The sequence below is a fragment of the Dipteris shenzhenensis genome, chromosome 12 (assembly GCF_047967505.1).
Source record: "Dipteris shenzhenensis isolate YYH24624 ecotype China chromosome 12, Dip_SZ_1.0, whole genome shotgun sequence".
NCBI lineage: Eukaryota > Viridiplantae > Streptophyta > Polypodiopsida > Gleicheniales > Dipteridaceae > Dipteris > Dipteris shenzhenensis.
In genome coordinates, this window is record NC_141607.1 from 51837562 (window position 1) to 51909650 (window position 72089).

General features: G+C 44.2%; 1 protein-coding gene across 1 annotated transcript; it reads right to left on the reverse strand.

The window, feature by feature from the left end:
- Positions 1-9364: 9364 nt before the first annotated feature.
- Positions 9365-50154, reverse strand: LOC147896371 (protein DETOXIFICATION 44, chloroplastic-like). Its single transcript, XM_087382414.1, has 14 exons — positions 49927-50154; positions 49205-49583; positions 48867-49009; positions 48125-48310; positions 47867-48039; positions 43569-43704; positions 43331-43427; positions 34828-34928; positions 11639-11802; positions 11155-11226; positions 10226-10342; positions 10034-10129; positions 9793-9914; positions 9365-9689 (listed from the first exon to the last, which is right to left on the reverse strand). Exons 2-14 carry the CDS (start codon positions 49564-49566, stop codon positions 9641-9643), a joined length of 1818 nt encoding a protein of 605 aa, XP_087238540.1. The 5' UTR covers positions 49567-49583; positions 49927-50154; the 3' UTR covers positions 9365-9640.
- Positions 50155-72089: the final 21935 nt, after the last annotated feature.

The following is a 72089-nucleotide window of genomic DNA, read 5'->3' on the forward strand; positions in this document are numbered from 1 at the left end:
CCACCTCATTGATGACTACCACATCTGATTCTCCCTTGTGTTTATACCTTGTGCACTTCTATTGCTTTTCTTATTCGTGAAGGAAATCAGCATGTAGATTGTGTAAATATCTATTGCCTAACATGTAGATAGATTGGATGTGCCCGTGTCATGAAACTATTAGGGAGGAGAGAGTGGAAGATGATGAGGCAATCCATGGAGAGATTGATTATGAACCTCCACCAAACAAGAAGGTAAAGCTAGGAAAGCCAAGTTGTGGATCTAAAGAAGGCAAAGCAAAGGAGCCAAGTTGTGGATCTCCTATATGATGATTGATTATCATTGAGTTTCTCAATTTCATGTTTTGTGTTCATTTGGCTAGTGACCAATTGCCTTAACTTAGCCTTCTTGTTGTTTGGGTTTTGGAATTTCAATTCTAAGCTATGAGTAGAGTCCATTGTCTCTATATAATAATATTTATGTTACAAAACTCAATCCCTAAAAGAATACAATGCCCTTCAAAGGGGGGTTTTCCCTTTCCAAGAAGGGCAAGAGAGAAGTGAACCTTAAAAAGAAGTGCCACATTGGAAAAAATGTCTTGTAGTGCCCTTCAAAAATGATCAAAACATCTTAAATAGAAGGATGACCCTTCAAAATGAAATCCTAGGTTACCCTTCAAATTTGAGGCCCAGTAAAACTTGGTTGAGGGTAGAGATTTGATGATGAGCTGGGTCCTCTTCCTTATAGCCTAGGACATTGAATTGTGATGGCACTTTGACACAAGAGGATGGGCACCTTCCATGATGATTTTGCATGGTTAAATGGCACCCAACCCAATGGTTCTAATCATTTAACAACTGGCTAGCATATCCATTGTTACTTGTGAGACACCCCATGATGTGCTTGTGAGTGTCTAGATCCATTTTAAAGACCCTTTTATGCTTCTTTCCTTCAAGAACAACTTGCATTTGAAACTTAATAGCCCTAATTCGGGGCGAGTAGACAAATGTCCATGGCTCCTTATCTAAGAGTCAGTATCTGTAGCCTTTCTTGGCTATCTTCTTGTACCAAATATCTCCAACTGGTTCACAATAGAATATATGTGTACATATTCAGTTCATAATCCAAATATAGATATAAATCTATTTAAATAATTTTAGATACTAAGAGACACCAATTGTTGGGTGCATCTCTTGAATTCTCCAATCCATATTGAGATAAATGGATATGCATATTACGGGTAAGAGATGACGATGAGTAGTTGTATGTCATGATGCATGAGAAATCTTATGTGGACTATTGTATCTAAAATTAGTACTAAATATAGTTGTTATTTCTGATTCGATGTTTTGCTATACTCACAATAATGTTGTGCATTCCATTTCCTATTTTTTCATTTGTATTAAGTTTGTACCAACAATGAGAGTTGTGAGAATTTTGTGACTTATTGCAACGTCTGTATCTGATTCGGGTGAACCCCTTTACACTGGTGATCCTATTGTTTGAATACTCTACTAAATTTGAGACCAAAGATGCCTATGATTTGTAGAAGATTTTTTGCCAAATGATGTAGTTCATGACTCATGTGCACTTAAGCAAATATCTCCCTTCCACGGATGTATGGATATGATAGCATTTGTTATGCTAATGAGTTGTGCTATAAGCATTCAAAGAGTAGGCACAATCTATAAGCATTCAAAGAGCAGGCTCCAGAAGCTTGTCAAGATCCGAAAAGAGATGGTTACAGGGTAGTTATGGTACGGTTATGGAACCATTTTGGATCTTGCCCGCCTGAAGTGGATTCCTGACAAATTTGGTGCTAAGGAAAGTAGAAGGCAAGTTTATGCATGTCAGATGCAATAGGGATGCAACGGAGGATTAAGAATTTATAAACTCCCATAACAAGTTAAATTTTGGTGTCAACAAGACCAAAATCAAGATGTACAAGCCTCTAGACACACAACAGTTGTCAAACCAAATTTTGACACAACCCCAATAGTAGAGGAACAAGTCCAAATGATGACTTTAGATGACAGTGATATGACCAATCTAGGAAATCAATTATGCCAGGATCCAAACTGTTTGGCACTAGTCAAGACTATAGCTTTGGCCTAATGGTAAACCGATTTCCAACCAATAGTACAACTTGCTTCAAGCAGAAATGTAGTTGGCACTCATAACCTTGTTTGCCGAGCTAGAACTAAGAATCTAGGGCTATTATGTGTGCTATTGTGTCGCTCGTCTTCGTTGGATTCTTCTATTGTGTCTTCGACTATGGGCTCCAATCTTTTTGCTACTATTACACGATCTTGTTCCCAATCCTCAAGTCTTGGGTCTAGATTCATCATTGCAAAGGCATACACAATAGCACCAACAGCAATTTTAGATGAATCAACCACCACAGAATCTGGTTCCACCTCAGAATGCGGTTCCACCTTAGAATCGGATTCCAACTTAGAGTCTTATTCCACCGTAAATTCCAGTGCCACCTTAGAATCTGGTACCATGAACTTCACTTATTCCACCAGCTCACCTGTCCCATCTATTCCACTAGTTCCATCTGTATATACAATGAATCCTAATGCAGTTAGTTTGAAGTGCAAGTTTGCAAATTTCAAGGGTTGCGAAAAAGACGATCCAAATAGTCATGTCGCGCATTTTAAATGAGATGGCAAGGGAGCAGCTTTCAATCAATGTTTGAGGATGTGAAGAAGCTGTAACAATTTGCAGATACATTGACTAGTAAGGCAATGAGTTGGTTTAGTTCGTACGGTGTGCTCATTTTTGGGACTATGACACTCTAAGTAACAACATATTTACACCGATTTTGTAAAAAAAAACCCAAATAATATTCTCAAAAACTTTAAGGAGTTAAGAGAAAAGAAATTGCTCATTTTTGTAAAGAACTTTAAAGGGAAATCCATAGTACCATAAGTGGACTAGAAGTTCCTAGTGCGAAAGGATTTAATGGATTGATTGATGCTGGCAAAAGAGTAGAAAGGAGATGCGAATCATTTAAGAGATTGTCTTAAAAGGATAGTTATAATTCGGATACTAAATCAGACTTTGATATGGAGGAATCCGATGTAAATTTAGAATCTAATAGTGATACATCCAAAAGTGATTCGAATGAGGATAGTAGGTCCAAGAGAAAGAAAAGACAACAGAAGCATAAGTCGACTAAGAAAGAATTGAAAAAATTAAATAAGGACAAAAAGAAATCCAAGAAGAAAGCCAGTGAAATGGAGAATAATCTGGAAGAAAAAGTGAAGACCTTGGGAGCTTCCAAGTCCTCCTCTACAATTAGACCACATGCTATTGTAGCTCTTGCCACCTCAAGCCTTTTCCGTAAGACACTTTTCTCCCTCTTGCATATGAACATTCCCTTGTATAGATTTCTGAGTCTACTTTTCTCTTTGGTTCATCTTTCTTTCATGAGCTCTTTCTCTCTCTTCCCATCAATCTCTACTTTGTTCATGATATGAGCTCCATGATTTGTAGTTTAATTTACAATAAAAATTGAGATCAATTCATGTCATTTCTCTTGAGTCTTCCTCTTCACTCTGTGCTTAGATAATCAGCCTCTTCATTTCTCTTGATATATGGTTCATGTCATATTGAGCCGCAAATCTTCTTTTAAAAACTCATCGCCCTTCGCTTTGGCGTAGGTCTATTAGGTGAAATATGGCCCCCCCCCGATCCTTCTCTTCTTCCTATGCTAGACTATAATATAGGCTAGGATGTTAGCATCTTTATCCTTAGCCGAGAGATACAAGGAAAGAAGATGTGTTGTCATTTCCTTTGCATATTATATATGTTTTTTTACTCTTTTCAAGTGACAAAGATCTCTGTCACGGAGCTTGGAAGAAGCAGGAAGTTAAGAGATGCATACCGTTTCACTACCCCCAACTTTATGTCACATCTTTTGGTGGAGACGCTGAGTATGTTTGGCCTTGGGTTCATCCCACCTCACTAAATGATCTCAAGTATAGTATATTACTTACTGCACCTAGTACAAGCATATGTTTATGTAGTGAAAAGGATGCCTAGAAGAACTCCATTAGAAGAGGTTCAACATGTCTACTACAATTAGAACATTTTGAAGGTGAAGCTCAAGCCATTCGCATTGTTATTATGATAATCTCTTTTATGTTTCCCTATTTTACATGCTCAAAAATTGACAACATTGAACCCAATGATAAGTTGGAGTTTGGTTCACGCATTGGCAACTTGATGTGAGAAAGAGTTAAATATTTGGGTGGTTCTTGATTATGAAAATGGGGTGGTAATTCTTAATGCCTTCAAATTCTTTCTATGCAATTGATGAAGAATGCATGTTTCGAGGGACCTAAGGAGAAGGCCTAGAGTCTTAGCTTTGGGATTTTGTTCGAGGATGCCGACTTTCTTGATGGTCCACAAAGGATCGGGCTAAGAGCTTGCCTAGTTTATTGGAAGGTGTAGCCTTGAGTTGCCATGATACCTTTCTTAACTCTTTCAAGGAGCAAGTGATAATTGCAATGAAGCTGAGATTTGGGACAGTGGAGTCACCAAATGCTTTGTTGTTGCAGTTGGATTGGTTCGATCAAGGGAAGCGCAAGACAGTCTCTACATTGGTAATCCAATATGAATATTTGTTAATAAAATATGAAAGGACAGCTCTACGAGCCATGAAATCTTCATCTCTGACCTCTCAAAGTCTTCCAGGGATGAGCTAATAAAGATGAGTAAATTCATGATGGCTTTGGAGCCTTATCTTTGCTCAAAAGTGATGAGTAAAAATTCAACATCATACATGGAGGTGCTCTGCATTACAACCAAGAAAGAGCTTGTTTTACAAATCTATACATATCTATGCCAGCATCATCAACTTTGATGGAGGTAATGGCAACACCCTAGGTAAAGTCCTTTGAGTTATCATAATATCTCCCAATTCATGGCTGAGTTTGCGATTTGAAATTGCATTTGATTAATGCATGACCACCTAGAGCACCTAGGAGTGAGGAGAGGCCTCAAGATAGAAGTGGGATCACTTGCTATGAATGTAATGAAAAAGGACACTATCATCTTGAGTGTCCCAGATTGAGAAAGAAAGAAGAAAGAGAGATATCCATTAAAGAAGCCACTTTAAAGGATGAGAAGATGGTTAAATAGAGGTGTGGTAAAGCAAAAGAAGAAGAAGAGAGTGAGGATGAGAGACATCAAGTAGAGGAATCATGTAGTACAAAAAAGAAGGCATTTAGAAGGACAATCAGCCAATCCGACGGACAAGGTATTGGAAGTTATGATTTGTTATCAAACCTTAAAGAAAAGGAAGCTCACATCACCTTCGGCAAGTTACTTGCTTTATTAGCAAAACTACAAAAATAATGGGAAAAGCTAGCAAGCACAAGGGTGTCAAAGAAGAGAAATATGAAAGGTGTGATTCCCATTGCTCAAAAGGTAGGTTTAGATGTTGGTGATGGTATGCCTACGGTTGATATGATCATTGATGGTCAAGTGATTTCTAATGTTTACATTGATGGAGGTGCATCAATTAATTTCATAAGTGAGAAGACCATGAAAATAACTACCTCTTCTTATCGCATGAAATTGGTTGACAATACTAGAGCAAAAACCTTGGGAGTTGTCAAGAATCTAGAAGTGGATATCCGTCTGTGGAATTTCAATACCAACCATTTTTTAGGACATCCCTATCAAGACAAATGCATGTGACTATCCAAATGCATGATTTTGGGAAGGCCTTAGTTACATGGTGAAAGCGGGATATTAGGAAATTGATATTGCAAGGGAAAGATAAGAGGGTCCACTACAATATCAAAAGCCACAAAAAGGATGTTGTCAAGGAGTTTCCAAGTCAGAAAGTTTGAGTTTAACTTAACCAATGAAGAAGAAGAGACAGGGTATAGCTCCTAGGAGTCCAATTGGGAGGGTACGGCAGGAAAAATGGCCCTTGGTCTTTGTCTCGATTTTGAGATCAATAGGAATGACAAGGAAACAAGGTTGTGGTACAAGAGGGTTCTGCAATGACACTTTAAGTGAAGGATGTGGAGCACACTAAACGATGCCAATGCAATGAAAAGCTTTTTGGTGACTCTCTCTCTCTCTCTCTCTCTCTGAGCTATTGAGAAGCTTCAATAAATGGGTATGTTATATAATTTCTCTTATCTCTGTGCAACAACCTATTCATAGGTCAGACAAGTCTTGCTCATGGAGCATAAGATTAAGTTGAAGCCAAAGATCAAGCCAATCGTGCAACACTTAAGGCGATTGGGTGTAATCTAGGCTAAGGTATTAAAGAAGAGGTAACATAATTACTTGAGGCTAGATTTATTTATTCTATTGATTATTCATAATGAATTTCTCCTGTAGTTTTTACACTAAAGAAAGGAAATAATTGGTGTGTTTATGTGGACTTTCATCCTTTGAATGCATGCACTAAGAGGAATTATTTTCTTTTTCCATTTCAAGATGAAATACTAGACCAAGTAGCAGGGCATGGGATTCTTAGTACTTTTGAATTTACATTCAGAAGGAGACTACATTTGTCACACCTTAGGGAGCTTTTGCTTATAGGGTGATGCCTTTTGAGTTGACCAATGCACCGACTACAAAGGTTCATGAGTCAGGTATTTGAGCCTTACTTGAAAAAGTTCGTAAGGATGTTTTTGGATGAATTTTGCCTTATTCTCAACGTATAGATCATATGGAGAAGTTATTGATGGCCTTAGCCAGGATTGATGAAGCATAATGGTTTCTAAATCCCATCAAGTGTCATTTGGCTAAAACAAAGTAGTCTCATTGAGACATATTGTGTTTGTAGAAGGCTTGAAGAATGGATCCAGGAAGGGTTCAATCAATCATGTCTCCTAACAGTGTGATTCATGTTCATTAATTCTAGAAAAAAGCAGGTACCATCAATGCTCTTTTGATAATTTCATAAAAATAGTGCATCTAATGAACTAGGTGACAATAAAAAGAGTTTCCTTCCAATTGGGTGCGGAGCATAAGGGTCTTGTCAACAATTTAAGCACATCATGAGTACTGGACCATATTGAGACCGTCAAATTTTCGCAAGACTTTTATGAAAATCCAAGTGTATCTTTGCATCCGGTTAGTGTTAGTGTTGTATTATTACATAAAGGAGAGGTAGGGAGAATACAATCCATTTATTATGCCAATTGACAGCTTACAGAAGTGGAAGAAAGGTATGACGAATTGGAGCAACAAGGTCTCTTTTTGGTGTTTTCAATCATGAAGTTTTGCTCCTACTTATTACCTTAATCCTTTTTCTTCCTTACCTCTCCATCTATCATGCCTAATGTGGGGAAATATTGTCAAATCGCTTTCGGAGCTTCAGGAGTTTTCTCTCTCTTTTATCATTGAGAATTCCATGAGAGCCCCCGTGGCAAATTTGTTCACAAGATAGGAGGATCTAGAAGAAGAGAAGAAATGTAAGGAGGATCTCACGAATGAAAGAGAGATTCCACCACCATCTTTTATTTTGCATTTTGATGGGGCTTTTAGTTCTTCACGCCAATATGAAGCTAGGAGAATGATCTTGATGAATTCTGAAGGTCAAGAGGTATGCACAAAATGATAAGAGTTTCTTGATATACAGCTAATAATGCAATTGAGTATAATGCTTTGACATTTGGTTTGCAATGTTTTCTTTCAATGTTTAAAGACCTCATTACGAAAGCTTAATCAAAAGCTATGGCACTATGTTGTCAATTTGATTTTTGCAAGTTTATTCATGTAAATAGAAAAGAAAATCAAAGGATAGATGAGATAGCTACTCAAGTCATGCAACACAAGACTAGAGGTGGTTTCCTTGGTGGACACTAGGTGGTCGAAATTGCAAGATGTTCAACAAGACATGGAAGTAGCGTGTTTTCCCAAAGGTTTATTCCATAACGCAAGTAAAGATTGCTAAGGAAGGCTTGCTTCTATACTGTTATTGATGACTTATTTACAAAGTGAAAAAAGACAAGGTGCTTCCTAGAGGCGATCCATCCCACAAAAACTAGGAGAATTCTAAAAATCTACCATGGACGCTCCAGTCATTATAGTTTAGCTAACACAATAAGGAAAATTCTTAATGCAAGTTCCTATTGGCCACGTCTTCATAAGGATGTAATGAATGGTGTCAAAGTTATGCAGTGTGCCAAAATTTTATTTTTTTAAAAAGAAAGATGTGCAATGTGACAAAAGTTTGGAAGGACACAATTAAGTCCTAGACCCTTAAAACCTATTCCAACATATGGACGTTTTGAGAGGTGGGAGTTCCACTTTGTGGGACCCTCCCTCACTCATCTCAAGATAAGTAGGAGATAAGTATTAATTACTAGTGGCAATAGATTATGCGACACGATGGGTCAAAGCCAAAGCCACCACAGTCAACAACAAGACAAGCACAGTTGCAAAAGTTCTCATTGAATAATTTGTAACACTTTTGCTATCCATTAAACTGATGGAGGAACCTTTTTTAGAAACAAACTAATTAAAAAGGTGGTGCATAAGCTAAAGATAAATCATAGCATATCCACACACCACTATCCCCAATGTAATGGGACTTGGGTGAGAAAACAAATGGATTGTTATGCACTTCAATTGGGACGCTTTTAGACAAGAAGGAAAGATTTTGGGACAAGCACTAGGCACAAGTTTTATGGGCTTACAAAACCACATATAAGCTACCTATTGGCTTTATACCATTCCAATTAGTATATGGGATAGAAGCCATTTTGCTAGACTTCGCACAATTGTTGCAACAACAAAAGAACAAGAAGATGTCTATACTCTATTCTTGGTATAGTAAGACGCCTTAGATGGACATCAAGTGCAGGATTTACATCTGCTTGGTATGACATCAAACTACCCAAGCAAGGTATTGCAGAAGGAAATTTGGTCATGAGATTTGATAGTCGTTGGATAAGTGTCTAGACAAGAAGTTTATTAACCGATGGGAGGTACTATATCGAGTCAAGAAGAAGTTCACCAATGGTACCTAACATCCAAAAAGTGGATAGACAGATTACTTACTAGTAGTGACCTGGCACATAGCTTGATTAATCAACTTTTTGAGCAGTCCTAAATGCATGGAGTGTCTATCCCACTGATTGCAAGTGTACACTGTAAACATGGACAGAATAAGAGCACATATCTAGCATTGAAAAAATGATTAAGTTACTTGACTGCTTCAAAATTATACTATACAAGAGCATCTTGTAGTGATATCTATAATATTGAAGATATCATAGAAATTATAACAGGCACATCAATAAAAATGCATTGTATCAGACATGATGCTTTGATTTCTGAACTAACTTTTGCTATCAATTAAATGGGGAAGGAGAATTTCCCAACATATCTTTATGAGCGCTTAGATCGGGTATCCCTTTTATACTCTCTTATGAGAATACAAAATCAAGGGGTTGGTAACCCCATCTCTTGCATGTTCTAATTTAGTAAATGACAAATAAGGGGTCAATAAGCCCCCAAAAAATCATCTTGATGCACACAGGTGAAGGTGAAAAATGGTGCCAAAAATCTCCAAAAATTTCAGCTCTGCTCTGCACAAAACTGCCTCCCACATCCTGTAGTGATTTGTGAAACAGTATCCTGTTTGGTAGGAACCTTTGTTTCTACGGTTCTGTCATCATCATGACAATTGCCTTAAGAATTGCCACGGTCCAGTCGCAGTACCTAATCTGTAAACCACCAAATCTACAGAAATCAGCATGGGAAAAAAATATTCAGAATGTTTACATATATATGGAAGTGTGTCTGTATGTATGTTACTTCATCAGCTACCTCACAAGTCCAGCAGCAACTCGTAAACTCATCAAGACCGTTAAACCGAGCCATACACCAGGAAGCCCCAAAAAATAAGGTGCCACAAGTAAGCATATGCAAGAAAGCAAGCCTACCACCATCTGCAGCACACAATCAGTCAGATCGAAAAGAAGATACACTGGGGAGAACAAGGTGTGAATGAATATAGTACAACATATTCTTGCTCGTGATCATTCTACCCTTGATCCCAAGGACATACCATGGAGTATGCAGCATACTCGAAGTCTGATACTCCATAGTGAATACCATCAAAAACAAAAGCAAGAGCATTCAGTGGCTGTGTGCCTGCAACAAACTGCAGTGAAACAAACAGGTTATAAGAATGAACTATACATCCCCTGAATATTAATGGTTGAAGAAATGGCCATACGGTTTCAGAGATACTCCTTACCAGGATACCCTTTGCTAAAACCCCAAGAACAGCTGAATCATTTGTGAAAAGTTTTGTCATCGGTCTTAAGCCAATAAATAGCACCAAAGCTAGAAACATGCCAAAGCTTAGACCCATCTGTCACAAAACAGTACAGGAATCTCTTCAGAGATTTGGGCGTGTGTTCTCTCAGAAAATCCAGGACGTATCTCTAGAGTAGAGAAACAAATTACATGATCTGTGAAAACAATTCACGGCAACTCCATAACCCGGTCCCATAAATGTTCAGTAATTTGTGCAGAAAAAAATACCTCCTGACAATCCAGACAAGCTTTAAGCAAAAAGTCCTTTAGCTGACTCTCAAAGGAAATTACTTGAAATAGCTGAGAATGTAGATTTGGAAGAGTGTCTCTACATGATGATACCCCCTAGGATTTTGTTCACATGAAGCTTTAGCATAAAGAGACCACTTAGACGCTGTTAGTTAAAACTGAGTGTGCAGAATGGACCTGCTCCAAAGATGAATTTTCTGAGAATTGGTACTATCTAGGTTATGACCATAAGTCCATCAGTGTCTCAACCAGGCTTCACAGGTTCTACATTCAGATGGGTTCACCATCTCACCCAGGTTTTGCAGCAAGGCAGGGGGTTAGAAGGGCAAGCATGGCGTGCGCTAAGAACTCTGAGAAAGGCTGCCACGGACGGTTGAGTCCTTCACATTCTCTCAATCCCGCATACGAATTAAGTCAAAACACAAAAGTTAGGCATATGGCTCCTGTTTCACATAAGAGTGGCATCTCCCCAATCATTTCCTCCTTGCAATCCTTTGTGATCCCCTACATTTATTGTTCAGCCTGACGTTACATTAAGAATGATTAAAATATCGACAAGTGATACCAAGCAATTCGATCAAGGGGAACAAAGGGCTGCAGTTTGCAAAAGCCATGCACCTGTAGGATACTAAAAGCAACATCTTTGACTCGCTTAAGATCCCCTTTTGCAAAAGCGGTAGCCATGATTGCCTGCCAGAAACATATATTGGATGTTACTTAAAAACGTAGGCTGCACTAGAAGACTGCATTTGTGATAGCTCATTTAGCTCATGTGGTATGTCATCATATGTTCCCAAAAGTGTAACAATTATTTCTGAGGTTATGTGCATTTTAAAAGGAAATCCTGCTCTCTGCATCCTCCTCCAATACCCTGTACTTGCTATTTTTCCATGTACACCTCACCACATTACTTTTTTTATTTCAAGCGTTTGTGTGCTCAAAAAACAATTCCTAAGTTAACCAAAAATAGAGAAAGAATAAACTGATCAAAACATCAACAACCATGTATGTCTCCGAGCTTTATTACAAGATGTGAACAACCAACACTCATATGTCAAAAGACATGGACAGTTGAATGATTTTAAGCTTTATTGAGCCTTACCTGCCCTGCTAGAGCCAAAGCATCTGATAATAAAGATGTAGCCAGCCAGATTTGCATCAAAATTTGATGACCTGCCATCGAAACTGCTCCCTGCCTAGCAGCCATAGAGGTAGCCAGGGTCATGGTGACAAGTATTGCCATTGTTCGTCCGAGGAGAAATCCACCTGTCAAATGATGAAATAGAAGATATTTCAGATCAATTAGAGGTCATACAATCTAAAATAACAGGATGCCTGGATACAGTTAAGGAATGAACTCTAGACCACAGATATGACAAAATGCGTAGTCATAAAAGCAGTGATGGGGGAGGGCTTTCTGTCCTCAAGGATGAAAGGAAGGGCCTCAAAAAACTTCACGTAGGATCATGCTTCATCCCATTTAGGCACTCTACAACACCTTAAACAAGGCATCCCCCTAGCATTGTCGGCATTGAAATCATTAAAGGGCAAGGGGCGAGAATGCAACACTTATGTATGAAAGTGCTCAAGGCTAGTCAAGGGAAGTCTTGGAGAAATCAAAGAGTATGGAAGAAAAAATTACACCCAAGACGGAATAGCATACCAATGAGGCTAAATCTTGGCCATAGGTGATCAAGGGACATAGATCATTAAAAATCATTCAAAGAAAAAATAAAGCCTTAAACCTCAAAACGGTGGGCAAAAAGAAGATGAAGTCAGCCTATTGGAGACAGCTTGCAATTTCCTCCATATAAGTATTGGAGTAACAAAAGACCAGATTGAACATGATGTATGTGAATCTCTTCTTTTAATCACAATCAATTCCAGATACATGGAGATGCCTTCCACCCTCATCCCTTAGTTTGGTACAATTAATGTCTGGCGTGAAGGAAAGAAAATGCTATTGGGAACATAAGAACAATTAACATTGCTCATTTGTATTCACAAGTGGATAACCTTTGCGGCTCATGATCCATTCTAAACAGGTCTGTGCTGTGCAAGCACCAAGTTCCAGAACCATACATTTTTTCACTTGCAATTAATTCAAGGTAAAGACATTTTGAACAAATTGAAAACATATATGAACAAGTCTACTTATCCCAAAGAAAGGAACAAAAAAAACATCAGAAACATGATATTCTATGTCCCGTGCATGCAGACAATCATAAAACAATTGTGATAGAGAGGCACAGAAGAACTGATATTTGGCAAGAGAGGAATCACCAAAGACCCAATGGTTGCGGTCCTTCCAGAGGGTCCAGAGTGCCCAATAATGAACCCAATAGAAAAAAAGATCACAAGCTCCATAATAGTAGACATAAAACAAGCGATGTCTTGCTTAGCAAACATCATCAAAGGCGAATAAAACTGGATGTAGGCGACTAGAATTGATTGAAATGTGCGATAATGGACATGCAAAGTCCATGTTGCGAGTTTCCAGTACACGAACATGAGTCCATCAAGAACGTGTGTGTGTGTGTGCGTGTCCCCCAAGCTCCACTAGGGCACCCTCGCAACCCTATGTGTGTGTACACACACACACACACACACATGAAAGTATACGCATGAGCGTGCGTGCGGTACACACACGTGTGTGTGTGGGGGGGTGCGCGTGTGCGCATGTATATTCATATAAGTGCATCTCTCTCTCTCTCTCTCTCTCTCTCTCTCTCCCCACTCGCCACCGCCTCTTGGCTCAATAGCTGGTACGATGATGAGTGTAAGGCCTTACGCTGGCAACTCAAATTTGAGACTAAGCATCATCGTCCAAGTGAGGCAGAGACGATACACGAGTATCGTCGTCTAGTATGCCAGAAGAAGTAGGCTTTCGTTCGCCACAACAAGGAGTCAATAAATATTTTGCTTAGTAACAACTCTAAGGACTTCTGGAGCAAATTTCTTGAGCGACGAGCCCCATCTCCTCTGACAGATACCAAACTTTGGCACTTACTCATACTCTGAGGTGTCATTGAGGAGATAGAGCATGGAGACAGAGGATTTATTTTGCTTTATGAATTTCCGCAAAGCTTTTAACATAGTGCTAAGAGCTCACCTCATCAAACAATTACAAGAGCTGGGGTATGATTACGAGATCGTCTGGTCAGTCATGGCACTGTATGAGAGAGTTTCAAGCAAGGTTTGGATAGGCAAGGGGTGGACAGAGGAGATTATGAACACTATTGGGGTCAAACCAGGTTGTCCATTATCACCAACCTTGTTTGGCCTCTATATAGACGAACTCGAGACTTTCATTGGGACTCTCCTATACGCAGATGATGATGTCATATTTTCATCCTAAGCAAAGGGCCTCCATCGACACTTGGATGTACTGCATACTTTGTACGAGACTCCTGGCTTGAAGGTCAACCTTGAAAATCAAGGTCACGATCTTCAATACATTTCAGGCAGCCATGTACAAAGAGCACTTTCACACGAGAAGGATCCCTTGTGGAGATTGTCGCATCCTGTACTTACTTAGGGATTCTTTTCTCTGGCCCGATTTTCACAATGCAACCAACTATGCAGGCTTGATTGAGAAAGGGGATATGCCGTGGTTGCTAGACTTCAGCGGCAATGCTTTCACTCTCATTTCCAAAATCCCCAGACCAAGTCTCTTCTTTTCGACTCTTAGTCCGCCCAATAGGGCACTAGGATGTTCCCTAAATTAAAATCCTTGCATTAGTTTAGGAGGTAGGGATGTGAGAGTGGGGTGAGTGGTAAAAAAGGGCACGCACATGGAGTTATCTTGAGTGTTCTAGAACTGGACACGTGGCATTTAGGCTCCCCATGTAGGACAGAAGCAGCAAGTACAACAGGTACACAAGGTACTACATATGGTACAGCACCAACAGCAGGTACTGAACATGCGCCTGGAGTAGAAAAAGGTTGTGAGACTGCAGAAGCAGCTGTATGCTCTGATCAGGGCTGCAACAGAGCTCAAGAACACGTCAAAGAAGTACCTGACAGAGGTGACTGGAGCTGGGAAGTGACCTGGCAGTTGGGTGCATCGCTGCAGAAACTGTTTGAGGTGCACCAGCAGGTCAGACAAGTGCAGATTCAAAAGGGGCTGCAGGAGTTCTGCTACGTGGCAGAGCTGTGACTGGTTTGGACCAGACAGAGGCGCGCCTGGAGGCGAGCTGTGGCAGGCTTCCACGTGGCCAGGTCCGGTAGAGCAAACTGCAAAAGAACCTACAGACTTGGTCGTCCCAGTCTATAGTAAAAGTCGGCTGGTTGGCTGAGGATATTTAGTTGTCCCAGGATTTTGGTCCTCAATTGGAGCTGCCACCACTGCAGCAGGGAGGTCCACATCTACAGCAACAAGTCTTCATCAAGGGGCTGCCTACACAGCAGCAAAGGAAGATGAAATCATAGGTGCAAGCACGGCCTTACCATAGGCTGTCCACGGGAGCAGCAGGAAGGTGTGTTTGTGGGGCACGCTTACAAATCTGATACAAGCTCTAGAAGAGCAATGCCGGCTGAGTGTTTTGAAAGTGCCATGAGGAGGTGGGAGAACAGTTTCGGGAGCCACACGGGTCCATATCTAGTCAGCACCCTACTGATAGCGGGTGGTACATTGTGCCCATCTTTTGTATATGATCTGGTCCACATTGGACATATAGATACAAATGTTGTTGTTTCTACATCTCTCTCTAGCACAGTTCATTTACTGTCTGCACCTTTATCTTTCTCTACACTAGTACACATCATGGGAAGGAAGTTGGATTTGATTTTGACACTGTGTGATTCCTGGGCACTATCTTGTTTATCTATCTTCCGCTACGGGGAGCGTTGCCTGTAGGAATCTGCCTCACATCACCATCAAACAATGCCACCCCAACATATTTTGACAGCTTTCCAAGCTCACAAAAACCCCGTGCTTCTTAGCTCAATCTCTGAAATCCAACTTGTAGACCTTCAAGCAAGAAAAAGCGGGATAGCGCCCAGATTCATGATTATGTCACCCTCACCTTGAATACCAAACACAGTCTTCACCAGCTCCTCCATGAAACTCCCACAAAGCTGCACACAACATGACCTTCATGCATGCATAAACACCCTGCAACTGCTTCAAACTAGGGCATGAAATTTTTCAGCAAACCCCGACATCTTCACAATTTTCCTCTGCCAAAGTAATATGTCATGATTGCTCACCAACAGGATGTACCAAGGACCTATTGTGGTATGCACACATCAAGGTACCTCACGTGCTAAAATCCCCTTCAAAACCCTAGGAAACAATTCCAAAATTTCTAAGAAAACACTGTTTTTAGAGTAATTTCTGCCATTTTCCATCTATCTCTTAAGAAAATGGCAGAAAATGCAGCTCTTAAGAAAGAGATGGAGGCCATGCAGACTACCATGAATGGTAAGCATGCTGAATTTGCACAACAGCTCAACAAGGGGAAAGAAGTGATGCTTGAATGGACAGAAGTTGTTAAAAAGGAATCAGCAGCTCCCAAAAAAGAACTCATTTCTGAGACACTAGAGGAAGAGAAGAGACAGGCCAGTAAAGCAATGAATGTTGTAAAGCAATGAATGTTCTAGTTAGAGGTTTCATAGTGGGAGACACCCCAATGGCAGATGCTCAAGCCCTTTTTGCAAAGATGGGAGTCAACCTCACATGTGAGGCAGCTTGGAGGGTCGGGAAGACGGAGATACAAACAAGACCGTTAGTGCTGAAACTTCGGAATGCAATTGATAGGTCCAACCTTATGAGCATGCGAGCATCCTTGAAAGGGAGCGAGATCTACTTGGATGATGACCTCACCCTTCTACAGCAGGAACATAGAAGCGAAGGCATGACACGGGTCATGGCAGCAAGGGAAGCAGGGAAATGGGCTGCCTACAAGGATGGCTTCGAGAAAGAGCTGACAGAGGAGACAAGGGATAAGGGGAGAAGGAAGAGGGTGAACTATGACGGTGTCAAAGCCGGGAGAGGAGTACACATAACAAGCTGAGTATGGCTGTATGGAACTGTAATGGTATACTTTGGTCCGACCTAGGTGGCTTCTCGGAGACATACACAGGCAGAGACATCATCTTCTACAATGAGACACATGAGAGCCCAGAGAGAGGGCTGCCCACAGTGACAGGGTACATTTGGGAGTCTGCTCATAGGAGAGAAATGAGGAGAGAGAGTGGAGTACGAGGCTCTGGAGGTGTAGCCGTCCTTTTCAAAACACACCTGAGACCACTCATATCTATGGTACGGAGAGAGGAACATGCATGTCACATGTGAGTACGAGTGCAGCTACTAGATGCCCGACCGATCTTCATTGTAGTATGCTATTTCCCTCCACACACGTCATCATATGCCCATGATGTCACTACAGAGGGGGCACAGTCCTTATGAGACGATACATGATGATATCATAGAGTTCTCCAGACAAGGAGACACCCTCCTTCTGGGAGATTTCAATGCAAGGACGAGGGATAGGCAAGTGGGCTTACTTGACTTCACATATGAGGAGAGAGACCCCCACATGATGCCAAAGTTAGATGTAGCAGGACTTGGGATTCGGAGACTTTCTGCAGATACTTCACATGTGACAGCGTACGGGCGACACTCGCTTGAGTTGGGAGCTGTCCACGACCTCATCATCTACAATGGCCCTCAAAGATGGCCATCATCTGAGGGATTCACATGCTTCCCACATGGAGGCGGAACTAGCATAGTGGACTACCTATTGGGCCCATTGGCTTTTGTCTCACGGATACATGACCTCACCTTACCCCCCCCCCCCCAACTTGGAGCCGACCACTCATATCTAGCCTTCGATGTTCTTGCTGCTACCCATACCCAGATCCACTGTGACTGTGCCCTTGATCCAGTGTATGTGTGTCACTTAGCCAGAGGGCTTCCAACCTTATTGGAGGCTGATTTAGACCTCACCCACGCCTCAGCCACCCTTGTCACAGTGATACAGGATGTTGCCACTAGATCCTTTCCTACGACCCGATCTTCACGGGTATGAGATGGGAAGATGCCTCAAAACCCTTGGTTTGATGATGAGTGCAGAGAGATGCGAGCCCACCTCGCACGTGAGCGAGCCTTGGGTTAATTGACGTCACATGGGGCACACAGAATCTTTCAGCGGTTGACACACCGCAAGAGACGAGCCTTCCTCACACATAGGATGGATGAGATCATCAAATCATTTCGCGGAGGAGACCCAACCACTGGGTGGGGATTCCTCTCGGAGGGGAAGCCACCCATCCCCATCACTGATCTGGGCGTGTGGCACACTTATGCATGCTCCTTATATGATGTCCCGAGGCAGACACCGCCAGACATGTCCTCTATGCCCAGGCCCACTACCTGTCATCTATTCACTACGCAGAATGTGCGGGCTGCACTTCGCCGACTCCACAACTAGAAAGCACAGGATCACGAAGGCCTTTGGACAGAGCACTTTGCACATGGGTAGGAGGTCCTAGCACCAATCCTTGCACATATGTTTAACCTTGCAGTTTGTCACGGCTTCCCACCAGCATGAAGCACCACTACTATCGTACCAATACACAAGGCACGAGACCATGGACACCAGGAACTATCGCACCCTCATGATTGGCCACACACTGGCCAAGATCTATGGATCGGTACTAGAGAGAGAGATCAACAGTCATACAGAGGCACGAGGGCAGACGGGATTCAGGACGGGATTCAGGAGGCAGCACTCTACTCTAGACCACATTTTCACTTTGAGGGCTATCATTGAGGAGGCGAGGTCCAGACATCAGAGAGTCTACACATGCTTCGTAGACTTTCGAAAGGCCTTTGACACTTTTCCACAATCCCGCATGATTAGGAGACTACAGGAGATGCAAATCCCAGAGATGTTGATTTGGGGTGTGATGAGCTTATATGAGTCAGCCAGAGGCAGGGTTTGTGCCCCAGGCGGTCTATCGGATTGGGTCGAGAGCACCATTGGGGTGAAGTAGGGCTGCCCTCTCTCACCGACTCTCTTTGGACTCTACATTGATGAGATCACATCTTTCATAGATCGTCTAGGTGGCGAGGGCTCATTACTAGGGTATCTCCTCATACAGATATTGTTATATGCTGATGATATAGTCCTTATATCCTCTTCATCAGAGGGGCTGCAGAGAGAGATCTGAGTTCAACCTTGGGAAAACTAAGGTTATGATCTTCAACACCTCACAGCAGTGACTCACCGACTTAGTTTCACCTATAGTGGTGAGCCAGTGGAGATAGTGCAGTCATATTTGGGAGCTCACGATGAAACATGCAGCCCAAGCACGGCTCACACGAGGGCGTAGTGCTTTGGCTAGACTAGAGTGGCAATGTTTCCAGGCGCACTTCCAGGATCCACCGACGAAGGGCTGGCTTTTCGACACACTAGTGTGGCTGACTGTCATGTATGCAGCACCTTTCTGGGGGTGCAATCTTCCGAGGACAGACTCGAGGAGCTTTGAGTGGCTACATGTGACGATGGGATCCAAGATGATCCGATGTGAGCCCTCAGTTCCACATGAGATAGTATAGGCAGAGTTCGCCATGACCCCTCTCCAGGTTGATGCCATCTTTCAGACAGTGACTTTCATCCACAAAGTTTGGGACTTAACCCATTGGAGACTTCCGAGGTTGGCCCTAGAGTCATCCAGACGTCTTGCAGAGAGCGGGGCAGACACATAGTATGCACGCATATCTACATGGCTTGCCAGGCACGGTATCCAGATGGACAGGCTTCCCCCCTTTCAGTATAGCATGGATGCATCTCCAGAGTCAATCCCGCGAGATGAGATCAACCGTATCATACGGTTAGACCTCCTCCAACTTCACACATCCCGGGCTTGGGGGGAGGGGGGGCAGGAGCTCCCCACCAAGACCCAGTTTTATCATGACCGCTTCCTGAGAGTATCAGAGGAGGGATTCATTATCAGACCCCAGTATCTTGAGGATAGAGGAGTCTCTTATGCACTGAGGATTGCCATTGGCCAGAGGCGGGTCTCGTCCCATCAGCTGAAGATCGAGGCAGGGAGAGCAGCGGGTCTACACACTATGTACACTAGGGGTGATTGAGATAGAGGAGCATTTTCTTTGTGTTTGTCCAGCCTACTACGAGATTCGGCGACGCCACCATTGTCTCTACCTAGAGGGGAGTGGCTTTGGTCCTTTGTCAAGACTGATCCATTTCCATGACCAGGTATGTATCGGGCTTTACCTGATGGAGATGCAGCGACACAGGGAGACACTTCTACGACAGATCAGAGAGCAGCAGGGATGGTCCGACCACTACAGGACATAGAGGGTGACCGGGCACAGCGGCACGTCACAGACTTCTATACATTTGAGTCAGCCCCCAAACGTGGAGGAAGAGGAGCTAGCCGATATGAGAGCAGTTTGGATGAGCAGCCTGCATAGTACCATTGAGAGAGGGGCGCACATGCCACATGTGAGACGGAGAGCCCCCAGAGTACACTCTATTGAGGTCCGACCTATCACACCTTTCCATCGCAACACGAGACAACTAGAGAGATGCAGATACGAGACATCTTCGCAGCCCACCAGAGAGCCATCACTGTACCAAGCTTCGGTTTCGTCCCAGTGCCTGGATAGATTGAATGATATGGCCCACTCTGCAGCCATAGTTGACTTCTTTTTTTTTTGTCTATGATTATGATTTTGTTAGCATAGACTAGTACTCAGCAAGGGTCCTAGAGTACCCTTTGCTTCAGCTTATTGAGGCTTGTATGAGTTCGCTTTTTTGTGCACTTTGTCCCATATGCCCGTGAGGTCTCCCCTGGACGTTAATATTTATTTCTTTCTTTCTTTCTTTCTCAACCTGCAGTTATAGTTTCCATAACCCATTCTTCCATCAAGTTCCCAGATTAAAAACTCACTAAATTCCCAGAAATCTCCCATCACACTCCCACCATATCTATTTCCCACAATTTTTCATGAACAATAATCAGCTAGTTACCTTCGCTACCCTTAGCATTGGCATTTGCATCAATAATCTTGAAAACACGAACAGAATTATTTCCATATGTAGATTTTATGCTTTTCACAGTCTTGTATCACATCATCCACCTACTCACGCCGTAGCCCTCTTTCAATCTATCTGCTACCAAGCATCGCATCTCCTATCAAACAATTCCTATTCATTGCCATTTTATTCAAAGATAGGCTCTTTTCTTTGACGTCGATCCACACAGATGGAAACAATGGCCTGGATTGTCATTAATCCTTACCTTTAACATCCATCGCCTATCAAGCCTTCTTTTTCCTTGTTATAGCTCGCGGCACATGAGCTCTAAAACTATCGTGATGTATCTAGCAGAGATCGACTTCCTCTCTCATATGTAGTTCATTCATCAAATATCAACCATGACCATAAACCTGTCTCTGCTTGGCTAGATATGAAAAATGGGAGGAAAGGCAGCTCATGGTTTAAAGCTGACCCCTCCTTATTCAAACTTCAGTTTGTTCAAAAACGTCATTGAAAAATGGAACATGGCTCTCACGGGTGGCAAAATGCTATGTCAAGTGTTCAAACAATTTTAAAAGAAGCCAAAAAAAGCAGAGCTGCCATCAGGGCTAGGAGAATGGACAAGTTGAAGGAGGAACTGGAACAATTTGAGCAAAAGGCAAGGTTACAGGACAGTAATGCCAAGCAATAACTTCTAGACAAAAGAAAGGAAATCAGAATTTAGGAACTGATCAAAATATAGAATGCTAAGATTTACTTCAAAGATTGGTGGGCTGTAAGTCACCCCATCACAGCTCCCAACTCATTTCCCACATTTCAAGACTATTGTTGACTCGTCCTCCTATCCACTACACAACCTTTCTAGCTTATCACATCAACTTCCTCTGCAACATCTCACAATTGTTTCCTTGACATGAACTTTACTATCTCCTCATCCTCTATCTTCTTTATTAGCTTGTAGTTAGTCTCGTAGCTTTCTTGTACCAGATCGTTGAACACCTTCCCTCATTTCAAAAAAACAAATACACGCAAGTGCTTGGCTTACATTCTTCATGCCACTCCGTATATATGCTTCCACACTCAAATTGCAGGTTTTCCACTCCCTGTGTGACCATAGGCTCTCCAAGTGAAGCCATAAAAAATAAAACATGTTTTTTTATTTTAAATGATTAACAAAACTGCTGCGCTGTGTTTCCTACACGGGACACCGGCAGGGATGAAAGAGGGAGAAGGCCAAAACAATAACTACACTTCCATTCCCCAGAAAAACTGTACACCGAGTATTCACTCCCATATAAGGTCCAATGTCCTCTTCACACTCTCTCATACAAGGGTCCAATGTACGCCTGATGGTAAAATTGTTGTGAAGCAAGGTGAGTCAAAAGAGTCAGGTTTTTTTTTTTTTTTTGAAGCCCTACTAACCTTACGCTCCTGCGAGCTTCCCCTCCCCCCTCGCCGTTAGCCCCTACCTCCCCTTCGCTCCCCCCCCCTCGCCGCGTCCACCTCCACCCCTCCCGTCCGCCCTCGACCCCCGTCCCCTCTCCTCCCCCCCCCGCCGGCACCCCGCTACCCCTTCGCCTCACCTCCGCTCCAGCCGCCCCTCGCTCCATCCCGCCCCCTCGCTCCATCCCGCCCCTTCCTCCGCTCCAACCCGCCCCCTCGCTCCAACCCGCCCCTCGCCCCCGCTCCAACCCCCCCCCCCGCCGCCGCTCCAGCCGCCCCCTCCGCTCCATCCCGCCTCGCCTCGCCTCGTCTCCCCCCCCCCCCCCTCTTTCTCTCCAGCCCGCCTCGCCCTCGCCCCGCCTCCGCTCCACTCCGCCCCTCGCTGCTCCCTCGCCATCCCCCCGCTCCAACCCGCCCCCTCGCTGCTCCTTCACCCCCTCGCTTCACCCGCCCCGCCTCATTCCGCTCCCCCCGCCCCCCCGCTTCACCCCTCCACCCCCGCCATTCCAACTGCACCCCCCCCCCCCCCCGCCCTCCCCGCCCCTTCCGTACTCCCCGCATCCCGCAGCCTCCGCCCCGCCCTCCGCTTCGACCCCTCCGACCCTTCATTTCGCCTCGCCCGCCTCACCCCCAGGCTCCACCGCCGCTTCATCTCTTCTTGGGTGGCAGCCTGTTTTTCTTCATCGGAAGCTTGCAGTTAGTCTTGGCGGTATGGCGGCCCCCAGCCCGGATCCGGAGGCCCAGTCGGACCCTCCCTCTCCAGATGCCTACCGCGTTATCCTGACAGAGCAACAATCATCTCGTGTTCAGGAGGTAGCCAGTGACTTTGCTCGTACCTCTGTTTACGGTAGAGTCATTGGACACTCCCCCTCCAGGTCTACCATCAGGGACTGGCTCCAGTCCACTCTCTTGCTAGAGGATGGCCATATCGAGGAGGTGGCCCTTATGGGAAGGGGCATCTTCTGGCTCAAACTCTCCAGTGAGAAAGCTGCGAGCAATCTGATTGCCGGTTCCCCCACATCGGTGGATGGGAAGATCATCATGATAGTCCCGTGGTACCGAGGTTTCAGCGCAGCGGATTTCGATACTCGGTTCCGTATACCTCGCCACCCAGTGACACTAGTTTTTCCAAGGCTTGCTACTGAGCTGCGGCCGATTGTCAGGGACTTGGGCTCCCATTTTGGCTGGGTTATGCACGACACCTTTGCCGACGCGGTGACCACGGCAGGAGCTCCCCGAGTCCGTGTGGCTGTGGCGGATCCTGCGACTCTCCCTGCAGTGATCGAGATCGTTACAGGTGCCGGCAGTATCACCCAGAGCATGATAGTCACCGGACAGCCAGGTCAGTGCCTGCGGTGCCATGGCTTTGGGCACTTGGCGGCTGCTTGTCCACGCTTTGCCAGCTCGTCTCGACCCTCCCCGCCCCCGCCCCCTCCGCCCCCACCTCCCCCCCCCGGACAGCCACGTCAGGAGGAGCCGAGGCAGTCGGAGCCTGGGCCAGAGGTAGTGGGCGGTTGGACCGAGGTTCGAAGGAAAAGAGGAAAGTATAAGAAGATTTCGGATAAAGGCAAGGAGGCAGAGGTCACCATTCCTGCAGCAGCACTCCACAGACCTGACAGGCAGATGCCCCAGGGACCTGGGAGAGCCTCTTCTTCGACGGCAGCCCGCCCTCCACAGCCTCAGATCCTCCTCTCTCCCACCCCCCCGCCTTCTCCCCAGTTTCCCCAGTTTCCCCCCCCTTCGCCCGCCCCGCAGTTTCAGCCCCCGCCTCCTTTTCCTCAGTCCCCTCCCCCTCCCCCTCCCTCTCAGCCCCAGTTCCAGATGCATCCCCATCCCCCTCCCCCCCCTGCTCCCCTCGCCCCTCCTACAGAGTTAGCTGCACCGTCGCCTTCCCAGCCGAGTGCAGCCTCCGCTCCACCTCCTCCACCTTCTCCGCCAGTCGCCTCCGTGGAGCCCGAGTCGCCTATCCCGCAGCCTCCTCCCCCTCCTCCCCCGCTTGCAGGACACCCGGTGTCTGTACCACCAGTGGAGCAGGTTTCCCTTCCCGCTAGCCCCTCAGTGGCAGACTCAGCTGGGTCTCAGCTCCAGGAGAGAGAGCTCCCTCGAGACTTTTACAGATCTGGCCCCTGGGACTACCTGGATGTGGCCGACCTTGGGACCTTCCCGGCTTGTCTCGACATTAGTATCTTCATGCTCCGCAAAGGGGCGGATGGGAGGATTGGTGCCTTGGCTCCCAGGGATGGCCCTAGCTTCGCCTTCACGTTCCTCAGCGATGGCACCGAGACCTGGACAGACGACTCGGTGTGGGAGGCTCTTAGAGAGCAGACACACGCCCAGATTTGCTCCTGGATAGGCCCGTCCGGTGGGCAGCTCCTCGAGACTCAGTGGTCCGAGGGCGATGTGCGCTTGCGGTGGCGTTGCGCTGCCAAACGTTTCCGATTGATCGTGATCCTCAGACCCCCCCTGGCATGGCCTCTTCCCCAGGATGTCAGAGCTTGGTCCCAACAGAAACTCCGAACCTTCTACGGGATGACCGCTTCAGAGATCTCGAGCTGGCTCGAGAAAGCATTTGTTCATGGCACGAGAGGCCTCTCGCCTTTGCTGAAGGTGTTGAAGAACGGGCAGGACGACCCCGTCTCCCCTTCCAAACCTTCTCACAAGCGGCAGCGCCTCCACTCCGATCTGTCTGATTCTTCTTCGACTTCTTCTGCGAGCAAACAGCTGTTCGCAGCCCCCCATCCCTCTCCATGAGCCTACACCTCGTATCCTGGAATGTGAACGGGTTTCACTCTTCGAGTACCCGTGGTCCCAGGAAGCTCATTTTGCGTCAGGAACTTCAGCCTGCAGTGATTGGTCGATTGGATGTACTGCTGCTCCAGGAGCACAAGCTTTCTGCGGCTCATGCCCGTAGCTGCAGGAAGGTTCTCCCTGGACGCTCCTACACTTATTGGGAGCCTTCGATCGGCGCACAGGGGAGGAGCGGGGGGGTCTGTACCTCCGTGTGCGAGCAGTTAGCTCAGTCAGTTTTCGGTAACGGCACGTTGATCCCAGGCCGAGCCCTTTGGGTAGGCCTGAATTTGGAGGGATCCAAGATAGGAATCCTCAACATTTATGCTCCCACAGACCTCAGATGCAGAGCCACCTTCTGGAGGACACTTACAGGGATTCTTCCAGACATGGATTCCTGGATTGTTGGAGGAGACTTCAACAACCTGGAGACCTTGGAGGACCAGCAGGGTAGAGATCCGGAGTTCACAGGTATGGCTCAGGCAGAGCAGTCAGCTTGGGACTCTTTCATCTTCGCGACAGGAGGGAGGGACAGTTGGAGAGACCCGTCCTTCCGGCGTTGGCACGGGAGCCTGGACTTCTCTTGGGGCTTCCGCAGGGAAGGAGGCAGACTCCTGGAGCGGCTTGATAGGTTTTATGTCAGTGATTGGGCCATCAGCAGAGGTGGCCAGGCGGGCATTGTTCCAGGGACGACACTATCCGACCATGCGCCTGTGCTCCTCTCATTAGATTCGGCAGCCCAGACTCTCCCCCCCCGATCATGCAGGATTCCCGATTCCATCTTCTCGAGGGTGGACGTCCGTAGCAGCATTTGCAGTCTTTGGGACAGAGACTGGGGGGAGGGCATGGATCTGGTAGACTCGGTAGCGCAGGCTCTGCAGGAGTCCAGCCAGATCTACCAGCTCGCAGCCCTACAGGTTCGACAGGATTGGTGGGGCAGAGAGAGAGCTCTTCGGAGGGACCTCGCCTCCATTCAGCGACTTCAGCAGTCTTCCCCGGGCTCGGAGGAGCTTCGGATCCAGGCCCTTCGAGCCAGAGCCCTCTTGGAGGAGACCCTCCAGCGTCGCTCCGAGTTCTCCTATCACGCCTCTCTCTCCTTCTGGGCCCGGAAGGGTGACCGGATGTGCAGGGAGTTCTTCAGGACACACGGCCAGAGAGCTGCAGGTGATCAGCTACGGAGTCTCAGGACAGCGGATGGTCACTTTGTTACGGACCCGGGGGAGGTCCTGGGGTTGGCCACTGACTTCTACAGGACCCTCTTCCAGCAGGAGCCACTTGCCCCTCGTGCTAGTCGTGACCGTGAGGAGGTGTGGAGGCACATTCCATCCCTGGTCCAGCCCAGCATGCAGGCGACGTTGTTGGCGCCGTTCACCGCGGATGAGATGTTGGAGGCCTTGATGGCTATTGATGGGCAGAAATGCCCAGGTGAGGATGGGCTATCCCGAGCTTTCTTCACCTCCTTCTGGGACCAGATCCATCAGCCCCTCCTTGCAGCTCTGCAGGGGATTTTCAGCAGCGGTCAGATGCCAGAGAGCCTTTCCTCGGGACTGATTTGCCTCATCCCGAAGGGAGGAGATAGACAGGAGATCCGCCAGTGGCGTCCGATCACTCTCCTTACCACTGCCTACAAAATCCTCGCCAAGATGATCAGTGCCAGAGTTCGACCTCTACTCCCAGACCTCGTCCATGACACTCAGACAGGCTTTGTCCAGGATCGCAGTATCCTGGATAATGTCTTCACCTTTTCAGAGGCGGCGGAGTGGGCTCAGTACAGCGGTTCACACCTTGCCATTTTACTTCTCGACTTCGAGAAGGCCTACGATCGCGTGGATTGGTCCTTTTTGGAGGGGACTCTGGAGCGGCTAGGTTTCCCGGCAGGCTGGATTCAGGGTATCTCAGCTTTGTACAGGACAGCGTCTAGCAGAGTCATCATTGGAGGCAGGATGGGTGAGCGTTTCAGCTTGGAGAGATCAGTACGTCAGGGCTGTCCCCTGGCTCCTTATCTGTTTCTCTTCTTCGCCGAGGCCATGACTTACTACCTTCGGGCGAGGTCCACAGGGCTCAGGGGTGTTCGCCTTCCACTCCGGGAGGACACGGAGCTTCTGGACTCAGAGTACGCAGATGATACAGCCCTTTATGTCCAGGACGATGAGAGGATGCTAGAGAGGGTGCGGATGGCCCTGGAGGTTTTCTGCTCGGCCGCTGGTGCGAAAATCAACTGGAACAAATCAGTTGGTTTTCTCACAGACCCGGGGGCGTGTTCTCAGTGGGGGCGATTCCTGGGCTTCAGATGAATTCCACGTGGACAGACAGCTAGATACCTTGGCTTCCAGGTTGGCCTAGACATTACGCCAGCTCAGCAGTTTCTCCCGGTGCTAGATTCCATCCGACGGAAGCTGGCTTTCTGGAGCACTGCTAAGCTGTCCCTTGCAGGTCGTGCTTTAGTAGTTAACCAGGTCCTTCTAGCCACGGCTTGGTATGTGGCTTCCTGTTGGTGCTTCTCGAGATCCAGCGTGGCACAGCTCAGGAGGTTGGTTCGGAACTTTCTTTGGTCTGGGGAGGATGGGCAGAGAGATACCAGAGCCAGGGTTGCTTGGCAGACAGTCATTCTTCCGCAGGCGGAGGGGGGTCTGGGGGTCATTGATCCAGAGCTTCAGAGTCAGGCCTTGTTAGGCAAGCTTATCATCCGCGGTTTGACCCCAGGGGGGCAGACGTGGAAGATGTTACTTCAGCAGGGAGTCGGCTCTTGTGTCCCGCGCCGAGGTGGAGAGTGGCTACCGTCCTTCAGGTGGATCTTCACTTCCGCCCCGCTCACTCAGCCCCGCTCCCCACTCGTTCGTAGCCTCCTCATGGTTTGGAGGCGGCTCCGTCTCAGTCTCATTCAGTCCCAGCCCAGCTGTCAGGAGGAGATCGATCGCCAGCCGCTCGTCTGGAATGGGCAGGTCAGAGACGCCGAGGGCCTTCAGTTGGGGGAGAGATCACATATCAGGTGGGACGGCTGGATGAGGGGGCCAGTCCGGTCCCTTCGAGTTTGGAGGGATACGTACAGACATCTGGAGATGGCCGATCTTGCAGACGCAGCGGGAGGTGCACGCGGAGTCCAGGCGAGACGCACGGAGATCGACGGTGCGATCCCAGCCGCTTGGTTGGCCCCACCTGAGCCTCAGGTCCTCATGCCTGGAGACACCCACTGGCTGGGACAGTTCACCCCCCGTGGCATCCCACTGGTGGTCGCAGGACGTTTGGATGACTCCTCTATCGCCTTCTTCGCGGTTTCAGGGGACGGACGACTCAGGAGAGAGGATGCGCTCATCGACCCCCTACTCCCGTGGCAGAGGGTTAGGGTCGTAGGCCTTCTGGGGAAGGTCTGGCATACCGACCCCAGTATCGAGCAGGACCAGTTGCAGCTTTGGCGTCTTTGGCTCTGGGAGGGGCGGGCCTTGTCAGAGCTTGAGTGGGACCCAGGAGAGTGGTGGTGGCCAGAGATGGTGACAGGACAGGGGCCGACTTCCTTCTTCGCTTACAGCACGACTCTGGGCAGGCGAGTTCTCGGGAGGATGCAGAGCCGCCCCCCCACCCAGCGTCCTAGCTGGTACGCACAGGGTATTTCCAGGTTCTTTTTGCAGGCTTTCTGGAAGGCCTTGTGGGAGAGCTGGCGGCCGTGGAAGATCTCATACTTCCTGTGGCTTCTTACCCACAAAGGTCTTCCAGTGGGGAGCTGGTTGAGGCAGATAGGCCAGGACGGTTGCTGTCAGATTTGCCATGCGGATGAGGAGTCACCAAAACACTGCCTGTGGAGCTGCACGCGCGCCCAGGAAGTGTGGAGGTGGACTTTCGGGCTTCTTACTCGTGCAGCACCAGAGCTAGGAGTGATCACTTGGGGCGCGTTCTGTTGGTGCAGCACCGCACCTGGTCTTCATCACTTGTTCGAGGCATGCCAGCAGGACCCCACTTTCCTTATCACACAGGGGACGTGGGGGCCGCTCGAGGGTATCCCACAGCACCTAGCAGAGGCTGATACAGGAGTTCGGGAGAGGCAGCCAGTCTGGGAGATTATCAGCAGCATTACAGGATGGCACATCTGGACCTCGCGCTGCGCGCAGATCCTCGGTGGCACCTCCTTATCGACTGCCCAGATCATGGCGGAGATTTGGAGTGAGATTATTCATACCCTCAGAGGCCAGTGGGACCAGATTCAGGGAGACTCCCGGGCTGGTCAGGAGAAGCGGAGACACTTCCTCCAGGCTTGGGATACACAGAGCCTCTTCTTCGAGCAGACTACGCAGGGCCTTCGGTGGCACTACTCACCACCCCGATGGCTGTTCATTCACACTCAGCATATTCCTCCGTGAGAGTATGATTTATTATGCTACCTTTTGGGCTGCGTCCGGTTTGTGAACGCAGCCCGTCAGCTATAAGCTGACCTCTTGTATCTTGTTCTCGAAGTAATATAATTAGAACTGTTTTTTCGGCAAAAAGTCAAAAGAGTCAGGTCAGGGGGAGAAAGATCTTCGACTAGAAAAACGGAGCGGAGGGGATCTCATGGCAAGGGGATGGTGAGATGATTGGCTTGGGTAAGAGCTGCCGGAGTGAAGCCCTAGGCTATGGCAGTAGGTGCCTCAGGACGTCATCTCCAAATTTCAGTTGTGCTTGTAAACTAGTCGCCGACGACATAAGATTACTACTTCTTCTAGATGGTTGCCCATGGGGACCTATCCATCGACCCCTAACTAGAGCAAATGTGTGTTGATGGGGTGGCATGGAAAGCGACCTTGAGACGATCCTACATTGACTCTAGAGCTACCCCATAGTACAAAGGATTTGGCAGTGGGCCCTCCAGATAGTGGCTCGAACGAAGAGGATGCAGTGGGACTTTACTTGGGGTATTGCAGTCTGGCTTACGAATGGGAGGCACACCTTCTCCATTGACATGGTCACCCCAATTTATAGGATCCAAGGACATAGTGTCTTCTGGATAGAGGTATAGGATGTGAATCCCACTTCTCGACAGTGTCTTGCTTCTTCACCAAAGGACAATGTTTGGGAGACGGTGTCTAGCATCACTGCTTGGAAGATCTGGGTCACCCGCTAGTAGCTTGGTGATGTGAGGCCACCAAGTCCCCCTAGTGGCTACCCTCGTTGAGATCATCCACACCTTGCACACCGTTTGGGAGCGCGGGATGTTAGGATCTAGTGCGACCGCTAAGAGGCGAAAACATTTCTGCAAGGCTTGGCCTATTGAAGTCTTTTATAATATTCACAGAGCAAGGTATTCGTTGGATGTATAGTCCCCCACCCTGGCTGGTGGCCCTTGTTTCAGCAAATCCCTAGGCAATGAGCTAAGTTCTCTGAAAATAGGCTGGTTGACCCCCTGTTTCTCTCCCTTTGATTCTCCCACAATCAGCGCCTCACAAATTGCTGATTTGTATCGTTGGCTTTTTAAGCATTAATAGAAAGTTGTTTCCCCTAGGAAAAATAATAATGCATGAGAAATATTGGGACCAAGTAAATTCAATCGAGGATCTATAGCTCAACTTATTGGGACCAAGTAAATTCAATCGAGGATCTATAGCTCAACTTTGTCCTTGCCCAACAAGACAAGGAGCAACTAAAAGAAATGTGCAGAGGGAGGCTAAAAATAATGTCACCCTCAACCTCAACGTATCTTCAGAAGATATCATAACTGGCGGGATAAAACACATGTATGGCTCTGCTATGATTATGATCAAGGAGGACGCAAAAGGGCTAGACGTGGATTCAAGCGTGGAACATAGGCTGTTGGCCGCAATTTCAAATCAGAGCATGAGCAATTGTGCTCTAGGCTGAAATTTGTCCCCCTTTTTTGCCAAGTTTTACCTAAATTTTCCTTTTTTTAATGCCATAATTAGAAAAACAAATTTTGCTTTAGTCCAAGCAAAACCTCACCTAGTAAAGCAATCCTTGATTTTCAAGCAAGCCATGCCCAGAAAAGAAAATTTCTTGATTTTCATGTAGGCCACTCCTTGAAAAGCAATTTCCTTGCTTTTCATGCGAGCTCATAAATTTGGTGTATTTGAAGATCATCACAAATTAGTTTCCGCCGTCTACACCCGCCAAGGTGAAACTGCTGCCTCAACCCTGCCAAGGTGAAATTGCTGAAAAACAGGAGGATCTGGCAAGAATCACTGCAGCACATCCTCTAGATATCAAATTGTAATCCCTGCAGTCTGTACCAACCTCCACTGCCAGAAAATTACAGACTGCAATTCAGTTTGACAGCTCTTGGTGCTTAAGCAAATTGCCTACAGGCTCATGGCTTCAGGAGCCCCTTCTGGTCTCAGCCTACTAAGAGACCCTCTACGCATGCTCCCTTGAGCAAATTGCATCCACAATTTGTTCTTTGAATCTGGCAAGACGCTCAAGTAAGCCAGCATGCTGCCTTTGGCTAAACAAGTAGTAGAGGCTGCCAGGGAGTTTTGGAGAAGTCTACCTCCCACAATGGATCTTTGCCACTAACCATACTAGCTGGAGGTGACACCCGATGCGTGTCACGTGTGAGAAAAAGGGCACATCCACCAATCTATCGGAGTGCCCTACTTTGAACAGCCCAAACCCCTTGCTCGGATCCCACTATACCTCATGAAATGGCTGGCCCTTCCATTGACACATCTTGTTCCGAAGTGACTGGTGCCAGGTCTATGGTCGAACCTAACACGTTCTCCTCACAGCCACTACCACGCCATATGTAAAGCCCTTCCCTTTAAGGGCCCCCCTGAGAAGATCCACTGATGAAAGTGCTACCACTGACTACCTCTGCAGGGGGTGTTCCTCGCTCAAGCACCTCGCTCAAGCAAGAGCTTCTAGGGAGCTGGGTCAGGATTACCGTCTGCCCAGGCAACCTGTGCTCTAGTGTTTCTCGTGCCATCGGATCCTGCCCACAAGAAGTTGCGCCTGAGCTGTCCCATGCATCCTCAGCACGAGGCTATATACTGGGCTATGGCCAAGAGGACCTGGCTGGCCACGAGGACCCCCTCCATTAGGGAGACTTGGTGGAGTTTACAATACAAACGCTTACGCTGCATACTTTCTAGTACGGGGGCGATCTTCTACACCGTTGAAATGTAAATGCCAACCTGGCAGCCTAATTATCTCGCTGTCAACGGAAGCCAAGAGTGCCACCTAGTCCGCGATCTCCTGAACCTCCTCAATCACCATAAGAAAGCCGATTGATTTGGTTGAGTTGATTAATTGCTTGGCAGTCCACCTCCAAGGCACCCCAAACTCCCTCTAGGCTCTCTGTTGTGCCCTCCACAAAAAGGGTCATGCCATTTGCAAACTCCGAATCTAGAGGCTCGTCCTCTTGACGATCAGTAAGCACATCCCAGAAAGGCTAGTTGTATGGAGCTACAAAAAGTATCCTAGAGCCTCTACCATGAAGAGAAAAAGGACCAAAGCTAGAGGGCAGCCCTGCCACACTGAGCATAAGAGAGAGAAGGCCTCTTGTGTGTGGCCTCGATAAGAATCTCTAGCGCTCCCTACTCCCCATATATAGGGCCGCAACTTCCAGGATCCATTGCTCCGAAAAGTTCATCCTCCTCAAGGTGCCCTCCAAAAGAGGCTATTCCACCCTGTCACTAGCCTTCTTGAAATCCAAGAGAAGGACTACGATTGGCTAAGACGACTCCTGTGCCCAATTCACGGCCTCCCAAAAGGTGAAGATGTTTTGAGGATGTTGCTCTCCTGAATAAAACATGTTTGAGTGTCATGGAAAATGTCAGCAAGATGGGGACACAGCTGCAAGCTCAAGATCTTGGCTACGACTGGAGTGTCCAAAAGGGGCCACTGACGGATATGAGATCAGTCTCTTCCTTTTGGAATCAGGCAAGGGTAGCCTCAGATTTGAGTGACTGTGTGAGCAAACTGGAAACAAAAAACTTTAGGAAGGCCAATCGTAGGGGAGCATTAATGCACTTTCGAAAGAATATCAAGAAAGATGGGGTCAGGCCATCCTCTCTTGGGCACTTCTGTGGGGGTAAGACCATCCAACTATCTGCTCATGCCTTGAGAGACCATGAAAAATGGTGTGTGTCCACACGAACTCCCGGGCTGTGAGGACCTATGGGGTCTCCTCTAAACAGTTGACGGTTAAAAAATGTGGTCATCTTCAAAATCTCTGGAGGGTCTGAGTGAATATGACCACCCTCGTCTCGTAGCCATTGGAACTTGGAGCTGGGTCCTTGTAGAACTCGGGCCAGTGGTCTGAAAGAACTGCCTGGTCATACTATCCCCCGACCAATCCCAGCGTGCCCTAGAGGAGTGGTTAGAGAACTCTACTCTGTGAATCTTTGTTGCCTGAAGGTCAAGGCATGGTCTTGTACCTGTCCGCAACCCACTGGGAAGCAAAATCTTGCTGGCTGTGTCTCCCTATGAAAGCCAAGTCAGGTCTCAGGGCTCTCTCCCTCTCATGATGGGAATGCCCCTTTGCAGTGCCTGCCCTGTAACTCCTCGCTACTCCTTTGGATTGCTGTTGTTGTTGCCCAATTGGACTAGCCGTCTTGGGGGGGCAGGGCCTGCTGCTACAGACTTCTATTGTGGCTTGTTGAACCTCCTCCTCCTGCAAGAATCCGTAACCCTTCTAGGGGAGTCCACGACGGGGCTGTTCTAGGTGAAGTGCAATCATCCTTCAATATGCCTCCAACTCACTAGGATTGAGGATTCTTGTAACAGCTTTACATCAGATCTGTGAAAAAAAGTCATTTTGTTCTGGTTGTCAAAGCAATGACACCCACAGCCTTCATCTAAAAGACTTGGACTTCTCTAAATTTATTCCAGAATCTGGCTCTGATACCAAAGTTAAGTCTCAAATGCTCCAATGATTCTAGGCCCATTTTTGATTGAGACTTAGACAGTGAAAGTATCAGGCAACCTCCCAGCCATAGACCTAGAGAATGATGAGTCAAAATTTAGGTTTTATGCCCCAGGCTAGAACATACAACCTGAAGCCATGGTGTCCCATACACCATGACACACCCTGAGGGTGTCTTGACTGAAAGGGCTAACACTGAGGAGTCTAAGCACCACAATAATCAATAGCCAAAAAACAAGAGTCAAGCTATATCGCCTCAGCTCCTATGGCTATATTTAGCAGAGCTACGTTCCCTAAACCTTCCCTTAGAGGTCAGCCACCCAGTCCTTACCTCAAGGCTTATTCACCCTGATGAATACCTATTACACCTAGGAGAACACGTCACCCATGTGGATGGAAGTTAGCTTGGGACGCAACATGGATCCCAGTTAAAATAGATGCCATTGGATTCTTCAAGAGGTCTGGTTAGTATGTCATCTTTTTATGAATTTAACCACTTGAAACTGAAGAATGTATGCGTTCTTCTATGAAAGGATAAAGAGAGGACTAGCAATAGCTTCTATTCTAAGCCCTAACCTTGTATACGCTCCTTCTATAGCCCTCTTTATGTTGTCCGTAAAATTCGTGTTTTGAATCATTAATTTGAAATGCTTCTACCATCCTTATGCTGTCATTCTCTGACAGGAGTTCATTTGAGAATTTGCATAATTCTCTCTGTGAAAAACAAACACTAATGTTAATACTTTGCATCTGCAGGCTCACGTCTCGTAAAATAATCAGAATTAGTTGGCATTTCAGGAATTAGAGGATGTCATACTATTTCAACAAATTATGCAAAAAACCTGGCCAATTCTATTGTCTTGTATATTTGAGCTAGGCTTCACAAAGTATTTGCTTTACATTGATCAGGACCAGCATTGAAAGGGTTGAATCATATGTTTATGCATTTTGATATAAGAGTAATCCAAGTATGTATCAGTTATCTGGTGTTCATGCATTCTGGAGGATACAGATGGACTTTGATGTAACAATGATGCTCAAAGTAACATGTGGACTGAGACTTGATTTGAATGGGTTATAGCTAAGCATTTCAAACCAGCAAGCCAAAGACTTGAACTAAACTTTCATGCATGTAGGGGAAAACCCAAGCATTGCTTTTCATTAGACCATTCTAGAAGTCACAGAAGTATTGACACAGCTCACCAGACTTTAAAAATCGATCTGTTCGCAATCCACTAAGCTTTGGTGGGACAAGTACAACTTTATTACTGAGGTTCCACAGAAGTAACAAAGCCATGAGATATCTGCCAAAATCACAACATTGCGAGGATTAGGACTTTCACAAAAACTCGAAAGCTTTGTAGCTTCCTATAAGAGTTCTGTATGTGACATGTAAAACATGTTGATTTTTCCTGGACCTGGACTCAGTAAGGTATTAGCTCCCATTTTCTCAGCCAACTGAACCATGCAAACACAAAGCGATTCCAAACCAGCCTAAATTTAAAGGAGACTTCAATACTAACATCTGATTTGTCCCAGAACAGAGAACTCTAACATTTAACAAACTTTCACATTCTTTGCAAAAAAAAAAAAAAAAAAAAACTTTCACATGGGATCCTTGCAGTGAAGATGAAAATAGACAAGCTGGTTTAATTGATGCACTACGGTGGGTCTAATGTCCACATAGGGACTCATGCACGTACTGTACATAGCACAAGTACAAATCGCCTTGCTCAACACAAGAAAATAGCAAGTTGTTGATGATTTCCTTGCTCAGTTTTTTAGCCCAATCAGACAAACTTCTATGAGGCAAAACCTCTGCATATGAACACGTTGAATCCCGCTATGCACAGTTTGCCACTATGCAATAGTCCACTATGCTTCTACGCTTCGAGATACACAGACAGCCCACTACTCAGTCCCAATCACTCGCTTTCATACCAATGTAACATTTGTGATAACTGGAACAAGTAGCTGAATCATGATGCTCGACACATAGAACACAAAACAAGGATAGGAGGTCTTGCCACCAGCCACAACAGTCTCATCTGATTCCCACAACTAGGACGTTCCGGTTGTTTTAGCTATCACCCCCGAGCCCAACGGCCACCTTCCAAATATGTACCACTCCACTTAGGACTCCAAATACACCTAGGACAATCAGTTAGTACTACCTATACTAGCTCTCCTAACTAGGCACTATTGGCCCTCAAGCCTAACTAGCTAGTGGGCCAAAACCAGTACTGAAAAGACATTGATATTGTCCACGGATCTCATACTATACAGGAACTCTGAATGCATAGTGGTCCTCTGTCCCACTCTCTTGCATATCACAAAGTGCAGGCCATCTTTCACATGGGATGTCCTCTGCCTGCCCTATCTCAGCCAGTAGCTTGTGTGAAAATAACCGGAACTAATTAGTTGGGATCCTCCATGCATGTCAGAGATGACTCTCAGTGTCGCCTAGCAATTCGATGAACCCCTCCTCTGAGATCCCTGAGCAGTAATCTCTATAGAAGCTGAGCTTCACCGAAAGCTCAGTAGCTGATAGCAAGGTCCTGCATTTGTGGAGCTTCAAGAGATCCTCTCTAATGACCTTGACAGGCGATAGGGAGGAAAGAGAGAAAGAGAGAAAGAAATAAGTTTATTAATGTCTATGAAAGGCTGAAAGGTCTATGACACTGAAGAAAAACTAGATACAATGAAAGCTAAGGGTGGGGCCACTAACCGAGCACCCATACCCAAGGCTAATGTCTATGACAAGAACACAGTCGCTGCAGCGAGACCCAGGGGAAAACCCCCAAAAATTGAAACAACAAGTAGTAGCCCCTATTCATCTATCAATCAGTTAGTTATCCATCCAAGTAACTAGACCTATTTAACAGCCTATGGAACCAACTCCACAGGATGACTGAGGAGCAACAAGAGGAGCTTGTCAAACAATGCTCTAGATCTGTTGAGAGCCGGCGATGAGGAAGAAAATCAATGATGGATCGCAACTTATGCTCAGCCTATCCTAGGTCCCTCCCTCCTCCTCTCTAGTATCCGTGAGGTAGCCCGCCGTCTAACAAGTGCTACCGTCACTCTAGTGGTCTATCTCCCCACGTCCAATAGAAGGAATATGTCTGCAGTCCTCATGTGGGTGTCCATCTGGGGTCGGGTTTATTAAGTCTTGCACTTTGGCTCTCTGCTATGTCCGGTCCCCTGTTATCTCTAGCTCAAGTCACCGGAGAAAAAATCCGTAATTGTGCTCTGGCTGGGCTCTACTAGTGCCTCTTGTGCTCTCCTATGTGCTCATATGAGCTGATCTCTTTGTCCCTGTGACTCAAGAAGGAAAGTGGCCTCACACGTTGATTAGGATGTGCCAAAAACTGAGAAAAAGAGAGAGAGAGAGAGTCAGAGTCTATTAACGTCCATTGGAGACCAAAAGGTCTATGGGACAGCAAGAAACCCTCTAGCAGATCTTCTTTAGGGATGGCACATGGCAGCTCCCAAGGAGTGCAAAAGCAGCCCACATTATTTTAGAGTACCTACATAATAGTCTAAAAGGGTAAACAGCCATACATCAGTTTTAAGACTGAGAGTCTTTTGGTTTTAATTTAAACTCTCTTATTAGAGCTACGCCTTCATGGTAAACTGCCTATTTTCCATCCTTTCTGGCAGCCTTGACTTTAGCTAATTCAATTGCCTTATTCTTGAGTTGAGCCTGTGTAAGCTCCTCTGCTATCCATACTTTGGTACCCTTCAGCTTGTAAGATTGTCGAAGGAGCTTGATCCGCATATCTTTTGACTTCAGTGTAAGGATTGCATGACCTTTATAGTGCATAATAGAAGTCGGAATTACCAACAAGAAGGCTCAAAACAACCCATCCTTGGGCAACATGATCAGATTTTTTATCTGCAGCAAGCAGTGAGAGAGCTACGATTGGAACTGGCAGAAGTAAAGGCTCGACTACACATTCTAGAAGGGCGTGGTAAGCAGGCAGTAATTGATGAGGCTGTAAAATCTTGTAAGGATTCCCTCCCTACCCCGCAACTAGTCTCTACAGTCAAAGATCTTGTTCACATTGAAGTACAAACTACTAAGAAGGAAGTGATTGTGGAAGTGGACACCAAAGCAAGTAAGTCTGATATTCAAGCAGAGATTAAAGAACACGAAGCTAGAAGTGATAATGTGCTAAAGATTAGAATAGGGGGACTCCCAGAAGATTGGTACAAAGAGGAGGACACATATAGTGAAATATTGACAAAGATCAAAGCAAGCTTGCCCAGGAGGATGACGACTCCAGGCCATGCACAAGGAGAGGGTATCATGGCTGCAACTGTAGAGTACCGAGTCTTGATGGAGGTTGAAGGAGTTGAGGGGGACTTGGAGGAGAGGGTAGGCCAGACCATAATTTGGAGAGAGAGAGAGAGAGAGAGAGAGAGAGTGGGAACAAGGCAATGTGTCACGGCGACGTGAAGTTATGAACCATGACTAACTCTGGCTTAGGGGACTAGCTTAGGGGAAGCGACTCTTCCCAGAAGTCCCTGGGTGCACACACTAGGCCTACTTGCTAGGGGCAAGGCAAGGTTTAGTGGGGTCATAAAGTTGGGCCCTAGGAAACTAATGTTTCATTGGTTGGAAGGAATAGAACTTTATTGTGGGGGCAAACCAATGTTCCATTGGTTTTGTGGGGTTAGAGCATTAATGAGGGGGCCACATGGCAGCCCCTCATGCACACCTACCCTCTTCCTCTCCTTCCAAGGCTAATGTACGGTTTTCTTTTTGGACGTTGATCTTGTTGTTCATTTTTCTTGCATCCCGAGGTCCTCTATCCATACCTTTCCCTCTAAGGTTCGCTTCCCTAGGCTTCTGTACGGCTGTACGGAAGCTCTAATCCGTACTGTATGGAACAAGCCTGTTGTACCGACTGTTGCACGGCTCCCAAAGCACGTAGTACAAGCTGTGTGGAGTACCAGCCTGCTGTACGGATTGATTCTCTGCTGGTACGGGTGGTTTTGTTGGCTGAACGGTTGTTCTATGTTGCTGGCACGTTTTCCAAGGCTGGCTGTACGGACTTTTATGTGCTGCTGTACGGGATTCTACTGTTGGTTGTACAGATGTCATTAATGTTGCTGCTGCTGCAGGGATACTAAAGGCTGCTGTATGGACAGGGCACATTCTTCAATGGCTTGTTCACGTATTTCAAGGATAGGTTGCGGGTTGCGGGTGGACCTTGCCATGGCAGACTAGCTCCTTCTCTCTTGCCCTGGCCTCTTCACCAATGAGCCTCGCTCTTCTCACATTCCTCAGCTCCCAGTTTCCCTTCTCTCTTCCTCCCCCCTCTCCTAGCTGCTAGTTCCTCCTGCTAGCCCCCACACTGGATCTGTTGCCCCTGGAGGTGTTCTAGACTGGATTGGAGTTCCTTGGAGCTGATCTGGAGCTGGATAGAAATCATTTGAATCTGGTTTGAGTTCTCTTGTCACTATCCCTTTTATGTTGATTGCATTTAGTCATTTTGGAAGCTTGTTGTTGCTCCATTTGTTGTTGGGAGCCCCGCTTGGCCCTTTAGGCAGTGAATAGGCACCCAGTCACAGAGAGTGTACCCGTATTGGAGTCAAAGGGGCAGTGTGTGGATCTTCTTCCTGTATTGTGGTCACTTGTTCAGTCTGAGATCTGTGTTGATGCTTGGTCACCCTGAGAGGCTGGTCAGTGGGTTGTGGGATTGCCAGACCTGTTTGAGCAAGTTGGATGCTTTGTGGAATGCTTGGACACCTTTACAGTTGGTCATGAACAATGGTGAATGCCTTAGCCTTGCCTTGGTACTTGGGCACTAGTGTGTGCACTAGGATGGAATGCAGGTTGTAGCCAAAGTTTGGCTTGGACAGTGGCATTGCTCGTGAGGCAAAGCACGAGGGTAAGCGCTTATTGTATGTACCGGAAGGGGCGCCAAGTGTTTGGGGCCAGTGTGGTGTCTTGTACTTGGTTTCATTGAGCAGGGGCACTCTAGCCTCCATCCAGTTATTTCTCAGATTGTTTCTAAGTGGTATTGTTTAAAGTTAAGTGGCTCACCCTTCTCAGATCTTGGCCAATACTTGGACAGATACGATACACACTCTGATGGCCATTTGGGCGACCATGCAAGGATCATCTCGAGCAGCCTCTTCCAGGAGAGTTACTTTTCTCAGAGATTGGAGAGACTCTCCCTTCTTTGCTGAGACTTCTACAGGGTTGAGATGGCATTTTCAGCCTCAGCCTTGGTTTCTTTCTACCTCATTCCTCTGAGGTGTTTTTATTACATGCTTAGCATGGTGTATTTCTGCACAGAGCTTGTTCTAGCAGGTTTCTTTCTTACTTAAAAGAAGTCTCTTCTTTGAAAAAAAAAAAAAAAGTTGTGGCTGGAAATGATGCAATGTGGCTGTGAATAATGGATATGCAATGATAGTTATGGTCTACTGCCCTTTAGGGAATTGAAGGCCGGTTACACGATGAAATGTTAGATTATGGAATTACTAAAATAGAAAGCCAAGATTGAGTGTCGCTTGCTTTTAGTCCCTTCATCAACATAGGCGGAGGTGCATATTGGTGATACTTGGCAATCCTCTCAATGTCATCTCAAGTCTTGAATCAAGTTGCTTGAGCTAGTCTTTAATGGAAACAAGTCACCTAACCTTGATGGCTCCTAGGTTGTTTGGACCTCGTTAACCAACTCCGATCAACTCCAAAAACTTCACCCATGGTTATAACTAGGGTGGACATTGAGTCCCCAACCCACATAAACAAATACATCTAAATCAATAAGAACAAATTGAATTAATTGAAAAAACAATCACCGGAAAAAGGGTACTTTTTTATCTAGTTCATGACAAATAGTCTACAAAGGTTGATTCCTTCTCAATTGATCATTTTGAACAAGCTTTCCTAAAAGAATTTCTACCGAAGAACGAGCATGAGAGACATGGAATCACTGCATATTGGGAAGAAATTCTTTAAACTAGTATATTGCTAATTATACGAAGGTTCTACCCAAGATGGAAGCTATAGATGAGTTCCAAAAGATACGAGGCTTTGTAGGGGGTCTCAAAGATGATTACAAAGTTTATGTGAGAAGAAATTCTCCCAACACTTTGAATGAAGCGCCATAGCAAAACCAAAGGGGGGTGATGAGGGGCAAACAGGGTCTATAACTCATACCAAGATTTATGCCAAGGCCACGTATGTTTAAAGGGCCATTCAAAGAAGAGGTTTCTCAGCCTCCACTTAAGAAATCAAAAGGAGAAGGCTATCCATTCCTAAAATGATAACATTTTGAGCAAACAAGAAGAATTATGTTTTACTTTATGGGGAAGGCGATTCCGCTTGGAATAGTCCTAAAATTTCCAAAAGCGGAGGCTTCTACTCCTGTTTGATCTCGCAAAAGCAGATGCATATGGTGTTACCAACTATCCTTGATAGACACTGAAAAATATAGACAGGCGGAAGTTTATCAAGATGGATGCATGGAAATATAAGAGGGCATGAAGCATGTGTGATGCTTGATGGCACGTGTGATGGCACCCCATAATTTCTTGAAGTATTTATTAGTTAAGAAATTCAAGTTGCCCAAAAGCCCAAGTGCACATAAGTATGTGGTGCCTATAGCTAAGGGCAAGGACAAATAGGTTTGGGACGACATGATATATGGGGTCCAGGTGGAGATTCAAAATTGAATATAGGATGGAGATCTCATTAAAAACAGCCTGCAATTTGCGCCATGTGTCCTGTTTCTATTCCAAAGAGTCGCAATACCTGCATTTTCTGGCCTTCCAATGGTCTACAACCATGCCTTTTTCTTCAAGAAGGTTACGATCTCAAGAAGGCTTTGAGGAATTGGAAGTGGTTATGATGCTCTTCAATAGCAAATAATTCAATGTCGTTTATTGGGAATCCCCTTTACAAGATGTGGCAGGCATCTGTGTTCTATAAATTCTTGCCTAGTTGTTCATGTGCTATATATTCACCTTCAATTGCAAGCACTTCAGTTTGGAGTACTGTTGCATTGGATACATACTTTTATGATTATGTCCAATTTAATCTTTGAATGAAAAGTTCTGGAATCATCTCAATTTTGAGAAGCGATTGTTAAATAAAATTGCATTCTTCATTCAAACTTTGCCCACAGTAGTGCTAATAGGAAAAACTGTAATATTTTACCTAAATAGACTTGTAGCCCTTGAAGTGGGAACAAAATCCTCGGGGTCTAGCATGCCCATGAGAGTGACAAAGAGAACTTGGACACAGCACCGTCCTTGTGAAGGAGGTTGTCAAGTTAATAGCAATTAAGGATGTTGTGTCAAATAGAAAAATCAGCCATGGTGTACAAAACTGCTCCACCACAAGTTGGAGAAAGGCACCTATATAGATAGCAGATGTGATGATAGTACCTCCCAGATGGTTTTTCTCTAGGAAACAAACAAGCACATAAAAGGGTCATCACAACATAATCACCATCCACCAAACAATTTCATGTAGCACTGATTTTAATAAGCTTCAATCCAAAGGACAAGCTTCAAAACACCAGAGAACCCAGTCCAGTTAAAAATAAAGGCAACATGGTCCTTAAAATTCAGGTAAATAAGCTTGGCAGGCCTGTCAAAATGTCACTGCTTTGGAATTGACTGGAACAGAGAAGCGACCTCTAGCTGTGAGACACCCCTTCCAACATGGTCACTAAATCTATATCAACTTTTTATCTGGACCTTCAGTCAGTCATTTGATGAATCCCAAGCAGCCGAAAAAGTTGGAAACATTAAGACCAAGGATTTTACAGTCCACTTTAATACATTAAAACCCTTGTTTTGCCCAATCAGTTGTAATCACGCAACAGTGCCAGTGAAGAAACTCTTTGTAAATGCTACCCAAATCTTCGTCTTCAGAGAATACTATCAAATAGAAGCCTGAGGCAAAATTCATCGTATATCTAAGAAGTTTCAGGTGGTAGTGGCTCGGATGGCAGGTCTTCAACTGAAAAATGTGCAAGACCAAGTGAAGCCTTGCACAGAATAGTCCTGATACCCAATCACTTGCAAGAGATGCAACATGTGGATGTCCTTTTCGAAGTCTCTCATGTGCATACAGGTGTAAAAATAGTGACGGGCCTACATAAAGCATAAAATTGAAGCACAACAATATGTGCTGTTAACAAGGTTGAGATAGCAAAGTGAATTCTATTTGAGTGAAAAAATCCCAACAAACCTCAGCTTGCTACCAGTTGGCAGCCTATGTAAGTGTAAAAACATTTAAAGATTTTTGGCACATTTTAAAATGTAAGCTGCAAAAAAATGATTTTTTGCCTGACCTTAAAACATATAAACCAAGCTTTAATAAAAAAACAGTAACTCAACATGCTTCATTTTAGAGATGCAGATAAAAGACCTGAAATGATTTATGTTAGTGTGCAAGGTTTTGAGTAACTAGCTTTGTCCTTTGCCACCATAAGGAACAGCAAAGCCCTTTTGGGTGTGAGGGAAAGTGTGTGTGTATGTGTGTGTGTTTGGGTGGGGGGGAGGGGGGCGCAGCAGGGGTGGTTGTCTTGTAAAAACGTTCATCTTGACATAAAATATATTCCACACGTCCGGACACACAGTTTTCGTGTCCACTTGGTAATGAGGACCATAAATGCAATCGATTCCTTATCTCATGCAAACATTGAACTTCGGAAAATTTGCTGAGTTGGCCACTTACTGCGATACTACTGTTGCAACTGCTGCACCACTTACGCCAAATCCAAATACGAACATAAGAATGGGGCCCAATAGAATATTACAGACGTTGCTAAATGCTGAAAACAATCAACAAAACCTGCATTTAAATTACTTCTCCTGAGATCCTTGAATGCAGAAAAAAAACCTTCCCTCACAGTGCATAGCAGAAAGCTACAGGTCAAAATGACAGCCATTATGATTGAGAGTATGAGCATCACCTGTTGCATACAAGGGAGTTCTTGTATCCTTAAATCCACGAAAGATGCCTTGAACAGCAAGTGAAATAACATTTGCAGGAGCTCCAAGTGCACGAATTGCAAGGTACTTTGCAGCAGGAAATCTCATTGATGTACCCTGTCATGAACATTCACCAGGTGTATTCTAATAGCTTAAAAATTGAGTACTAGTAAACAACCACCCTTCAGAAAAAGATCACTAAGTCCTTCCTTGCTAGTGTCAATGGTGAAGACCTGGACTGATCCACATATAAGATTGCGTGTAGGAAACCTTCTATGAGGAGAGAATGTTACAAGACAAAGAATTCTTTGAGCAATTCCCCCCCACAAAAGGGGGAAAGACAACAGTATAAAAGACATCTGCAGCCCACATAGGATCAACTTCAAAAGCTAAGCACAAGATAAAATCACCTCCCACAAAGGGTAAAGACAATCACCAAAATGAAACTCCAATCACGAACAGAAAACTAAAAGGCATAGTCGTCTTCAAGGTTGATGGCAGGTGTCTCCGACTGTACCAAACCAGTGAAGTTCTCCCTTTGAGTGTCTTCCACAATGTAGGTTTTTTTTTTTTTTTTTTTTTGGGACACCTCTTGGGAGATTTTGGCTAGCATTTCCTCTTGGCACATTTGGAGAGCCAGATGTACAAAGGCCTTGGATGGCACCTAGATACACCCATCACAGGTGTTCACAGGTATTTGGACTGACACAGTTCGCACATTGATAGCCATTTGGGCTAGCATGCAGGGCCCTTCACGGGCAGCCTCTTCTAGGAGGACTGTTTTTCTTGGAGTTTGGAGGGGTTCTCCCTTTTTCTCGGAGGTTTCTACCGGATTGAGATGGCACTATCAGCCCCAATCCTTTCTTTTTGGCTCTTGAGCTTTTCATGCATTGCATGGTGTATCCCGTATGGAGCTTGCTCTAACGGTTTTCTTTAATACTTAATAGAAGTCTCTTTTTGCAAAAAAAATAAAATGCAGGTTTTTGTACTGAATTCTTTATTTTTCACATCATAGGCTCGTTTGTTAGCAGAATTTCTCAATGTGTCCTCTCTCACAATATTTTCAAACGAAGCTTTTCTTACTGCATTATTCTTCACCTTGCTTTTCTCTCTATCTGCATATGCTATTTCCCTCCAGGCCAAACTGACTCAATTCTGTGTTCTTCACTCCTAAGCATACGGAATCTGAATTTACCCCGAGGATAGTGACCAGCTCATAATATCGTGGAGGAAGACTCGTCTGCAGAATAGCTTTGGCGTCATCATTTTCTACCTCACTCCAATCGCCTGCAACAGCTTCATGATTGATTGCAACCTATTGAGGTGAGTACCCAGATCACCCATGAAGTCCAACCTGGTTGAGAACAATGTTCGAATTTTTTATCTTTGTTCCAAATGAGTTTCCAGCCTCTGCCAATTCTGGAGACCTGTCTTGGAAACATCCACGTGGTGGAAATGATTCGCCCCTAAAGCCCAACCTAAAATTCTCAAGGCCGTCTCATTCTTAAGCTGCAGGCTGGGAACACCTCAGCTCATTGTATCATGTTCTTTTTAGTCTCAGAGACCCTTTGGCCTTCCATAGACTTTTAATAAAGTCCCTCTCAGGCTCGGCAGATCTTCCCACGGCGACTGACACGCCACAAGAGACGGGCTTCCTCACACAGAGGATGGATGAGATCATCAGATCATTTCGAGGAGGGGACCTGACCATGGATGGGGACTTCTTTCGGAAAGGAAGCAACCCATTCCCATCACTGATCCAAGAGTGTGGCACACTTATGCATGCTCCTTATATGATGTCCTTATGCAAACACCACCGGACATGTCCTCTATGCCCAGACCCACTACCTATCACTTATTCACCACACAGAATGTACGGGCTGCGCTCCACCGGCTACACAACCGGAACCACAGGACCATGAGGGCCTACGGACTCAGCATTTCGCACATGGGTAGGAGGTCTTAGCCCCGGCTCTAGCACAGATGTTCAACCATGTTGTATGCCACGGCTTCCCACCGGCATGGAGCACCACCACTATTGTACCAATACACGAAGTAGGAGACCCCATGGACACTGGGAACTACCACACCCTCATGATTGGCTACACACTGGCCAAGATTTACGGATCGGTACTAGAGAGGGAGATCAGCAGTCATACAGAGACACGGGGACAGCGGGTAGGGCAAGCAGGATTCAGGAGGCAACACTCTACACTAGATCACATCTTCACTCTGAGGGCTATCAATGAGGAGGCGAGGTCAGACACTAGAAAGTCCACACATGCTTCATAGACTTTCGGAAGGCCTTTGACACAGTCCCACAATCCCGCATGATCAGGAGACTACAGGAGATGCGAATTGGAGATGCGAATTCTAGAGACGTTGATCTGGGGGGTGGTGAGCCTATATGGATTAGTCAGAGGTTGAGTTCGTGCCCCAAGTGGTCTATTGGATTGGGTCGAGAGCACGATCGGGGTAAAGCAAGGTTACCCCCTCTCACCGACTCTCTTCGGACTTTACATCTATGAGATCACATCCTTCATAGACCACCTAGCAGGTGAGGGATCATTACTGGCCGACCTCATGATATAGATACTGCTATACACTGATGACATAGTCCTTATATCATCTTCAGCGAAAGGGCTGCAGAGACATCTGGAAGCCCTAGAGTCAACCTTGGGAAGACCAAGGTTATGGTCTTCAACACGTCACGCACAATGCTCAACCAACTCAGCTTCACTTATTGTGGTGGTGAGCCAATGGAGATAGTACAGTTCCTACACATATTTGGGAGCAATCTTCACAGGACCCCTCTTCACAATGACCCATGCAGCCCAGGCACGACACACACGGGGCGGAGTGACAGTGCTTCGAGGCACATTTCCAGGATCCACCGACGAAGGGCTGGCTTTTCGATACGCTAGTGCGGCTAACTACCATGTATGCAACACCCTTCTAGGAATGTGATATCCCGAAGACACAATGGAGTAATTTGAGCGGCTACATGTGATTATGAGGTCAAGGATGATTCGGCGTAAGCCCTCAGTCCCACATGAGATAGTACAGACAGAGTTCACGATGACACCTCTTCAAGTTGATGCCATCTTTCAAACAGTGACTTTCATCCATAGAGTTTGGGACTTACCTCACCGGAGACTTCCGAAGCTGGCCTTGGAGTCATCCAGACGACTAGCGGAGGGTGGGGCAGACACATGGTATGCATGTATATCCACCTGGCTTGCCAGGCACGATATCCACTTTCTCCCTTTCAATACAGCATGGACACGCCTCCGTAGTCGATTCCACGAGATGAGATCAACTATATCATACGGTTAGATCTCCTCCAGCTCCACACATCTCCGACTTGGGAAGGGGACCAGGAGCTCCCAACCAAGATCTAGTTCTATTGCGACCACTTCTGAGAGTATCGGAGGAGGGATTCATCATCCGACCCCAGTACCTTGAGGACAGAGAGTCTCACATGCACTGAGGATTGTCATTGGACAGATGCAGGTTTCGTCCCATCAGTTGAGGATTGAGGCGGGCAGAGCTGCAAGTATACCTAGAGAGCATAGGATTTGCATGCTATGTATGCTGGGGGCGGTTGAGACAGAGGAGCATTTTCTTTGTATTTGCCCAGCCTATTATGAGATACGGGGATGCTACCACTGTCCCTACCTGGAGGCGAGTGGCTTCGGACCACTATCACGACTGATCCATTTCCATGACCAGGTCTGTATTGGGCTCTATCTCATGGAGATGTGCCGGCACAGGGAGACACTAGGAGGCAGCTAGACCACAGGACAGAGAGGCTGACCAGGCACAGCAACGAGGCACAGACTTCTATACATATGAGTCATCTCCTGGACTAAGCAGAGGAGCTAGCTGATATGAGCCGACACGGTGCCACTAAGAGAGGGACGCAAAGATCACGAGCGAGACAGAGTGCCTAGAGCACACTCTATTGAGGTCAGACCTATCACAGGTTTCGACCAACAGAGACGAATACAATAGACAAAGGAAATGTAAAGACTTCCCTCTCTTTCATCAAGTACCCCACTTATGAGCAGAGCCAACAGTTAGTTACTTGAGCGATCCATTCAAGCAAGCTAGGCATAGGGAAAATCAGCGTTTCTTACAAATTCAACATATATCAGCATCATACTCACACTGATGATGTCTAGCAATATGAAATTGCCTAGTAATTATAATCAAATGTATATAACAATCCTCTGACTCTCTGCAGAAATGTATTGCTTCATAAGCGTACTTTCCTTACCACGGGCACGCCCATGAGAGTCAAAATAGGGCCAACCCCTAAGGCCAAAACAGCTGCTTCCACAACAGCAAGAATTGATGCAAGGAAGAGGGCAGATGAAACTGCAGGCACAATGCGCTTCTTTGAAGTAATTTGTAATCCATCAGTTAACTCACTCTGAGAGAATGCATGATCTGTCATCATAGTATACCACATTGTCAGGTGGAATCTGCAACAACAGGCCAAAAAGAGCAAGCAGGTAGCATAGAGACCACATACCATACTTGATCTCCTGACAAGGTATAGTAGAAGGTGCTGCCTTCTCCAGTGGAGTTTCCATGGCAGTTGCAGTATCATCTTCCGCAACGAATGAAGTGGTCACGTTGAGCAGAGGAACATTGAAAATCTTTGAGACCAAATTGAAAATCGAAACTGAAACACCCATTGCAGCTAGCTCCACAGGACCTTCTCCAACAGAAAAAACAATCTATTTTAAAACAAACACGAATTTAAACGTCATACAACCACCAACTCAACATTGCTTAAAATAAAACAGCAAAGACAGAAGTCATGGACCACTGCCCATTGTCCGGTTCAAAGGTTCTCCTCATGATCAAAATGTATTTTGCAATAAGGCAAGAAAGAGTTTCAACAGAAATATAGAGGGTTTTCTTTGGTAAAGTTGTCAGTACTCATTGCCTCAATGAAGAAAGAGTGGCGGAAAGAATCTTCAAATCTGTAATGCACAACGTAGAAACTGCAAACACCTCCCTGACTATATCTTTTAAAAAATTCAACAACTTCCATTACTTCATCCCACCTTGCTTTCCACGCTCTAAGTTATCTTATATAACTAAATCATGGTCAGTAAGAATCTCAAACTACAACTAGGCTCTGCTCATACTCCAGATACCTTTGCTAAAGGTACTGTTTGAAACACGGCATTTCCTCTATGTGGAAGAACGTCAACTAATAGAATCAAACAAGCCACTGCAAAAGTAGTTGTTTCCTTTGTAAGTACCTAATCTCCCCACATACGCGGTCTCCATCAACTGTGCCATGGGTTCAATGGCCTGTGCCATTACAGCAGGCAAAGCAAGAATAGCAATTTCTCTCCCAAAATCATGGACCCGCAAATGTTCAGCTGCACGATCAAATGAATTACTGGCCCCAACGTATTGCAAAGAAGACAAGAAAGAGTTAGTTGAACCTGAACTGTGGTGATTTTTAAGCTGTAAGTTACGAGTAGAAGTAATGTTAAAAAAAGGACGGTTGGCCAACGCAAGTGATTATTTGCACTGGTTGTCCTGATATTGGAACAAATAGTGTACATGCACTCACTTGGGAACAAGCTTTTACCTGGCATGTTCAAGCAATCCACTGAAAGAATTTCCTCTTTCACCGTGTGCTAGTAATGCGTCACCACGTTTCTCGGAATTGATATGTAAACCAACTTTAGCTGTTGAAGATATATGCCCACCGAAACGAGGAATGAAATTCCTGTTTTTGTGTGTAGTTCCTCCTCCCGGGAGAAGGCTACAATGCCGATGAAGTCCTCTGCTGTAGTCATTTTTGTGGGCCGCAAGCAAGGTGGTTTCTCTCTTTCTCGAGATGACACCGGGTAAACTTGCCTGGTATTTGATAAGTGCACTTCGAAACCGGTACGTTGATAGGTCGTTGTGTAATTTGAAATTATGTACACCCTCTGTAATTCCTGCCATGGTCGCCAGCCCTGTACCTGCATAATAACGGCATATACCTGTTATAGGGAAGGACGCATTTGTTGTGTAACAAATCTCATCATAAAAAAGGTGCTCCTATATGCCTGATTACGAGGGTGTTTTGCTTGAAATGGAATGCTCTTCGATGTTACAAATCAGTTCGATTGACTCTTTCTTGAAAAAAAAGATTTGCATCTCCCACGTATATGAACTAATTCTTGAAGCAACTGATGTGGGTGTCAAGCTACTTTAGCGCAAATTGAATGAGCAAGGCGGGTTCGCTCTGCGCTCTTCCGTGAGGTTAAGTACTCTCTCTCTCTCTCTCTCTCTGTGTTTGAAAGAGCTTCTTTAACTTCATACCTGGTATTTGTACTCTTCTAAGATTGCGTTTTTCGCAATCTCCGTCCAATCACCTTCCCAACGCCATGCTTCTTTTCAAACTCTGTAAGGTTGCTTCCTCGCACGAATTGTGCTTCTTTCCCTCGACGTTTCCATGGTTGCAGAATTGCACGTGAGGCATGATTGGTGAAAAGGAGGTAGACGACGGGCAGCTCAAGAATCCGCCCAACTTTCAAAGGAAGCGCAGGAACAACGTGGAAACTTGAGAAGCTGAAAACATGTTAATTAAGGGCCAATTTTCCTTAAAAGTTAAAGCATGTTAATTAAGTGCCATTTTCCTTAAAACGTCCTTACAAGGTTAAACCATGTTACATTAAAGTTTATCTTACCAACAAAATTCCATTTCCATTGGTACCTATGATGTACCCCCTTGACATTGAAAATCTTTCCATAATATATATTAGTAACAGCAAAATTCCATTTCCATAGTACCTATGATGTACCTATAATATTATGGATAAAGTGGTCCAAACAAGAAATCTCTCATGTTTTTTCCCACAATATGGTATATATTTACACTATACGTCTAGCTTATAATCACAATGGCTTCAAGTCTTTTCAAGAGCTTTCAAACGAGTACCCATACTCTATAATTCTTATTTAGTCTTAACCCTCAAAAATACGTAGCACAAATGTCTCAAGTAAAGTAGCATTCCCACTTCCCACCAGTAGGTTAAACCCTTATTTTCTATATTTCAACTTGTATCCCCTCACAAAAGGTCCTTAAAGTACCTATTTCCTAGGGGTTAAATTTTCAATTCAACATGTTGTTAACAAATTTAGCATAAGTGGACCTCCTTGAATCCCAACTGAAAGGTGGGCTTTCGTTAAAATCCTTAGTGAGCCCTTTATTAACTAGTAGTGGGAATAGGCCCTAACGTGGCAATCAAAACACATCATATAAAATTATGCCTATGAGGGCTAAGCATGTCACTTCACAAAGACACAAATTCCTTTGAAAATATCTTGAACATTTCTACTCATAGTCTATGTTTTCTATCTTATTTGGACTAGACTTCAACAAAGGGTATAACCGCTTAAGGTGGAACAATGTGTTGAAGACTCTTGATTTGATGATAGTTTTGTTTATATGTTCAAGGCTATATTGGCAAACGCATCACAATTGCTTGTCTCAATGGTGGAATCATTACAAATTTGACATCAGAAGGATAATTCAACAAGGATGGCTTTTGTCTCCCTTGGTTTTTGCTCCAGCAACTATACCAATTATGGCTTTTCAAGAAGGGTATTGTGAAAGAGCGTTTAGAGGGTATAAGCTTGCCATCATGGAAACAATTTAACATGTAAGACACGACACGACAGCCTTTTCCAAAGTAGAAGACTGTAAAGTGGATGCAATATAGAAAATTAAGGTGTTTTCTAAAGTGTATGGGTCCATTTGTAGCTTGCAAAAAAGTTTTACCAAATGGATGCCAAGTGGGGAGAGAGCTGCCTGTAGTGTCAAAAGATGTCAATAATAATGCCAACATACTATATCAGCATGTTCATTATTTTTTGCTCTACTTCATCTTCCCATGGCACCTCTTTTTCTCTCCTCACATCATAGGCTTGTTGGTTATTTTAGTGTCCAAGGGAACACATTAGAATGCCTTTCCAAGAAAAAAAAAGGAAACTCCCCCGATTGACATAGTAATTAAGGGGGGCTCATGTCCCTTCGCATGTTACACCTCCAAGAGTGGAGGCAGCTCATGACCCAACAATAAATGCTCATTCTAGCCCAATCCCAACATGTGGGCAATCGCTACCACCACAAGGGCTACAAGAATTGAACCTATGAGTCTATGAAAGCCTTGAACCACTAGGCTGTCATCACTTTGGTGCCTCTACAAGAGTATGCATTTCTACATGGTGAGGAGGGATCATTAGAATTCCCATGTCTATGGGTGCTACTAAAGTGGATGTTTTTCCCAAGCCTTGGATGGTCAATTTTGAATCCTATTAGTATGTTGGGATCAAAGCTATCATCCATGCCCATCGACCCACATTGTCTTACCCTTAATATGGGGATTGAGTTTACGAACTAAGGAGCTATAGTTATCTTGGCTGCAATGGACTTTGGCAAGGTCACTTGCACTAGTGTGTGTTTCTCTTATGTGTCTTTGGTTCAATTTTTATTCCTTCTTTTTGGCTCTAATTGTTTCAAAGATGGGGGAGGATTTCAAGGGGATTGTGGGTTGGCAACAAGTTGTCTATGGAAGGTCCTTCCATTGACCAATATAGTAAACTATTTTTGTTACCAACATGGGCACCCAACTTTGGCATTGTCATTGGTTCATATATCTTGCATTTCTTTGTAGAAGTATTACAAATAGTTTGTTTTGGCAAATTCTCTTAAAACAGACTTGTGAGGTACTCAAAATTTCATCTACTATAACGGTTTTTATATTTCATTCTAGTTAATAGCAACCGACTATGGGATTAGGATGTCCTTGTACAACACTCTATCCTTTCTCTCTCTCTATGTTAACCACATTGGTTAACATCTGTACAAATTTGAATATGTGGTATTAGCTTGTATCATTTGTTTATTTAGGGATCCAAATAAGCTGTTCCCTTCACTAGGAGTAGCTAGAATGAAGCCTCAAGCCACATTGACTTTGTGAGTGCTACATAAGGATCAATGGAGAGTTAGGGTCAAACCTTCCTCCTTCAAAAGGTCTATCTAAAAGTCAACTTTTTGGCATTTTGGCTCATTATGTGTTTGCAAGAACATAACATCCTTCCTCCAAGATTGGTCTTGAGCACTTTTCTCTTGTGTCTTGTGTTCTTATCTTCCCTTGTGTTGTTGCCATGATTGCGTTTGCATTCGCCTTCACGGTGCTCATGCCTCTCCCTCTCTTCTCCAACCGTCCCTTTCTCTTTTTGTAAACATTTATAGGATCAATGTGCTCAAGAGACAGAGTGATAGAGACTACATGGAGGATATAGAGAGAATAAAGAAGATTGAGGAGGTAGAGAAGATAAAGGAGAGAGACACCACATGTGAGAGACAAAGAGACTTTGAGTATACAAAGGTTAGGTCCAGTGTATTTCAATCCATGCAAAAAGACTCTTGTTGGTTCCCTCCAAATAGGACCAAGAACTCGACCCATTTGGGTTATACACCCCAAAACTTATGTACATCCATATCCACACACATGTTTGTATCTTCCACCACATTATACATTGGCATGATCCATGTGAGACCATTTATGAGGCCCATGATGTTTCATGTGACCCTTTACATGAGAACATGTGCATACACTCAACCTTCACCTCTATGAAGTGTTTCTAAACCATTATTCTTTCAACACTCTCCCTCAATGTAACACTTAGAGAGGGTTACATTGGCTACAAATAATCACAAGCTTAATGCCTTTGTATCTTAGGCATGTATGAGATCAAATTTTACAAATGATGTAATTGATGGTTGCAGGAGTTTCACCTTTTGAAGTCATTTGTTTTCTTGTATATGACATGTTTTAGATAGTCATTTAATTTCCTCCATATGCTTTTTGCCTTGGCCACCCTCACACCATGACCATCGCAAGATTGCCACCCTTACTCAACTAGCTTGCACATAGAACCAATTAAGCTTTTACAAACATCTTTATGCTTCTCTGAATATTGTAACTCCTCTAACTTGTGAGGATAGCAACACCTCCTCATTTGGCAATGAGGTATAATAACCTCCTCCATGGGCAATGAGTGAAGGATGGCAATGATATAGGAAGGAATGTCTTACCTCTTGACTTATTAGATCATCAAGGGCAACATCTAATCCAAAAATACAAAGAGTTCTTATGAGTGTGTCGGTTTTATGGAAACCAAAAGGATACAAGTGCAATTACAGTAAATATGTGGGCATATTATTCTCTCTGCTCTCTAGATCGGAGGCTCTCCCATGGCAACAATAATCTCATTATGATCAAGAAATCTTCAATCTATGTGGGAAAGCACTTGAAAACGAAGGACACTTGAAATATACAAAGTGCTTGAGCCATTGAAGCCTGGTGATGGAAGGAAAGTGGCATAAACATAGCTCATAAAAAGTGGCTGAAAAAACCCTTTCAAGAGCGCTAAAATGAACCCAAAAAAACCCCTTAAAAATCACTAAACTTAATGCCCAAAAAACTTAGTAAACTAAAGGGTTGATTGGGTCTAGGACTTTGGGTAAAGGTGTGGGAAAGTATGATCTTGGGGTGGTTCACGGAAGCAATTTTGGTTGATGTACTGTATTTGTTGAGCATCATGCGTGTAGTTTCTAAAAGAGTTTAGGGCTTTTATGAATTGGTTTTTGTTTTGCCGCATTGTTTTTTGAAGCTCGTCACATCGAGGTTTTGTTAGCCAGTATGTGCTCGCTAATGTTTATAATGAGTCTCCACAGATAACTATCTTTGACTGGTTTGGCTTGGTATAAATCTCCACAGTAGATGACATCAACTTTTCCAACAAACCCTATTTGACTTCTTTTAAAGGTTCTCATGCGAAGGTCTACAAAATCTAAAGTCATCTTCCCACTAATGAGATCTCGTGAAATACTATTAATTGCACTTGTTCATAGAGACAAATTAGTGTGTCTAGCTTTTCTTTCAAAAAGGAGGTTTAAGTTTTTGGCTTGTAATGGTAAATGTAATGCAGAGTGTATAGTGATTCCATTTATGTTGTAAGCTGCTTTTCCTGTGGGGAAGCTAAGATCAATACATGTAGTAATTCATAATCTATACGCGCGAGAGATTGATTGTTAAACTGTAGCAAGCCTTGCACTATAAGGAGCAAGAGATATGTTCCCTATGCCAGCTCCACTTGTGAGGAATAAGTGTATTTTTTCTATTGGACGATTTCTTTTTCGTATCATGATGTCGTCAAACAGTTATCTTTGTGCAATGTTTAGAGATCGGAGCATCTTAAAATATTCATCATTCTGCATGCCGATTTTTTTTTAATAGGACTGATGAATCTATCATCCAATGTTTTTCGATGTATGTTTTTTCATGTCTAATGCAATGTCATAAGTAGGAAAATCATTATGTTGTAGGTCATGGGTTTTATTTATCTTAGTATCATTATTATTCATGTGTTCGATATCATTTTCTTGTGTTGTTTGTTTGTTGTTGTCATGAAGAAGTAGTCGAGTACATTTCCAAGCAATTGTTCATCCTTCATTATTAGAGTGAGGAATCATTAAAGTTTGTGAGTTGCATAGATTGGTGGATTATCTCTTATTAATTATCTTATTTCAATGCTCATGCTTTCTTGTACTATGTGTTTTCTCTTGTTGGTTGAATATTTTGTGTGTAGCATTTTGTCAGAGGTTTCCATAGTATCTTAGCACATGATTACGTCACAAAGAATGTTGGAGGACCTAATCATATCATAATCGCAAATGCATCTTTCTTGAGTTTCTCTTTGTGGTATGGAGAAGTGCGTTCCAAGCTAAAGAAAATTGTAGGGAAATTTGAACTCTTCACTATGCTTGTCTTGAAACAATCTCAATGGTTTGTTGTTCTCACAGGATCCACGTATCTAATGTTTGTTTCATAGTCTATGACTTGTTCAGCTACTATAATAAGGTTATGTATTAAAGTGTCTATGCAGGTCTCCTCAATATCGTCTATATTGTGTTCTTGTTTGTTGTCTTCTTCTTGTATATTTTGTTCCGAATATAGTGTGTGTTGTAAATGATCGGTCCATCGTTCATTAATTTCTACATTGTTAGATTTGTAAAGTGGTGTTTGAACCAGCGTGTGTAACGCATGCATCAAGATAGTTGGACGAACTTTATCGAGCAAGTACATGGTCTTATGTTGTAGTTTCTTTTTAATTCCAAGTACTATGGATGATTCATCGATAATAAATCATGGTAAGACATGTTGTACTTTTCTTATATTGGCAACGATGTTGACAATGCTACCTTGTACCCCATACTGTGCACCATGTGTCAATTCTCAAATTTGTGTAAATGCTATTCTCGGGTCCCAACTAATCGTTCTTCAATGTCATTTATTATTGTTGTATCAATGAACTCAACATTTTGCTAGATTTGTAGAGGTATGAAATATTTCAGCATCTTATTTGCTTCTATGGATTTTTTACATTCTATCCAGATACTTTTTTTTTTCCTTTTGAAAGGTAAGTGGCAATGTCTTTTGCTCATTACCCTAGTGTGTGTATTTTCTTTTATGTAGTTGTTTGCTTTTTAAATAGTAATTGTTCACATGATAGGCATTCATGTGCTGGAGTATCTTCAATTATAGTAGTGTATTGAAGGAGTCCCAGATGCTTCTGAATACTTTTGTAATGTTATAAAGTCATCTGCTATGTGCATTTCTTTTGTTTTTTGTTTTGTCATTGTTTTTTGTGAAATCAAGTTTTCCCTTCGTATAATTACTGTTGTTATGTTCTCATATCGTTTGATCCCTTCATGATGATCATTGTTTTGGTTTGTAGGGTCATGTTCGTATGATGTCATCATACTTCTTTTTCTTTTTTTGATGTTTGAAATTTTATGTCTAGCTATGTCAGCACGAATTAATGTTGCTTGGAATTTGTCATTTAAGATGTGCATTGCATTATTTGTAGAAATGCACATCATTCCAATGTAATGACCATGTCTTTTGTCCAACGAGTGTTCTTTCTTTTAGTATTTCCAAATTTACATGGGAAGGTGAACATTTCATGGTGTTTTATGACGAACTATAGTCTTTGTGGTTGTTGAGCAAGTTCTGTACTTTTTGAAGTGTCATTGTCAATTTCACTATGTAAATGATGTGTTTTGAATTCAAAGCCGAATGTCTGGGACAAAACATATTGTAAGAATAAGTGTTCTGCACAGTAGTAAGAGTTGTTATCTAACAGTGCTTCCACATATTGTTTAGTACTTATAGATTTCTGGTAAAGTTGTTGGAATAGTTCAAATTCAAAGAATTTTTAACCCCAGTGCTCCTGTTGCTAGAGGTAGGCGTTTGTGAAATCTTTCCACATTGCAAGAACACCATTTTCTTAATGCTTCTAGTGTGATATGAAATTGCAACATAGAAAATATGCACATAAAACATGCACTTATTTTGTGGATATAGTTTAAAGAAGTCTATATCCATGCATATTTTCTCAGAATGGTGTTTGCTTCCCATGTCCATGAGTTGAGTTTATAGGTGTGTGTGAATTTCTAAAGGTTGATGGAAGATTACGTTTTCAAAAGAAGAGATTATGTTGTGGAGATATGTACATGTTCTTTTGCCATTGGAAATCATGGGCTGTACAAACTTCCAAACACTTCCCCTTATCTGCTATCCATGTATTTAATAGGAGATGTGGGGAGTTGTAGTGAAGTGAATATAATACTAGGATTTGTTGTTGTTTTTGGGGGTTGTAATTCATTTTGTGAATGCGGACCACAAAGCCAAACTTCCACTGTCAATCTATATAGTAGAATGTATTTACATAGAGTTTATCATTCACATTATGTGGGGAAATGTCACAGTAATGAAGAGGGTGTAGTATGTATGTGAGCATACTCTCAAATGAGTTGGCTGAATATGTTACAAAATTTTACATTCTTCAATGGTAAGTGGGATTTGTCTTATCGTTGAGGTTTCTATACATCAATAGAGGTTGTTATTGTTATAATGAAATGCACATGTGAGCATATGAAAGTGGCATTTATTCCTAAGTACAAGTTCAAGTTCAATTTAGAACGTACATTCATAATATGTCAAAGATGATGTGAAGTTGTGTGTGTGCAATGGAGTATGTGTTTATCCATTGTGTGTTATAGGTCAGTACTGTGTCCTGCGTGATACAAACAGAGGGAGAAGAACTTTAACAATTCTAGAGCTTTTGGGTAGTAATTACGAAGTTGGACTTCAACTACTCTTACATTGAATCTTAGATTGTTGTCCGTGTGTCTCCTAAGTTGTTTCTTTTTTCCCTTATTATTAAATTTGTTTGGAAAGAGTGCATGGTTTTAGGGGACTTTACTTTGAAACTACTGTATGTACTTACAAGGGCATATTATAATGGAAGCCTACAAAGTAAGGTGTAATTATTCTGGGTGCAGGTTTTTTTTTTGGGTGCTAGTGTTGGTAGTGAGATGCAACACCAACACAAGAAATAATTTTATAATCTAATAGCAAAGACGTATTGTAATCCATTTTGCATAATTTGTTGAGAAGAAGACAATCGATAATGAAATATTACCGCTATCAAGTTGTCCGTGCCTTCACCATACTCATCCATTTACCGCATTGAGCTTCCCAACTTGATTACTATAACTGCAACCATAGCCAAAGGAAGGTAGTTCATCTGGCCTTTGTTGATGAGATCCTTACACTCTTCCTTGTACGTCAAAATGCTTGTTTGGGGGACAAATATTGAATCAACTATGAATGGTTCGAAACGCTCAATCCTAGTGGAAGGATAAGATAATTGAAAATCAAGGTATACTCAGACATCCCTCCATCATTGCGGATGTCCTTATTATAGACTGAAAAGTTGGTCATCTTTATACAGTCACCAATATTTAAGGTCTTAACAAAGTCTACATAATATACCTCACCAATGGCAATGGCAATGCATCCACCTCCTTCTTTATTAGTTAGGTCTAATTTGAGGCTCTTTGGATACCCAATATTTTGCAAGGCTCATGTACCATACTTGTTCAGAACTTTCCCTTAAGATCTCATTTTTATCAGATAAGTCTATTTCATGTATCAATAAAGACCTATCACTTGGGTAGTACTCACTCTCATTGCTCAATCGGTCTGAGGGCTCTAGGGTCAAAGTGTTGGGAGACCTCTCCTTCTTTGGGGCTTCTACTTGGATTCTTTCTCATCGACATCATGAAAAAATGAACAAAAGAAAGAACTATCAGCAACAACAACAACTAGTGCACAAAGTGACTATGAGTTGAGAAAATAGTGAACAGCTTCAAAGTAAGGGCTATCCATGCAACCAAACTGTCACAACCAGGTTAGGTGGTCTAAAACAATATGTGAGTTATCAGCAAAACAGAGTAAAAGGAAAGGAGGTAGCAACCTGTGCTTGAGATAAAGCCATGGGAGGGCTTTTTTATGAAGTTGAGGAAGAGCTTAGAGGGTAGAAAGGTAGTAATATAGCTAGTTACTAGGAAGGACAAAGGATAGAAAGTGGGGTAGCCGAACACCATAGGAAAGCCATGAAAGGTGAATGTAGGATCCATGTTTGGCAGCAACAAAGCACTGTGTAGAAGTTCTAGGTCAAAGCGTAGCACGAAGAGAGCTGAAGTAGGCAAGCCAACGTAAGGAGTTAAAATAGTTAGCAATGTAAAGTAAGAACCTGATTGTAGGGGGCGCCCATAGCAAAGGCTTGCACGAGGTTGACATTTGCAACACTAGGTAAGCTTAGTGAAAATCTATTGGTTTTTGGAGAATAAGAAGTGTAGGTGAAATGAAGGTATTTTCAAGTGATTTTGAGTTGTTTTTGAAGTAGAATGAGTGTGAAATTAAAGTAGTGGATAGGCATTGCAGTTGCTAAGGACTTGGTGTTGTCAAATCACAAGAAAAATAGAAGAAAATGATGAATCTAAGCAGATTTCAAAGTGGTATGGAGAGGCAAGAGCAGTCCAAATTTTGAAAGTCTTCATTTGTGTTCAAATCTTGTTCTTTTTTATTGTTTGTGTGATTCAATAGGTAGAGTAGATAGAACAGTACTTCCCAAACACTCGAAACACTATACAAAAGCCATAGAAGCTCTTAAAATTTTGTACTTTTTTTCAGCACGACGATAGAGTCTGGGATAGACACATTGGGTTAATATTAACCCAGTGCATGCTAAATTAGCTGGCATGTTGGGTTAGCATTGACCATGTTGGGTTATTGGTGGACCACACTAGGCTAGCAACCGACACTTTGATATCTGATAAAATATTCTAGCTGGCACATTAATTGCACAAAATTCAATCCAAAATAGAGGTCAACTCCCAACCCACCAGGGCATGCTGAATTAACAACCGAATACACATTGAGTTAGCAACCTAGCGCATGCTGAATTAAGACCACATTGAAATAGAAAAGTCAATGCTGAATCATTAGCCCAGTGCAGGTTGAGTTAGTAACCCTGCGCATGCTGAATTAGCAAGATGTTAAATTAAGACCATGCTAAATTAAGATTAACCTAGTGCACAATGTATTATTATCAAGCATATATTGAATTAATAACCCAATGCACAATGAGTTATCAACCCAACCGATGCTGAATTAGCTCAAGGTCCCCGCCCTCTATGAGCTCAGTTTGCAGCTCTTCTTGAACTCCTCTGCCTCTTGGATGTAGGCCTTAGGGAGTGTGCATTACTACTCTTGCCTAAATCACCAATGTCACCAAATGTCTCACAAATTTGTTCAAAGCTCTGTACATGGGAGACTGGGTCTTCTTCTCCTAGGAACTTGGTGATTAATTTGGAGATTGTGGTGGGTTTACTTCTCGAAGGGTTTTGGTCTCTTTGCATAATATTTGATGCAAGCCCCCCCCCTTCCTAGTGCTTGCACTAGGATCCTCATTGTCTCATCGGTAAGTACCATTTATGGAGTAGATGGTATATAGTGACCTTGCTCTGTTCATTGGTGGTCTTGATGGAGGGTTCCATGTATTCGGTGGTCTTTGTACAAATGTAGGATTTGAGGACTATGATCCATTGGGAATTTGCATTGTGATGGGGTTGGTTGGGCCTAACAGGTTCAGCTAGAGGTCCTCTAGGAAGTAGCATGTTCACCCCAAGCATAGGCCTATAAGGGGCAACCACATTGGATATGGCATACCTCACATGTTCTATGGCCAAGTAGGAAACAATGGACCTTAGAATGTGGGGGGCCTCATTTGTGGACCTTTTGGATTACTCCCTTGTCCACTCTATTCTAGTATTTGAAACTATTGGGGGGTTCTAGGGCCTAATTCACCCCTATATGATAGCCTTCCATCAAAGAATGGATGTGGTGGCAGGTTATTGCTAGTAGATACAATGGGACTTAGTTCCCTAAATATTTAGTCTGATAGCTAATTCTCTATTGATACCCAATTCTATCTAGAAAATGGGTCTAACATATCTATCGGTTCATTAGATCCAAGTCTACACATCATATTGGAAAAGGTTTCCCTTCATCTAACTACTATAGATGAAGAACTATAGGGGGATGCAAAAACACCTAAACCCCTTTGCCCAACCATCCTGTAAGAGAGCACAAGGATACACCATCCCAGGGAGAGTTGAAGGTTGTCAGATCACTAGCCCACTCACCCCTCGAACAGCAATGGCTCCACGAGATCCGTGGATGTGCCATCCACTCCCACTACTTCTATGAGGGTGAGGAGCACACTTTGTACTACCATAATGTAGTGGCCTACCACACTTTACAGCATCGAGAGGTCTAGCCCCATTTGCTCTTAGCTGGTCTCAAGCCTATGGCCAACAAACTCCAATGCCACATCGACATGATATTACAAGGAGAATTTCTTGCAAAATATGAAACCAACACCAAGGGCTATGTTCTTGATGATAACACAATCCTTTATCTCCTTCATGGTATCCAATTTATCAATTTTGGGCTCAAACTTGTTCCTCTAAAGCTTGCAGAGGCTCCTCATGTTGGATCTTGTAATGTGCAAGAAATGCTCCTCCATGAAGCTCTATCTTGATCCCACCCACTTGCATGCACTTCCACATTGTTTGTCGTCTTTAATTTTCTTTGCAACATGGGATAGCATGAAGTCCAAATGCCATATATTGGCAACATGAGGGAGAGGGTTCAGAGACTGCCGGTCTCGCACGTGGAGGTCAACTTGATCCACCACCATCATATTTGAAGGCAAGTGATTGGATTCAAGCTTGGAGGGTGAATGGAGAGGAACGTCCTCCTGGTATGAAGAGGCTATCGATCTTTCACGAGCTTCCTTATTGGGGTCTGTTACAAATCAATCATCTCTTGGATCCCATGCATGTCTTCAAGAATGTGGGGGCTACTATTTGGGCACACTTGGTTGGTTCCAAAGACTCGAGAGGAGTGCGAGAAGACTTGTGTGCTATGAATAGGATGTCTCATTTGTGGCCCCAAGTGCATGCTTCGGGAAAAGTTGTCCTCTCGAAAGCAACGTGGATCCCACTTATCTCATGAACCTTTGAAATGTAGCTGGTGCATTGGTCAACCCAAAATGCATCACTCTATAAACAAAAACTCCCCAAGGTGTGACAAATGATGTTTTCTTTTGATCTTCCTCCCGAATACAAATTTGAAAGTACCCAGAATACCATCATATACAAAATACATCTCATGCCCTACTACTTGGTCTAGTATTTCATCTTGGAATGGCAAAGGAAAATGATCCCTCTTAGTGCATGCATTCAAAGGATGAAAGTCCACACAAATCCGCCACTTATTTCCTTTCTTTGGTGTGACAACTATAGGAGATATCCATTCTGAATCATCAACATGAAAGATGAATCTTGCCTCAAGTAGTTGTGTTACCTCTTTCTTTAGTGCCTCATCTTGGATCACTCCCAATTGACTTAAGCGTTGCACAACTTTTTTGCTTTCTGGCTTCAACTCAATCTTGTGCTCCACAAGAGAGACTGGCCAAACCTGTGAATGGCTTGTTGCACAGAGACATGGAAAATCATCTAACATATCCAAGTATTGGAGCTTCTCACTACCTTTTGATAGAGAATCACCAAGAAGTTATTCATTGTGTTGGTGTCGTTTAGTGTGCTCCACATCCTCCACATGAAGTGTCTTTACAGGATCTTGTTGTACCACCACCTTGTTCCCTCCTGACTCATCCGATCAGCACCAACACAAAGACCAAAAGCCACTCCTTCCACCTCACCCTTTGAGTTGAACTCCTCAGAGCTACACCCTATCTCTTCTTCTTCATCGGTTAAGTCAGAGCTCGAACTCTCTCGCGTTGAAGACTCCTCCTTGACAACTTTCTTTTTGCAGCTTCTGATCTTGTAGCACACCTTCTTATCATTTCCCTGCAAAATTAATTCTCTAGTATCCCTTTTAAACAGCCTTCACCTTGCATAGCCAAGGCCTTCGCAAAATCAATGGATAGGCATGTGCATCTGGCTTGGTAGGGATCACCTGAAAAGTAGTCGGTATAGAAATTCCACATACATCCACTTCTAGATTCTTCACAACTCCCAAGGTCTTTACCCTAGTGTTGTCAACCAATTTGATGCGATAAGGAGAGGTAGTACTAGAGTATTTTAAATCAGCATCTATCATGGTCTTCTCACTCATGACATTAATCGATGCACCTCCATCAATGTATACATTAGAAATCACTGGCCATCAATGATCACATCAACCACAGGTACATCATCATCACCAACATTTATATCTACCTTTTGAACAACAGGAATGTCCTTTTCTTCTTTTTCTTCTTTGACACTCTTGTGCTTGCTAGCTTTCCCCATTCTTTCCATAGTTTTGGAGATAAAGCAAGTAATTGACCAAAGGTGATATGAGCTTCCTTTTCTTTAAGGTCAGAAAACAAGTCATAACTTCCAATGCCTTGTCTTAAAGGAAAGTCTGACTGGTTAATTCTCCTTCTAGATGCCCTCTTTTTTTTAATACAGCATTCCTCTTCTTGATGTTCCTCATCCACTTCTTCCTTACTTTTTTCTTCTTCTTTTGCTTTACCACACCCCCGTTTAGCCATCATTGCTCTTTCCTAATCCCCTGAAGAAGTTTCTAACAAGGATACTTGTTTTTCTTCTTTCTTTCTCAATCTAGGACACTCAGGGTGATAGTGACTTTTTTCATCACATTCATAGCAAGTGACCCCACTCTTATCTCAAGGCCTATCTTCACTTTTTGGTGCTCTAGGTTGTCGTGCATTAACCAAATGCAATTTCAAATCAGCAAACTCTGCCATCAATTGGGAGATATTATGATCTAACTCAAAGGACTTTGGTACCTGAGGAGTGCCCATTACCTCCACCTTAGAAGTTGAAGCTGTTGAAGACACAAAAGAGGATTCGATCTTTAGAGAAGCTTCTTTCTTGGTCGCAATGCCAAGTGCCTCCATGTATGTTGGTGGATCTTTGCTCATTACTTTTGAGCAAAGACGAGGCTCCGAAGCCATAACAAATTTGCTCATCTTTAAGTGCTCCATCCCTACCAGACTTTGACGGGCCGATGATGTAGATGCCACAGCTCGCAAAGCTGCCCTTTCATGCTTTGTCCATAAAGTTTCATATCAGATTGCCAAGGCAGAGACCATCTCACCCTCTCCTTGGTTGATAGAACCAGTCCAACTGCAACATCAAAGCATTTGGCGACTCCACTGTCCCAAATCTCTGCTTCATTGCAGCCACCACTTGGTCCCAGTCCTCCTTGGTAGAGTCCGGCAAGGCCTCATGCCAACTCAAGGCTACACCTTCAAGAAAATCAGGCAAAATCTTTACCCGATCCTGTAAGAAAATAATACAACATTTGTGCTCAAAAGATAACAGAATCTCCTATGCAAGAGAGAAAACAAGATAGTATGGAGAATCAAAAAATTTGATTATTGTAGAACTGATAGTCTGTGAGATCTTCTCTTCATGGTTCCCTGTTATGACAAGGTCGTCCACATAAAGGACCACGATCATACACCTGCCTCCTACTTTGACGATATACAAATTTGCATCAGATGGGCTCCTCCTGAACCCGTTTTGCAAAAAGTAGGCATCAATTCATTCGTACCACGCTCGTGGGGCCTATTTCAGCCCATAAAGTGCCTTCTTTAATTTGCAGACTTTACCTTCTGAACCGGGATCTCAAAACCTAGTGGTAGTTCCACGTATACCTCCTCCTTGAGATCTCCATTTAGAAAGGTGGATTTCACATCCATCTGAAACACGGGCCAACTTCCCTAGGCAGCTAAAGCCAAAACACTACGAATTGTGGTTAGTCAAGCTGTGGGAGCAAAAGTATCTTGATAATCAAAACCATGTACCTGTGCAAATCCTTTTGCCACCAGCCGAGCCAATTGTACTTATCCAATGTGCCGTCGGACTTGTACTTGGTCTTGTACACCCACTTGGTTCCGATTACCTTGCGTTTTGGTGGTCGATCCACAAGGTCCCAAGTGTTATTCTTCATTATGGAACCATACTCCGACTGCATAGCCTTCATCCACCTATCATCGCCCTATACCTCTTCAAGACACTTGGGTTCATCAACATAGATCACTTCTGCCATCAAAGCATATTAACCAACTGTTCCTGCGCCCTTCTTTGCTCCTCTAATCTCTTGGACCGGTGGTGTTCGGATGGTTCCTCCTCAATGGCTGGAGGTTCTCTGCCATCCAAAAGCTGCTTTACCCACTTCGGGAATGGCCATTGCCATTGTGGTTCTGCAGGCTCTTCTTCATCTTCTTTATCTTGAATCCTCCGAAGCACCATTGGGGGAGTTCGGTCTGCTATTGGTGGCGGTACTGGATGGATATCCTGGTCCTGGTTGTCTGGGAAGGAAGCATCCTCCTCCAATTGATGCAGCTGTTCTGAGAAGACCACATCGCGACTTACAATTACCTTCTTGGTAACAGGGTTATAGAGACGGTACACTTCCAGCTCTTCGGTTCCCATTTGGTCCTGGTAGCATCAGGGACATGCACAAAACAGTCACATCCAAAAATTCTGAAATGTGCAGCTGAAGGTTTCTTACCAGAAAAGGCTTGCAGTGGAGTCATCCCATTCATAGTCTTCGTGTAGCTACGATTGAGGATGTAAACTGCAGTGTTACATGCTTCATCCCAGAAAGTCTTTGGCAAATATTTCCCTTTCATCATACTGTGGCCCATTTCGTAGATGACGCGCATATTGCATTCTGCTACTCCATTTTGCTGTGATGTATGTGGCGGGGGTTTCTACCTCTTGATTCCATGACTTTTGCAGTAACTTTCGAATTCAGTTGATGTGAACTCTCCACCTCTGTCTGATCTCAACTTCTTCACCTTCCTCCCCGTTTCTTTCTCGACCATTACATGCCATTCCTTGAACCTACTAAAAGCCTCGTCTTTAGTCTTCAGGAAGTATATCCATATCCTTCTACTGTAGTCATCGATCAATGTCATGAAGTAGTAGGAACCACCCAAAGCTTCCATCTCCATCTTTCCGCAGAGGTCCATGTGAACGAGCTCTAGAGGAGCATTTGCCCTATTGGCCTCTTTAGGAAAGGGATGTCGATGCTACTTGCCCATCATGCAAGCTTCACATACATTGGGCAGATCTGAAATTTCTGGTAGGTCTGCAATCATTCCACTTTTATGCATCTCCTTCAAAGAACTAAGGTTTAGATGACCAAACCTCTCATGCCACAGCTTAGTGTTCTTCACATCCACTCAAGCACTGAAAGCTGAGAGTTCGTCAATGTTGTTGCACTGTGTATCTTTAACAACGACCTTCCCTTAAAGATCTAGAATGTGTGCACCATTCTTATCGAGCGAATTGAACTTTGAGGTCCCGATCCGTGATTGCGGAAACAGACAACAAGTTCCTCTTGATATCTGGCACATAAAGAACATTGGACAACTGTTTTACAACTCCATCTGACTTGAGAGCAATTGTACCTTTTCCTTTTGCTAGACATTTTGCATCATTGCCGACTGCTACCATGATGTCATTCCCTACCGGCTATAGAGAGGTATACCAATCCTTCCGACTGGTCATGTGGCACGATGCACCACTGTCAATGATCCACGGTTCATCCGTAGGTACATGAACTGCCTCCATGCAAATCTCCTCAATTGCGATGAACAGCTCTACTGGTACTGCCTGCGCGCTGTTGCTAGACTCTTTCTTTACTCCGTTCTTCTCATCTGCAATCTTCTTTCGGCACTCATTCTGCTTGTGCCCTACCTTGTTGCAATAGAAGCACTTGATCTTCTTCTTTCTCTTTTTATCATCAAAAGAAGATGGGTTACCAGAGTCCTTACACTTACCTTTCTTTGATCTGGTCCAGAAAGCCGAATCTTCTCCCCAGTCCTCGTCTTTTGACACATCTCCTCCTTCAGAAGCATCGCGTTGAAATCCTCAAAGTTGAGGGGCGGATTTCTATTCTGCATATTTAGCACCGTAACAAGACCGTCGTACTTTGGTGGGAGAATCCGTATACAACTTCGTGCTAGATTCTCACTGGTGATGGTGATGCCAATCATAGTCATCTGATCACGCAAATTCTTCACCCTGGTGATGAACTTCTCTGCCGCTTCAGACTCGGATAATTTTTCGTTCACGAGTTGTCTCTAGATTCTGAATCTGCATCTGATTCGTGGTCTCGCACTGATTTTTCAAGACCATCCATGTCTCCTTTGCTGTGGTGACATGTTAAATTAACACCATGACAGAATCACTTACACTGCCGACAATAGAACAGAGCACATTTGTATTTCTTCTTGTCCACGTGAGAATCTCATCCGCAGTTGGTACTATTTGTTATCCTGCATTGGCTGGATCCGGTCTCGCAACTGACCTCACGTCTACCCCAGTAGTAGTGTCCCAAAGCTCATATGCACTTAGGATGGTCTTCATCTTGAACTTCCAGAGTGGATAGTTAGAGCCGTCCAACTTTTCGCTTTCGCCGAACGGTGGGATTCACTGTCTTGTGGGCTAGGCCATCTCTCACAATCTACTCGAAAACAAAAAACACACTACAAAATCTTCTTGCTAGAGTCTAGGCTCTGATACCATGTAAGAAAATAATACAACGTCTGTGCTCAGCAGATAACAGGATCTCCTATGCAAGAGAGAAAACAAGATAGTATGGAGAATCAAAATTTTTGATTACTGTAGAACTGATACAATAGATGGCGCTGCCTCCCAACCGTGTGCTCCTATGAAAGAAGCTTCGATGGCATGCTGGAAATAGTAGAAGATGGAGGCTGGATGCTAAGGAATCAGGGTTGCTATAGCCAGTGATGAAATGGGCTTCATAGGCTTGCTCTTATATAGCCACCAGTTGTAGTCGGTTAGGCTCAATTGGGTGGCTGACCCAGTCCGCCCAAAATGGTCGACTGGGGGTCGGTCCCAAAATAGGCCACTGACCATACGATAGAACCGGTGCGCAAAACAAAGCAATTGACCTACGGGCATCATTCGGCCCAAAGCCATCCGGGATCATCTGAGGCTCCAAACAGGCCCCGCAACTCGAGAGTGGGCTGCCCCGAGAAATGCTCCATTTACCCTCAGTGCGGTCAGTCAAGGGATGCCTTCCCGCACTTGCATGTAGCCTAGTTGGTAGTGTGCCAACTCTATCTGAAGCCGTCCAGCCATCAGGCCACACATGGCCCCCATCTGGTGTCCAAACCAGGACCTACCGGATAACCGAGCTACTCAAATGCCTTCTCCTCATATGGGGGGCTTACAAGTAGAGTTAGCTGGTTCCCGCGTAGTTACACGAGAGTGGAGCATTGATATCTAACATATCCTTCATGGACCATTCAAAAAGTCAGCATCCTCGAAGAAAATCCCGAAGATAAGACTCAGGGTCTTCCCCTTGGGTCCCTCGAAACACTAGAATCTTCACCATGATGAAACACAAAAAGGAAACACCAAGATCCAAATAATATCCCAAACAAGATCCAAAACAAGATCCCATAGAGCCTTAGTATACCAAGACCAACTTATTATGCATAACCACTTGTTGAAAACCCTCCACAATGTGATCCTCAACAAAATCTTCAAAAATAAGTGACCAACCAGCACCGCGAAAACATTGTGTATACATGCATTCAAGAATCACCTTTGTCACAATTGAAAGTGCACATAACAGCTTCAAGATATTGTACTCTTCATCATTTGCATAGCAAAAGAAGTTAAAATCATTGAGAATCACCACTCCATGGTTATAGTCAAAAACTACCCAAAGACTCAACTCTTCTTCACACCAAGCTGCCAGTGCATGAAACAATCCCCAATCTATCATTGTGCCTGCTGCCGGCATTGTCGATTCACCAACATATTCAAGAGTGCAAACATAAAGGATTTAATCATGATGGTCATGCAAATAGCTTCAGCATCAAGAGTGCAAACATAAACGATATGATCATGATGATCGTGCGAATAGCTTCAGCATCACCTTCACAATCTTCTAGTTCACTTAAACGGGTTGCAATCTCTTCTAACAGAGTTCTTCCAAGCATCTTCTTTATCCCATCAAAAAACACATGCCTATACTAAGCATAACATGCAATCAAGTACACCCGAGACCATTTAATAAGGTGGGATGAATCCAATACCAAATGTACCCAACGTCTACACCAAAAGATATGACATGAAGTTGGGGGTAATAAACTTCATGCACCTCTTCACTTCCTACTACTATCGAACTGAGTATCGAACTGAGTAATAGAGATATTCATCACTGGAAAAGAGATACCAACTCCTCTAGGAGTAAACCAGTCACTATCTCCAAGCTTACTATGAAATTCTTAGGAGGAGACCCCCATGTGGAGAGATTTGAGCAAGTATGCGACACATTCGGGGACATAGTGGACCATGATAAGATTAATGCATTTGACCCAAGCCTTGATGGCAAGGCAAGACAATGGTATTGAGCCTTGAGTCTAGAGGAGAAAGCCAATTGAGATACACTCAGAATTGGGCCATCTCATCTCTCTTGAGCCAATCTAATGAGACACCTATCAAAGCTACAGCCGATGAGCATCAGTTCTCAACGAGCCTACATGCCAACAGGCAACTCATGAGCTCATGGGTACTACAAACCAAACTGTGCAACAATTCTAGTAGTGGCTGCTCCTAGCAACCACACTAAGGTATGAGATTTTGCTACGCCTCCATGCTCCAAACGATGCTTCAAGTGCACAGCCCGCTATCAACGATGACCAAGCTCCCACACAAGAGCTCCAGCTTCAAATGGCTCCATCTACAGCCTAACTCCTTCTCTCAGGTGATGCCAAGCTTTAGCAAACGGATGCTAGCGACCCACCTATGTTCTACATTCTACAATCAAGGCATACGGCCTCTCGAGCGTTCAGCACCCAAAGCTTCTCCAATGGATATCGCCTCCTACAACGGACCTTCTCCCACCTCAACATGACTCCTGCAAATAAATTTACAGATGAAGTAGACGTCTCCACAGTAGCGCCCATGCTCCATAGCAGCCTCCACGAACGCAACGCCATACAGCTCCCATCAATGCTCTAGCTACCTTATCGGCTCTCTGCAATGAGCCGACCACTCTCGTCACAGAGCCCAGTGCTCCAGCGCATTCCCAGCAGCCTAGTACTCACGATCTCCTACACCAATTCATCAGAAAGAAGACAGAATCACTGAGATTCCATCGAATCTCATAAGATTTCGGCTACCCATGCTTTGACACATGGAGAATAAGGCACACACCCATTTGCGACATTTCACTCTTTTTTGCCCCTCCACCTAGATCAAGCCGTATCTCTTAATCCAGGAGGAATTCGAGGGTGCTCCAACAAGGTGAAACGCTCAATTTTTTGTGCTCTACATGGTCGTCACATCACGCACACATTTTGTTGCAAGTATCACTCACTTTTGAGCTTAACCCTCGACAAATCCACTTCCTACATGCACATCAGCATCTACATCGACACATCTGACCCAGCACTTCAAAAGAACAAAAGAAAAGAAATAATTTATTGTTCTTTCATCGATCGATGATTGGTATACATCTAGATAAGAGTAGACTAGATTGCCATAGAGGGGACACCTTGAATCTCCCCAAGTTACCAATCTAAGCCATGCCAAAAATTCTCAAATAGTTCCTACTCGGAGCCAGTCCATACGCTCACATACATTTCACATCATCACATTACCTGAAACCTTACGTTCATCAGTTTAGTGAGTGGAGTTTAGAGTGTTCAGAGGCATTGCCGATTATTCAGTGGGCAGATAGCACATGATTTGATTTCACATACACATGCCATCATTGTAAAGCCTATTCAGCTATTTCATGGCATTGTACACATCATTTCAACCTTGTAACGCCTCTTGGCTATTCCTGGCATCATTTGCCACAAGCCTTGTAATACAGATTAGAATTTAATGTATTGCAGTTCTATCTTCACCGATAATTCAGATTTCACTTGGCACAGTCAGTGTTTTGTAGTTGATTCATACAGCGTTTTTCATGACACTTTGAGTACATTTCATGCACCATGTCTACGACTAGCAACCTCAATCTGCAGGCATCTGCTAAGCTAGACAACTCCAATTACAGCACATGGAAATACCAAATGGAGACCATTCTTGTACTTCAGGATAAATGGGAGTATGTCGATGGATCTACACGTAGACCATTGGACGTAGCCACCAGTAGCTCTACTCCACCTATTGTCACAGCACTAGCAAGGGATCTATAGTGGGATCTACAGCTACACAAACAATTTTCGCACCTATAGCAAATCCTGCCATTGCCTGAGCTCAAGCAGAATGGGATAAGAAAGACAAGTATGCATATCATCTGATCAAGCAGAATGTACAAGATGTCATGCTAGGACAACTCAACACAGTCAAGACATCGAAAGAATCATGGGATATGTTTGCATCTCTCTATGAGGCCAAGAACACATCTAGGATTCTCACACTGAGAAACCAAATCAACCAGAGTTTTCGCAACAGCAGCAAAACTGATCATGCTTATGTACTCCAGATAAAAGACTACAACAATCAACTCGCAGCAGTAGGAGAGACCATGAACCTAGCAAAAATGGTTCAAGTCATCCTGAATGGACTAGACGAGAATCTAGTCCAGAGTATTGCCATCCAATAGCCAATTTCAACACTAGAAGAACTTCAATCAGTCCTATTTAGTGAAGAACTCAGGACGTAGGCCATTCATGCTCGAAAAGGTCATTCTAATGATCACGCATTCACAGCTTCAAACAGAAGTAGAGGTAGAGGTAGAGGCAAAGGTAGATCATTCCAGCGAAGTGGTAATCATCAACAACAACAAGGTCATCATCAGCAAAGTCAACAACAGCATCAACATCATCCTCAGCAACATCAGAATCAGCAAAGAGGAAATCATTCCAACCGAGGAAAACTCCAAGGACGAGGGAATGCATCCACCAATGTGTCAAATATCTAGTGCAACTACTGTCATAAGTTTGGACACTAT

Excerpts from the sequence above, each read along its gene's own strand:
- LOC147896371 (XM_087382414.1), bottom strand. The coding sequence starts at position 49,566 with ATGGCAGGAATTACAGAGGGTGTACATAATTTCAAATTACACAACGAC. Across the intron at positions 43,428-43,568 it reads AACTCCCTTGTATGCAACAG|CATTTAGCAACGTCTGTAAT; the intron begins GTGATGCTCATA and ends GATTGTTTTCAG. Across the intron at positions 10,130-10,225 it reads TTTTAGCAAAGGGTATCCTG|TTTGTTGCAGGCACACAGCC; the intron begins GTAAGGAGTATC and ends GTTTCACTGCAG.